At 39.0% G+C, this 60,948-nt stretch overlaps 3 protein-coding genes across 3 annotated transcripts; 1 reads left to right on the top strand and 2 right to left on the bottom strand.

Annotated features, from left to right (window-relative positions):
• Window positions 1-20,846: 20,846 nt before the first annotated feature.
• Window positions 20,847-28,972, top strand: siae (sialic acid acetylesterase). Its single transcript, XM_055012085.1, has 10 exons — window positions 20,847-21,076; window positions 21,300-21,458; window positions 23,109-23,263; window positions 23,366-23,504; window positions 23,750-23,917; window positions 24,042-24,137; window positions 24,228-24,361; window positions 25,811-25,965; window positions 26,726-26,912; window positions 27,169-28,972. The coding sequence occupies exons 1-10, from the start codon at window positions 21,022-21,024 to the stop codon at window positions 27,430-27,432; spliced, it is 1,512 nt and encodes a 503-aa protein (XP_054868060.1). The 5' UTR covers window positions 20,847-21,021; the 3' UTR covers window positions 27,433-28,972.
• A 104-nt stretch (window positions 28,973-29,076) lies between these two features.
• On the bottom strand, window positions 29,077-55,123 carry tbrg1 (transforming growth factor beta regulator 1). Its single transcript, XM_055012086.1, has 34 exons — window positions 54,989-55,123; window positions 54,074-54,324; window positions 53,594-53,742; window positions 53,373-53,498; window positions 51,284-51,445; window positions 51,083-51,194; window positions 50,862-51,004; window positions 50,486-50,642; window positions 47,284-47,387; window positions 45,088-45,137; window positions 44,837-44,953; window positions 44,458-44,585; window positions 44,195-44,343; window positions 43,956-44,081; window positions 43,637-43,798; window positions 43,239-43,407; window positions 43,021-43,151; window positions 42,732-42,897; window positions 42,477-42,580; window positions 40,205-40,217; window positions 37,675-37,809; window positions 36,574-36,631; window positions 36,340-36,422; window positions 35,998-36,034; window positions 35,566-35,628; window positions 34,801-35,028; window positions 33,873-33,943; window positions 33,394-33,635; window positions 33,179-33,315; window positions 32,849-32,995; window positions 31,972-32,069; window positions 31,685-31,795; window positions 30,288-30,433; window positions 29,077-29,782 (listed from the first exon to the last, which is right to left on the bottom strand). Exons 1-34 carry the CDS (start codon window positions 55,106-55,108, stop codon window positions 29,694-29,696), a joined length of 4,284 nt encoding a protein of 1,427 aa, XP_054868061.1. The 5' UTR covers window positions 55,109-55,123; the 3' UTR covers window positions 29,077-29,693.
• A 421-nt stretch (window positions 55,124-55,544) lies between these two features.
• LOC111569195 (matrix metalloproteinase-20-like) lies at window positions 55,545-60,656 on the bottom strand. Its single transcript, XM_023271203.3, has 10 exons — window positions 60,388-60,656; window positions 59,544-59,782; window positions 58,736-58,884; window positions 58,314-58,439; window positions 58,052-58,210; window positions 57,790-57,952; window positions 57,390-57,523; window positions 56,928-57,084; window positions 56,292-56,395; window positions 55,545-55,804 (listed from the first exon to the last, which is right to left on the bottom strand). The coding sequence occupies exons 1-10, from the start codon at window positions 60,520-60,522 to the stop codon at window positions 55,704-55,706; spliced, it is 1,467 nt and encodes a 488-aa protein (XP_023126971.2). The 5' UTR covers window positions 60,523-60,656; the 3' UTR covers window positions 55,545-55,703.
• Between the last annotated feature and the right edge of the window lie 292 nt (window positions 60,657-60,948).

The following is a 60,948-nucleotide window of genomic DNA, read 5'->3' on the forward strand; positions in this document are numbered from 1 at the left end:
CTCTCTCTGGGTACAGAATAGTGTTTGGATTGGAGGAGGATCTAATGAGAGATATGAGAAAAACTGAAACACATGAATCATTTATTCAAGTGGTGACTTCAGATCCTCTGTGTTTGCCTCCTCTATGTAGCATATTTATTAGTGTTTCCTATTGTGAGGCTTTTCTAGGTTTGGTGCAACCTTTATAAATCCTAAACAAAGTAAAGTAAACACAAAACAGACCTCGAGTAACTGAAATACATCCATGCATCCATTTTCTTGTGCGTATTCACGGTCTGAGGTTGTGGTGGCAGCAGGTTAGGCGTATCATTCCAGATGTAATCCTTCCTAGCGGTGTTCTCCAGTTCCTCCTAGGGGATCCCAATATGTTCCCAGGTCAGATGAGATATGTAAACCTCCCAACGAGTTTTTGGTCTCCTCCCAGTTGGACATGCCCAGAAAGCTGCCAACAGAAGTCGCCCAAATGGCAACCTAATCAGGTGCCTGAATCGCCTCAGTTAGCTCTTTCTGACGTGACTCTACTCAGACTCCCTCTGGATGTTTGAACTCCTCACTATATCTTTAATGCTCCCACCCTCGGAGGAATCTAAGGTCGGCTGCTTGTCACGCAGTCTCATTCTTTTGATCACGGTCTCATGACCATAGATCAGGGTTGGAACATAGACCAACGAAGCTCTTTGCCTTCCCGCTTGGCTGTTCCTTTACCATAATGGTCCAGTACGACCCCTGCATTACGCTCACACTACACAAATCAGTCTGTCCATGTCACGCTTCATTTTCCCGCCCTTGCAAACAAAATCCAGAGATACTTAAACTTCTTTGCTTGGGGCAGCAACTCACCTTCAAGCCTTAAGTGGTAAACCACTGCAGTGAAAACTGACATTTAAGCCATGAAATCTTCAACAAGTTATCCAAATTAGGCATGACCTCTAGGACAACACATAGAAGTGTTTCATGATCTAAGGGCTGTACTATGAAGCAAGATTTGTGGGTTAGCAAGGTATGTTGAGCCAAAAGTCAGAGTTTTCAGTATCATGTAAGTGGCTCTCTTTTAACCTGCTAGATCTCAATGGTAACTTGTACTGTGGAGCTAACCTGGTCTGGAGCAGGTTATGTTCAGAGATTCAGATTTAAATCTGCTGTAAGATGCATCTCCATTTAACCAAATCCTTTCCTGACGATTATTTATGAGCAATGCAGATTCTCAGCTGAAGGAGTGTTTTATTTGCAAACCTGTTGAGCTGTGTGTTAATAAAACCACTGAATAAAGCGGTGTAGTTACAGTATCGCACATTGTATGCATCATGTTGCCATGGGAACCCAACATGTATTTAGTTGGCGATGCAGAAATCGTACAAATATGTTTAAATGTTTTGTCTTGATTTGCTGTTAAGTCCGTTAACATGCTGGTACTGCAGCTGATAGAACACAGATTAGAAAACTGATGAGTTTATTAGTATTTATTATAGAGAATATTCAATGAATATCATTAACTTCACTTTAATTTGGCCTCAAAATAAAGCGATAACCTGTAGTATGAGACAGCGTCAGACCTAAATGCACTTCAATACTATATTGTGTTTAAATATATGAAGTTTAACGGTTTTACTCTGCAGTTTTCAGCTAGAAATGAGTGACTGCATTGATCAATAAAATACATATATTACATTTAACAGTTTCCTACCAGCATTCCTGTCTCACATCATTTGCAGTAGCAGCTTTTTACCATCATAATTTTTTATATTTCTCATTGTTCTCCAATAGCACAACCTGTGACTGAAGCCGCTGCACACGATCTTTTCATTTTGTGGGGACCAACAGTCAAATTATGCATTAAACTCCCACGGAGTTTGAAGCAGAAAGCCTGAGTTGACAAATGAAGTTGATAACCACCTTTGTGATACTTGTTATATCTGACTGAGGCTTTAGGTTTTGGCGAGTCAACTTACACAAAGAAAGCCCGGCTATGTCAGACTTACTTCGTAGTATACTCCTCTAATGGCCCAGCAATATTAGCAGAACCATAACATTTGCTTGTGCATTCAATAACTGGGAGATACATCTTCTTTATGATGTGACACCGCTATGGGTACTGTTTGGTTGTGTAATGGAGAAGATCACAGTTTGTGTTGACCTACTTAGGAAAAGTTCGAGATTCACTGTCATTTGGCTTAAAATAGTGTCTTTGACACGGTTAGGGAATATTAGTTGCCATGGCTACAATAATAAGCACATGGTTAAGGTTAGGGAATGGACACCAGAGTTCCAGGCAATATATTTGAAGTCTAGGGTTTTGTTGATCCATCTATTCACACCGATGAAATCCCTACACAGACTTCACAAATATTGAAGGTTGTGAAGCTCAAGGTCGTTCTTGACTCTTTCAAAGTCACACTTGAGAGCAGTGCACTGTAGGCACAACTCAAAATGTAGAACTGAGGTTAAAAAAAGAGGAACTCACTATAAATGTAAGATCTATCAAAGCAGACGGTCTGTTCTTCACATTAGCTGTTTTCACAGATGGCTGCATGCGGTATGAACAGCCTAACTGTATATGCTGCATGATTTAAATGACATTATGTCACATTACTGACAATATCTTGAATGTACCAATTTTGTTCTATTTGTTTTCTGTGTTTATACAACATCCTTGAGAATGAGCTACAGTAAGGTTGAGATATATTTTTAAGTTTGTGCAACTAAAACTGCATAGTACAGAGGAAAATATCTTGAAATGGAAGTGGCACATAATGAGCAGTGCATGACAAGGTTGCCTGCCATTATTAGGTTAAAATTACCCAGCATGCTGTGCAAACCAGTAGGAGTTTGATATGTTTCTTATAAATATTTATATTGTGAACCAAATCGAGGCTTGAGCTCACACATCAGCATGCGATTAAAAAGGCTCTTAATGTCAAGATCGTTGTCTTGGTTAAATATTTAAAAAAGCCAGACTGGCTGAGACTTGGCTTGAGGTTGGACACAAATTTGGGCGTCAAATGTCAGGGATGAAAATGGAAAATGAAAAATGCCCACTCCACTACCCTGACCTCCACAACTTTACTTCATAATGTATTAGAATATAACAATACTTCCTGCACTGGCACTGGTTTTAAACTGTACACAGCAGCATTGTAGAGAATGAACATTAATCCTGTGGAATTACAATGTCTCATGAGTTTTGATATTAAATCTGTGTAAAATGCACCAAGTCGTCATAATATTTGAATACATTTTTTGATCATAAGCGATGTTGGTAATCCCCATTTAACCGAAGAAGAACAAATGGAATGAAGCCAATCCTGAAGAACACTGAAATACTGACAGGAATGATGGAGGATACCTGTTTACCAGCACCAAGCTGTATTAATAGCAAGAGTGACACTTTCATCAGACTAACAGGGGGTTGTGTCACATCAGTATTTTGGAATCTGATGTGTGCGTAGCCAGTGCAACAGTGAGCAACACAAACCTTACTACTCTCATTTAACTTTCACAATTGCCTATTTTTGTACATATGCTGTTTCTTAGTCTTCTTTTTTTCTTTTTTTGATGTATGACTACATTTATAGTGTAACTTACACTTAAAGGTGCAAAAAGAGATCTGTGGCTTTTTACAGGAATAATAACACTGTGTATTAAACATATTGCAGGACTGAATGCTTGGAACAGAGTCATGCAAAGGACATGGCACGCAAGCCAGAAAATGCTCAAGATGGTGTAGTAACTGTTGAATCACTGCCTTTATCAAAGATTTTATCAACACCTGCTCAGATATTATGCTTGGTTTGTGATGTAGTGCTGAAAAACATATCAGTATGCTTCAAAAAAAAAAAACACTTACTGTTTACTCTTTTCTGTGTATGTGCTAAGCTTAATCTTTTTCAGACCAGAACACACGCTCTTCTCAACATTACTGAGAAGGTTAATGAATATAAGTGTATTCCCAATGACTCTGTTCCCTGTTCCAGTGAGTGAGTGCTGGCCGTTGTCAAGTATCGGTATTATTCTGTACAATAAATTCTGTTTTGATCAGCCTTCCGACTCCTTTGCGTGATCTCACTGGGGTTCTCAAATTCGACTCGTACCATGACATTTTTATTTAAAAAGAAGACATAACTCTTCATTGTTGTTTCCTCTAGAATTTGTAAATCTATGAAGTTGGTGTCTCTCCTCTTATCTCTCCATTGCTTGTTCCAGCTCAAGCACACCAGCTCATTTACGACTCTAAGACACTGGAAAACTACTCTACACAAAGGCAAAGTGTAATATTGGAGTAACTCAGCCATACAAATTGGAACCAAAAATAATAATAATAAAAAAAACAATCCTGTAGAAAAATAATGATACAAAGAGCCTCAAGCCACAAGTTAACAGGATTGCTTGCTTCGGCCTGTTAAATATGAAACAATGAAAGTTTTAATTTGTGCTTTTGAGGCCGTCATCAATATGCTGCAGTTCCAAGGCAGAAACACTCATCCATGATGTTGACTGTTTATTTCATTCATACCATATGGACATATTAACAAATCTTTGGGGCTGACAACAATAACAATTCCATTCCATGCTGATGCTTTCGACAAAATCTGATTAAAATCAAATGTTCAGATTTTCTGTTGACTTTAGTCAATGCAGTAGAGCGCGGTGCCGCTCAGTTCTTTGTTAGAGTCTTTTGTTATGTGCAGTCAGCAGCCTTTATAATTTAAAACCCCTGACTGCCATCTCAAGCTCTAGTCACCTTGTGCCCTCAACAGAAAACTGGAATGCATGTGTGCAAGTGTGCCAAAATATGAATATTTCACAGTAAAATGACATTTTAAGTCATTGAATTCTGTGAATTCAGAATCCAAATTTAAATGTTAAACTGCAGTAATCCAGACCTCCCAGTAGGTGCACAGCAGGGTTGCAGAGCACCAGACTCAATTAAACCACAACCAGAGACCATTTCCCAACCACCCTTCTTCATTCTGAGGCTACATGGAGCAAAAAAAAAAAGATGAAATCTAAATGTCACACATATGTAAATGACAGAAGTGGAGCATCACAAGATGCAATTTATAGCAAAAAAAACTGATTATGCTGTGAAAACCAAGAAGAACCTCAAGACACTTGCCTTACTATTACTGAAGGACATTAAAATGGAAATATTTTAAAGATATTTTTAGGTGTTAATATTTTGTGCTGATATTTAAATCCACTCAGCTAATTACCCCAAGTGGAATATTCCATCAGCCAAACAGATAATTAGCCTACACATGAACACCCTTGGTGGTCATTCATCCATAAATCTTGACTTTCATTTAGAAATGTACGTCTTCTCCTCACTGACGGTTTCATTTAGAATAAAATTCAGCCTGCCAGGAGCTGATTAAAATCAGAAAACACAGAGAGAGTGGTTAGATGCCTTTTCACAGGAGATGCAGTTCAAAGTCAGTCTCTGAGATAAAGCTATTAGTATCCCTGCTTCCTCTCTTGCTCCCATTTCATCTCAACAGAAATGGGTATGCAGTAAAAGAAGAAAGAAAAAACATGGAAAAGAAATGTATGTGTGCAGGGAGTGAGTCTTTCACTTTGTAAATTAAAGGAGACAGGCTTTCACCACGCTGCCTTAAAAATGTGCATCTCTCTCAATGTTGCATAATATTAAATCCGAATCACTTTTGAAAGCCTTTATTCCTCGATATACTTTTGCAGGTTGTCATACTGATACTGTAGCATGCGAGGCTGACTGAGTTTGACCAGATTTTTAAAAAGTGTTTTGTTCCGAAAAGAGCTACGTGTTCACAGACTTTATGAATCCTGAGAGGTGTCGGAGCAAGACAAGTCAGTGTGTTTTCTCTTCCTGCAACACTGTTAACACTTCACTCACGTTGGACTGAATATGAAGGAAATTGCTCCACTAGTCCCTTGAGCACTCAAGCAGGAGGAAACTGCAAAGTGGTTGGGAGTATATATGACCCTGAGTCTTAACAGAGGGAGTTTAGGGGCCAAAGTAAAATTGGAAATACACAATTAATTTCATCCAGTGCATGACCTCTGCTATTCTGGGACTTTATTGCCTTTAGTTCATCAAAGGGATGGAGTTGGAGGTAATTATTCCTGCTGATCTCAGTTCTTTCTCGGCCTACAGCAGTGCGTAGGGAATTGTAGCATAATTCTATTTTCTCTGCAAACTGCAAACTCTGCTCACCTGACAGGTCAATAAACTTTAACAGATACATGATTGCCACTGAGAAGCTGCAACCGCTTCCCTGCTTTCACCTGAGCTGCACCGAGGGATGAGAATTTGGGAAAAAGATTTTGTAATTGTTATTCTGACAGAAACGGGCTGCTAATTTTGCGATGCACGCAGGTGTGCTGAAACCGAGCCTGTCATATTTAATATTCATTGAAACAGAGAAAAGTGACAGTAAGAGCTTTAATTTTGTAATAAATATCCAGTTAATTACAACGCAACCTCATAAACTAGTTGAGTAATGAATTGATTATTTGACTTTGTGCCGCTCAGTCCCACTGTGTATACATGCAAAGTTGATTAAGAGCACAGGTTGAAATCCTGGTAAACACTGTTAGGTCCCTTAACAAACAGACTATAACATTGTTCTGTTGAGCAATTAAATTAAATGCAATTTATATTTAAAGACAATGACTGTGTATCTGTCTGTGTCACCACCAGTAAACAATCCTAATGATCGATAACAATACATTAAATGTCTGAACTCGGAGTAGTTTCTGAGTGGTTTCTTTGCTCCTGTCACATGTTCACACACTGTGGGCTCAATATCCACTGTAATATAAAGTCCTGCCCCTCTGTGAAAACTGCTTGGCTAGAAGAGCAGACAGCTCAGAATTGTCTTTTGGGCAATATAATGTAGGTATCACGCCATAAATCCTAAAAAAATTCACATGCACACCATTTTTCCAAGTAACCTACATACATATTTCACTACTTTACAGTAAAATATATTTTACTATACACTGCTATAGTTACTATATACTTTATATAGCCTGTACAAACTGGAAAGATTTTTCACACATTCTGCACATCAGCTCTACAACATTTCACCATGCAGCATGTGTCTTCATACTGCTTGGTGACAACTTGCTTCTCTGTGCATCATGTGTGAACTACGCTGCATTTATTTTATTTGTCACCACTGTTTTATTTCCCTCTCAATCTCTCTGATTTTATTCCATGCTTGTCTCCTCTCTGCCAAACACAGCCTGCAGTTCAACCAAATACCAGCTGATTTTTTTGGTCCAGCTCGTTGCAGTGTGTCATATCTTAGGAGGACAGAATTTGTTGTGTTTTGCAGGATCTGCTGCACACAGTTTACTTTAGCATTAAAAAAGAGACGTGAAGAATACATCTGTTTTGATTGCTCTTAAATTAAGGGTAGATTTGATTAAATAACTGCACATCACATATGATTTGTTCCAGGTATGACAGAAATCAGATTATTCTCTCTGTTTTCAAAGTTTCTAGGTCTGACTAAGGATGATTTTGTAATTAAGAAGATAATAATAGCATCCCTTTCAAACCAGCCACTAGGTTTTGGTGTTCAGAAGGTTAAAGAAAAGCAGCATTCATTTAACATCAGGTTGCATCATTTAAATATTGTTTTTATCAATAAATCCATTTCTATGAGAGGGCAGAGATAAAAACCTACAGTGTGTATTGAACTTAGAGCATCTCTATGTCAGCTCCTGCTGCTGTATCTAACAATAGGCCTGGGATCTTACCCACGCTATTAGAAATAGGATATAAGGTTTTCTCCCACCAACTCATAACCAAAGTACTTGACTGTTAAACAACATTCACGTCATTTGTCCATAAAATTAAAAAGAAATAAAATCCCTCTGTGTTGGTCAGATGTGGCTTATCTTTGAAACCCGATTGTTATAATCCCAGTGACTGAAGTTGTCCTCTCTGAAAGGCTTAAGATAAACTAAAAGGCAAACACATCAGCTCCCTCAGAGCAGCACAACTCCTCCACCTCAACTAATCATCACGTCCTGTCAAAACGTGGAGGGTGATGCTTATTTCACTGTCATGAGAGTGCCACCTGCTGATCCAGACCATGTTCAGCATCCATCTGATGTCTCCACCATAGTAACCCGACACGTCAAAATGAAAACAGAGACAAGCTTTTATAGATTAACTGCAGCTTCAGCTGGTTTTACAACAATTTATTCTGATAATACACCAGGTCAGCTTGCTGTTAATTTTAAAGCTTCTTAATCATCGAGGGAAGGCAAATTGTGATATTAAAGGCGAAAGGCACAGCTGAAAAGTGTGTAATTGCCAGCGTCTTTGATGTAGCCTGGTAATTACGGGAGACTGGAGGAAACGTTCCAGTTTTATAAGAAAAATCGATACGTGAATGTAGGGCTAGCAACGGTCATGAATAAAGGCAGCAGAGGATAGTAAATTATCTTTTTGTTACACATACACACACAAACTGTTGGTTTTCAAAAAGAGGCAAAGGATTCAGACAAAAAAATGTAGGACCTGGATTTATTTTACACCAAGTATGTAAGCAAAGGAAAAATATCCCAGGATATTAATTAGAACACTTGTATAAAATACACACTTTTATATGCAGTTTCACAATGATAACAGTCCATTTACATTATAACACTCATTAGCAGTATTGCAAATGTCTTCATCAATACACATTCTCATATTTTCCTACCACAGCAGGTATTAAAGATGAAGCATTAATTTACAGTAAAAATCGACAGAGCTATTTGCATGTATCATTGCATTATGGTGCTTTTATTGAATTACATATAGTTTGTGTCTTTAATTGTCCTATCTGTATTTTAATGTATGTTTGTATTGTACTCTCCCTTATGTATGTGTTATTAGGTTTTATATATATTTTTTTATCCCCATCTTTGCAAATTAGCTGCAGCTATAAATACTGTGTCGTGTAGCACCATTTCATGACACATATTTGTCCCTATAAACACCATATAAATGATTCAGTAAGTGTTGTTGTGTATACTGTCTTGTGCATCCTGTTGTCTAATTCTGCTTGTAATAAAAGAGCTACGGTCTTTTGTTTTCATAGGGAGAGGAGGGCTGGTTGCTTGGCAACACAGCATGTTTAAAAAAATGTAATTAACTAATAACAATAATGATGAATAAGAAACTTTTTAAAATATTTATTCAGATCAGTTTTGCTGATTATCTTCCTCATCATATTTCTTCTGCATCACAAAAAAAATGCACAATACAGTGATTTAAAACATACATTGCTGGAATCTGTCACTGGAAAATTTATGTGCAAAGACTGTGATTCTGACTTTAGGAACAGAGTCATCAACATAGATTCTCATTACGTGTCATTTAGTTAATTGCTTTCTAAATGAAGTCAGCATATATCAAATTAATGCTGTTTATGTCGTATCAGCAGTCAAATGTGTAGAAGTAATAAACATGTAAATACAACAATGTTATCAAACCAGTCTTCTACTTGAAAAATGAGTATGGGATATTGACTTATAGTATTTCCTTCAGGGCAAAAATCACAAGAGCTGATGAACCAAATACCTCCATTTATTAAACCTGACACTCAGTCAGGATTGTTCCTCCGAGGCTTCTATCAATGTGGGCTTTTGTTTATGATCTAATAGCTTGCCACTGAAACAGAAAAGGTCATTGATAATGTTACTCTATTTGCATTTCGCTTTGCCGTCATTTAATACACATGATGTTACCAGGAGTCCATTTCTGTGATATTTCTTATTACAATACGGTTGAAAATCACAACAGCAGGGTAATACTGCTGCTTTGTCTGGCTTTTGTGTACATTTGTGTGCCATCAGCAAGAAAATATTCTTATCTCTATCAATTTTCTTCTCCATCTAACCCCAGCTGTTTCTCATCAAGCTGTGTTGAATGTGAGACACCAGCTTAGGTAATTGACAGTCACTTTGCTTATGATACTAATGGCAGAAATAGTGTCAAACTCATTGATGCACAGGCTCCCTGATCTGTATAGACATCTTTCTTCCAGCAACAAACAAAAGCACTCTAAGTAATTGTATAACACCTTAGCCCATCATGGAGCCAGGAACCAATTTAGATCTGTGTAGGTGGCTGAAAGCTGAGGGGGAATTTGAGGCTGCTTGTGACTGTGGATATTATACATACAGCTGATACAGAAACAATTAACTTATGTGACAAGTTTATTTTGTTTCTGAGATGCAGCACAGTGTAGGGCTGGGAAACAGGAGATCCTAAAAAGAAACCAAAGACTGCTTTAATTGATGTTTAATAAATCACAATGGAAATATTACATTATTAAACGCATATACTCTACACTGACATGTATGTAAAGTAAAACTACACAGAATACTTGGTATAGAAGCTTGATGATGTAGGGGCACTTGGCATTCAACTAGGGAGATAATTAGATAAGATTATAATGTCCTATAATAATATATAAGATACACTACCTGGCCAAGGAAAAGTTGATACCTGGATTTAACTGAGCAAATAGGTAAGAGCCTTCCATTGGATAATTACTGCAGTGATGAATATGTTTCAACTGCAACAACTTATTTAACCCTAGCTGATGCATTGAGGAGCTTCTCATTTCTTAAACAACCATGCTGGAAGACATATCCTGTGGTCATAGAAAGATGTTAATCTGTTTCAGAATGGTCAAATTATTGGCCTGCGTCAAGCAAAGAAAACAACTAAGGAGAATTCTGAAACTACTAAAATCAGGTTAAGAACCATCCAACGCATTATTAAAACCTGAAGGATAGTAGTGAACCATCATCTTTGAGGAACAAATGTGGTCGGTCATGTGGCCTGATGAGTCCAGATTTACCCTGTTTCAAAGTGATGGGAGCATCAGGGTAAGAAGAGAGGCAGATGAACTCATCATGGCTAGTGCCTACAACCTTGTGGGGGTTAAGTTCCCAAAGAATGAGGTCACCTGACTATCTGAATATACTGAATGACCAGGTCTTTCCATCAGTGGAGTTTTTCTTCCCTGATGGCATGGGGATGTTCCAAGATGACGATGCCAGGATTCATGGGGCTCACACTGAATGAGTGGTTCAGGGAGCATGAGACGTCATTTTCACACATGGATTGTCCTCCACGGAGTCCAGATCTCAGCCCCACTGAGAATCTTTGGGATGTGCTGGAGAAGACTTTGCACAGCGGTCTGACTTTTCCATCATCAATATAAGATCTCGGTGAAAAATTAATGCAACTCTGGACAGAAATAAATGCTGTGACATTGCAGAAGCTTATCGAAACGATGCCACAGCGAATGAGTGCCACACTCAAAGCTAAAGGGAAGTCCAACAAAATATTAGAGTGTGTGACTTGTTTTTTTGGCTGGGCGGTGTACTATAACAATGCTACTGGTGAAGCTCTTCGGTATTTTAATTATCAGTCTTTACTATCTGAAATTGTCCAGTCGTGTTGAGATCGGGCTAAATTAAGTTATCAAGATCAACTTGAATTTAGCTTTAAACCAGTTAATGCAGTAATTTGACTTTAAATTACACATATTGTTAAGCTGATGCAGTTACTAACATAATAATGTTAAAATGCAACCATGCATTCAGTCAAGCTACAGAAAAGGTCCCTTGATTTACTTCTTAGGATGTATATGTAAATTTATACAAGAGAACAATGATAACACAACAATAATGAAACTAAGAAATGACAACAACACAAACAAAACTGCAATGATTGGAAAGATCAACCACATCATTTACAGAAGAACATCTAAACTTTATAGATTACAAAACATGTGTTGCGTAAGAGACAAGGTATGAGTAAAATAAGGACAAGCTGAGTAAAGATAAATTGAAGAATTGTCTTAAATGTTCTTTGTCCTGATAATGATCTAGAGTGAGTTGTGTCTGGCTTGCCAAATGTAAATTGTGGGTATAAACCTGTCGCTGGCTGTGCATTTTGTTAAACAAAATTCTTTTTACTACAGGAAACAACAACAGCCTGCGGAATAGTAAATGTACTTAAGATTTCAGGTTTAGATGAAGGTTTGATCCAGGTCTTTAGTTAACTTTCTTTCGACATGACTATAAAACGTAGCACCTCGCTTTCTTTGGCGTTTACATTCCCCTGTAGTTCTAATGGAGACTAGCTTTGTGAGTCAGTCACAAGACATTTGTTTGGCCCAAAACATGTCTTGGTGTCTGTTATCTGAAGGTATTAGTGTTTTTAGATTTTTTCTTTAAATAGACACAAAGGTAAAGTGAAAAAATAGTGTGTTCCTAACTTTCACTTTCCATATTCCCCAAAGTATGTATCGTTTGCAACAGTTACTATAAAATGAAAGTGATTCCTTTTGATGTGATTTTAACAGAGATAGATAATGATTACTTCGTCAGTACAGCTCCCATGAAAGAACTACAAGCACAGCTGTGCAGGTAGTTACAACATCATAACTCTTTTTAACTTTCTAGTCAGAATCCCTGCTGTCTAAAAACACCAGCACTCTCTCCTCTTTGTCCTGCTGTTTTTACAGAAATGTTTGAACTAACTGCAGCCCCTTGACTTGCTCATGGATAGTTCTTCTATCAGGCTGTAACATTTAGCCTGTGAACATCTAAAGTTTATGGGAGGTGGTGTTTAACAAAGGCAGCTTGGATTTTGGATGCGTTTTCCACGTCTAGATTTACCTTAACTTGCTCATCAGCCCAATAAAGATAAATCCTTCTCATAACTGCCTTCACATAATTCCTTTTATTGTTGAACAGTTTAGCTGTAAAATGTAAGATAAAAGTGGATGATGCATATCTGGCTGTACAGTCCATACTCCATTAGCTTAGAGTCAGTGCTGCTGGGATGTAAATACACTCAATGCGAACCTGTCTGTCAGCTTGAAGTTTGTTGAAACTAATATTGCTGTGATATTGTCTAATATTGTCTTAAATGCTGGTATAAGCAGGTGTTTGGATGAAAAGTTCAGCATCATACACTACAAAGAGACCGAGCTGGTTGCTTGGCAACCTCAGGGTAATGGTAAGACTCCAAGAGGTTATAGCACCTGCAAACAGATTAAAATAACTAAAATAAGTGAGCTTTAGACCTTCTCTGTACGTACAATGGTATATTTCAAAACATATTTTTCTCTATTCGTTTTGACCTTTTATTCACACACGAACGCAGTTTTAGGCCACTGAAAATGGATCTTTTGAAAAACTTAAGATTTTCAGTTTGCAACGTTGATGTATGTGAAGGGAGTTTGGGGTTTTGGCGTTGTTACCTCAATGGCAATAGCGGACTTATCCACAATAATGCTAGTGATAACCTTGCTGTTGGAGCCATTTTTAGTGGGGCGCTGCAGGGAGATTAGAGTGCGCTTTTAAGGAGCCACTAATTAGTTCAGGTGTGGCACACAAGAGAAACATTGTTTTTGCTAACGCAGGCTGGCATGTAATGGCGGCGTTCTTTGAGTTGGACATTTGATTGTTGCTTTTTGAGCCAAAATAAATGGATTGGCATATCCAACCAAAGTAAGTGACTTGCTGTATTGTTTGTTCATAGCTTCAAATCCATATCAGACAACATCTGGCGTCCCAGCCCCACCCACCCCGTCAGTCCACCGACACCAGCTCCTCCAGGAATATCCAGATGTGACGGTCTAAATCCTGCTCCAGCTCCTTGCTCAGATTGTTCCAGAGCATCACTACAGCAGAGTCATCGCCAAACAAATGCATGTTATTCTACAATAAATGGTGAAATCTGACAAAGTGTCTTGTCTGAAATTAAGTTGTAATAGTGCTCACTTGAGAGGAATCAAGTAATTTAAATACATCTAACTTAAATCTGTAGCATTTTTAGTACTTGTACACCTAATATGGATGGCCTTAATTTAGTTACCAACTGAAGCAATTAATTTAAGTTAATCTGACGGCTCTCTTTTTTCAGTGTAATGGTGCTGGTATATGGATTTTGAAACCTTGAGTCATTTTTTGATTTTATTAGATAGTGACAGCAAAGCCAGACAGGAAACAATGTGAAGCCGCAGCTGGGAGACAGCACACAACGAGGCCATCGGCAGGTCAGGATTCAAACCAGGGAGTCACTGCTGATAGCATTTGCTCCCAAGTGATGTGCACTCCCCCACTCTCCAGTCAGCAGACCCCTTCTCAATCTTTTAAAGAAAGCAAACATATTTTCCAAAATGTCAAACTACTCCTTATATTGCTTGATTTGAAATGGCTTGTTTACATCTCGGACATTAGTGATGTTAGAAAAAAGCAGTTTTATAAATATATTTTAGAGGGAATGAAGCTCATCTTTTCAGCTGATGATCAAGAGACGTGTTCACGGTATCATGAGCATCTTTTCTTCAGCAGGTTGTTTTGGCATAAATGGGGCAAGTCAGTCTCATGTGTAAACTGATTTAGGTGTCAGTGAGTGTGAAAGTGTAAAAGCACGATGCAACGCAGAGATGATGCTTGGGCTCCTCTCATGCACCTAATAGCTGCTGAGTGACTTAAAGGGAGGCGGTAATTCAGGGGATTTATCACATGATGGATGGGATCTGATGTGTTAAGAGACCTATGAGTGTCCTAGACAGCAGTCATAAATCTTGGTTCATGCATGAAACCACAAATATATTTGCATCTCTCATATCACTGCATGAAATTAGCTGTAAAATGTGATGGAACAGACCAGAGCCCATTCCATGGATCACTAGAGGAGGGATAGCCATTCTCAACCCAATTTCTGCAATCTAATTTGAGCACTGGCTTGGACTCTGAAGTCGAGCGGTAATATTGAAGCATTACTCATACGGAAATGCACTGTCACATCAGTCTGATACTGTCTTAGTCTGCTTGTACTGAAGCGTCATAAGTAAATCTGTGGATGATGAGAAAAAAATTTCAACTGTGTTTCATATATGTGCATATTTCTACTGAGCTTCGCTGTTTTGGATACTTGGAATGACATAATTATAATTCTGGGATGTGTGCAGGCTGTAATTGGCAAAGCAGATGGGAAGATGTTCTCTTTGGGTAGTAGCCATGTTTGGAGAAAACACTTTTGCTGTATCCTAAGGCCACATGTCTTCCTGGTGTGTGATATTACTTAAAAACTACATTGCAGTGCAGCTGTTGTTCCATCACAGCGTGCCATGTGTGAGTTATTGTTATTGACACAAAGCTCTAAAACATCTGTATTTCACTGAATAATCCTTAAGGCTTTCTTATTTGTACAATAAATGCTATTGATATTTGATATTTTGAATATATCAAATATCTATATTGAGCGCAAGTACAACACTCCACTACATGATTTGTTATATGATCACTTCCTGGATTTATACTAGTATGTTTAGGGTAAAAGTATGTTATACTTCTCTTGTTTCAAAATGTTGCCAAAACAACAAAAATGCTTTCTTCTCAGCTGTCTGTTGAAGCATAATCTCCTGCTTGTAATGCACCTGGTAGGGTTGTATATGTCTAAAGGAGACGTGTTGGGAGGAAATTCAGAAGCTATAAAAAGGCAGACCATGCTGTTTTCTTTCATAAAGGCATGCTGAGTGTTTTCTAAGACTGATATGTTCGAGAAAAAAGGAGAATGGGACATTTGTTGTGGCAATTTCCAAGCTCAGAACAGACCATTTAATTTGTTGTGGCTTTTCAATCAAATATGCAATTTAAGAATGTGCTTTTCACTTTTTGCCATTAATTGTTTGAAATTGTTTTCAGGACGTAGTTGCACAAGTAATTCTATTATAATGACGAAGTATATTCAGAGACATTTGGATTTCAAGTTTTAGACCAATTTGCTTTCAAAAGCTTTTGCTCTTATTTCTACAAAGGAAGAATCAATTTCAAATGTGTATAAGCTCTATTTGAATATTTATGCAATATGAGCGAAAGCAAACCCACCTGTACAAACCAGAAAAGTGATAAGTGCTTCTGATTGCAGACAAGTTGCATGTGAACACTAAAGTGTAACAAAATGGACAGAAATAAAAGGATTTCATTCCCCATTGTGCGTCATTCAGCTGCAATATGCCTTTCAGACATATGTTTCCCAGTTAGCTCAGACAGATAATTTCCATTGTGTTTCCTTTTCATCATGTCTGAGGAGCAGACGCTCAGCTGCCTCTGCATTAGAAGCTGTTTCACAGACGTTCTAACAAGGCTGTGGTTAAATTTGACGACTGTCAATTAGCAGTCGGACTGAAAGCGGACGGGCGAGCCTGTGGAGCTGAAATTAAAAGGTAAATCCATGAAAATGAGCAACGCACTCATTGCACAGTATGTCTCATGTGCAGGTTGTAAATGAGATACAGGCAACAGCACGTACAGCTGCTGGTGTGGGCTCCCATGGAGCTAAATGTGCAATTTCAAGTTCAAATATTAACACTGGCCTTAGGGTTCGTAATTGACATGAAGGCCAAAATGATTTCATGTAGCTTTGAGTGTTCGCATGCATGCTACCTTGTTTCTGACTCTACATACACTTCTTAAGCACTTTCCTATTCTCCATTTTACAGTTCTTCTGTTACTTTATACTCCAGCCAGCAGCTTTTCCAGTCTCCTTGCTTATATCCATCATTTATTTCTGTGCAAGTGTTGACATTTTGTGTTAAATAGTGTGCCAACAAAACGCGGTGTGTCCATTTGTCTTTACTGCAGGCGAATGCGTAAATTCCTTTGGTAAATAAACACCTGGCTGGTAAACTGTTGGATAATTAATGTTACATCTGTGTTCATTTTTCATGCTGTTGTTTTAGTCTATAGATGTTAATTACTTTGGCCTTCATAAGAATTCACCTCACAGCAGTGTCCTGATTCGGGAATATGAGGAGAATGTTTGAGAAACTCTGAAATGTGTATTAGCTGGTTTGGAGTTTTCACAAGCACTCACATAACTGTCTCAAACAGGTTGTTTTTTAAGGGAAGTCTTTGACTTCACAATTTAGTTTTGTTTGTTTTATAACTGGCATTCACTATATAGTAGGGAAGTGAGCTGCTTCTCATGTTTGTACAGTCGAGCAATATGAGTTTTATTCATTCAAACACATTTTGAAAAAGTGTGTAAATACAGTCATCTGTATTTGAGAAGATGATTTATTCTAAGAAATAGCATAAGCATTGTTAATTTCTTTTCTTTTGTGGGTAATTAAGCTCTTTGTGCATTTTTTTTCCACAATACATTTTTCACGGATTCCAGTTGAGCAGATTTTTTAAATTACTTGAAGGACCATTTTTCCCATCTGCACAACTTTGTGCAGATTTTAAATTAATTCGGATTTAAAAAGTCTTCTCCCTAATTATGTTTTGTGTACTTCCTACACTGCTAGAAACCACCAGGCACACCAATCATTTTATATGATTTTGCACTATGTTAACAACCTGACCACTATATGATTTTGTTGGTGACAAATATTATTTTAAAAAATTAACAATTCAGAAATTATTCATTTGATAAATATTTGCTAGCTTCCTATAAATTAAAAGTCACTAACACTTCTGTATGTTTCACTGAGTGAATGCGACATGAATATTTTTACCGGTGCACAAAACAAGAAACCTGATTAACAGCAATGCCTGCTTAGTCAAACAGTACCTGAGGAAGTAATCACTGTGCAGCAGATGCACCGACACCAGCAGTATCTGCACCATGCAGTTCCATCACTGCTTACTTTCAGTAATGAGCAGCATCAAACAGTGGGATAAATTCATCCATCCATTTACATTATCAGCTTTATCGTGCGGAGGGTTGCAGTGGGCTGGAGTTCATCCCTGCTGACATTGAGTGAGAGGCCGGAAGCACCCTGGAGAGGTCACCTGATGAACATGCATGCTCACATTTATAACCAATTTAAAATCACCAATTAACCTTTCATTCATGTCTTTGATCTGTGGGTGAAAGCTGAAGCATCTACATGTACAAGGAGAACATGCAAACTCCCCATCAAAAGGCCTGAGCTGATTCAAACTCGGACTTTCTTGCACTAATCACTGCAGTACCACCTATAAATTCAATACAACGTAAAAGTGTAATGCAAAACATTCAGTGTGTCTAATAAAACTATTATGTATTAGCACTTAAATGACAGTGGAGGGTGAGGTTCAGAGTAATGATCCAGCAGAGCTGCAGCTATAAAGAAGATTTAGCCTCTTTTAGCTTTTTACCAGATAGTTCAGTGTCAGTCCTTTCATTAGCTGAACTAAAATGTAATCAGGGTTTAGCTATGAATCTGACAAATCCACTGACCATGCGCTACCTGCTCAGCACAAAAAGCAAAAAAACTGTGAATAACTCTGAATGGAAAAAGCCTCACCTAGTTAGCCAAAATATTTTTCCAGTATTTTGCTCAGACTGAAGCAGCTAAAAGGAGACTGAATAGACTTTCACTTATCAGGTGATCAAAAACACAAGTGCAAATGGATGCTAATGCAGCTCTATGTTGTCAGTGCATCCGTGGTTTGCTTATGGAAGAGTCTAGAGTCCCAGTTGTCCTGTAAGAATATTTAATAAGCATTAGAAAATTAAAGAGCATGTACATGGATCTCTTCTGCTCAGAAAACTGCACTTATCTGTAGCTAACCCACAGAGAGTTGCTGCAGCCAACTTCTCAAAAGAGAATAACTAACTTAACAGGTATACAATCTGCTATCTAATTGGTCTAAAGTGATGGGGAAGCCTGGTGGTTTAAGCTTAAGTCTACTTCGTTGGTGCATAGATATGTCCATATCTCTTGGCACACTTTCACCAGCCACTCCAGCGAGACCGCACCCTCTAAAGCAGGGGTCACCAACCTTTTTGAACCTGAGAGCAACTTCAAGGGTACTGAGTAGTATGAAGGGCACCTTCTTTGATACAAACTTCCTCAATAGCAAACTCGAGCCATTATCTTTAAACAATAATAATAATAATGAAAATAATATGTAAAAAGACTGTCTGATCACATTTATGTTAATTATTCCTTACAATAATTATTAACGATTTCCACAACAATGACGGTAGGAAACACACACACACACACACAAATATATGGAAATCTGTTCCAGTATTTAAAAGTCAAAGGTATCCCATCTCTGAAACTTTGGCAAATATCTTTCTTGGCAGTTTTGTATGAATCAGCATATTTGCAGCATTTGGTCAAAATCACACCAGTTAGATTTCTGTGCAAATTATCACTTCTAACATTTTTAGGAAATCATTAACTGTCATCAAATCATGCTTCATTTGTGCAAACCACTACCTTTGTAACATTTTTGAACAATTCATGAACTCTGTCCCATGTTTGTACAAATTATCAGTTATGCAGGAAAAAAAATCAACTCTTTCACATTTTGAAATGAATCCTATCACATTAGTACTAATCACCAGCATTTTTCACCAGCATTGCAACATTTTTAACAGATCATAACAACTAATCATTACGTTTTCAACAAATTATTTTTCACATTTTTGTGTAATGACACGGTGTTTTGAATGACAACATATGTTACCTCTTTCTCTGTCTGTAAATGTGTGTTAGTGGGAAGCCTGGCATTGCAGAGCTTATCATGTCTTACCTTTACCTTGCAGCTCACAGTTCAGATGGTTCAGTTTCCCAGTGATGTCCGTTAAAAATGCAAAGGCAAGAATCCACTCAGTGTCCTCAAGCAGCGAGATGTCTTCCCCTTTGGATTGCATCAACTCTTTGATTTCGGCCAACAGTGACAAAAAACGCTGCAAAACTGTTCCCCTGCTGATCCATGGAGTTTCTGTGTGTAGCAACAGGTCACCATGTTCAGCTGACGGCTCCTCCAGTAGCACCTTCAATGTCTGGATCACCTCTGCATCGTACAATGAAGCCTGTATGCCGACCTGTCATGGAGGAGTCCCGTTCGTTGTCATTGAAATAAGCTTTTCTAATAGTACATTTTTCTCCACGAAGAAACTTTTCGCCGGGTAGTAGATGCCAAAGCTGCCTTTAAGTCCGGCTTTTCCTGTCCGTAGTGCGCATACAGTCTATGTGCGGTACCAGGTGGGTAGTTAGCATGGAAGCTATGTGACGGCTAAGTAGCGTCTCTCCACATTGTGCCGCTTTGCCGACGCAATAGTCGTCCTCCAAATAAAACACTTACATTTATCTTTTACTGTCGTGAAAAAAAAACTCTTCCTCCCAGTCATCGTGAAAATAGTGATTTCTCTTTCACTTCTCTGTCAAGTTTTGGGGGTAAAAACCACATCTAGTCCCAAAGTGTCTGCGCCTGGACGCTTCAGCAGAATGACGTGGTGGTTTGACATGCGCAGTGAACTTTGACTCGGACAAGGTCAAAATTCTTTTACACCGAAGACATTTTTGTTTAAAAAAAAAAAAAAAACTTATAATAAATATTGTAATTTAAAATCTGCATTAATCTAACTATTTTTGATTCAAAAAGAACAGCAACTATAATTTTTGATAAGGAATTTCATGGTGACTAGTGTTATTTTTAGAACACGTGTGGCAGGCAACTCACATGGTCTCTGCGGGCAACGAGGCGCCCGCGGGCACCCGTGTTGGCTACCCCTGTTCTAAAGGAAGACATCTACTTCTCCTTCCCTATCTCTCTGTTTCACTTTCATAAAGGTGCGTGTATGTACATGACTAATGGCATGTAAGCTTGTTCATATTCTAGGGCAGGCTGCTGTGCTGTAGTCTAAAGAAAACTATTCATCTGTAGTGTCTCCTCGTCAAACTGTGTTCAAAATACTATCACGTTACTCTTTAAAGGAACGCTAACTATGCTTACCAATGACATCATTTCATTGCATTATTATTTTAGGAGGGGATCTCGTGCCTTTATTTTGAAGGTTGGCAGTCAGCTGATAACCATGGATGACGTCACGTAGAGACTGTGGAGGATCCGCATTGTCCTCGCGCACAAATGAGAGCACGTTAATCAGTAATGAGTTTAATAAGGTGTCGTGCGTCCGGGTGTCTGTATAAGCGTGTCAGCTGACCCGCATGACAGAACTTTTCAGCTTTTCGAGTTAGCGTAGGTTGTCTTCTTATCATGGCTGTGACACTCTGTGTTGTTTTCATACTTCTGTTTTTTTTTCACGGCAGTGGTGAGTACCCTTTGACCAAACGTGTGTCGCTACTGTGGACTGCTACTTGATATTCTCGCTTTGACACTGACTTCGTATTATAAAGCAGAAACCAGAAGCCAGGTCCCTCAAATGCATCTCGCTATACAGGACACCATATATGGGCTCAACTCCTCTTTTATATATGAGAGTTTTCTTAATGTTTTACTATGTTGCTTTATATTTAATTTGTTTGTGTGTGTAGATGGGAACCTGAGCTTTGCCTCCTACTATGGAGACCACATGGTGCTGCAGAAGTCTCCAGACAGAGCAGTGTTGTGGGGATTTGGTCCTGAGAGTGAGCAGGTCACCGTCTTCTTATCAGGACCAGTGACACAGAAAACTTTGGTCACTGTCACGGGAGGCAAGTACGACAGATTGCTGTCAAGTGGGAAGTTTGTTGTCAGCTGTTTGATCCTGACAGGAGCAGTAATGTCAGCAACCCCAGTATTTTTGTTTGTTTGTGTCAGAGCTTTTGTTATGTAACAACAATCAGGAAGCAGCTAGAAAACACAACTTTGGAAGTTTCAGAACCAGTTTTTTTTTTTAATTTATTTAAACTTTTTAATAAGTGTAACTTTGTTGTTGAGTCATGTTTTGTACCTGTATGTGGCTTTCTTTCATTCATTTGATCACTTTATTTTGTTTTCACAAACAAACACCAAACAACGATGAAGGTCTAGAAGCTGTGTCATTAGTCATTGTGGTGAAAACAAAACTGTGTACACAGGCCATCAAACTGTCCTCTGTCAAGAGGTCAAACTACAAAACCAGACCATAGAGCTACACAACTGGTGTTATGATCCAGATCCCATTAGCAATAATATCCTAACCTGAGATACCAACCAGCTACATTAATGTAACTTTATATAGGAGAGGTGGATCCATGCTTCTAACTATGTCAGCAGAAGACTCGGTCAGAATTGGTAGTTGTGATGTTGTATAAGCTGATATATGTTGTAAACAAAGTTATTAAAGGGCTGCTTCTTTCCTTACTGAGAAGACCAGGATTTGTCACTTGTGTTTCAGGAAAGCTAGAGTGATAATTGCCAAACATGAGGACATAGTTGTATGATAATGAAACTGTAAGATAATAATGTTAAATGATTTTAAAGTCCCTAAAAGCAAATACAAGAGGTGTAAAAACCTGCTGATGTCAATCGGGGTATAAAAGATGTGGATTTTACACTCAAAATCAGTGTCTGTTTAAGATTTGCACCCAGCTGTGCCTGACTTTGTTTCACTTTGCTGTTTTGGTATATGTTGAATTTTAGAACCAAACATACTCATAGGTTACTGAGCAACTTGAAGATCCCTGGCTTATGAAAAGTGATTTTTTTCCACAAAAAATTGCAACTAACAATTATAATTGCCATTTGACAAGTCCAAAAGCAAAAATGGTTGTTAAAATGTTACAGGACTGTTACGTAAAAGACCTACAGCAAACACGACTCCTGCTTAGATTGCATAGATTATGCTAGAATATTGCACAGTAACAGGTGACACTGCAGTAATATGAAATAGTCTCATGTGAATACATAGGTAGGCAACATAAAGTTACATCTAAGGACTAACTGTGGAGCTTTGTTTAAAGCACCACCATATCTGTCACAAAAGACTAAAACAAATGTTACATTTACTGCATTTTTGCCCAGTGTCTGGTTTGTTTACACCACAGCTAGAGACCAAGTATGCATGGAAACACCCAGATGACCCTGGTTTGCCATGAAGTGAAAGTCGGCATTGTCAGTAATGCGAGCAGTGAATGACTGGTCTCATGTGTGCTGTAGAGTAGATGAAGGTGCAAACACAAAAGACGGTTGATGCCAGGTGGATGGAAGCGAGACAGTAAACACACATGCCAGCTTTCCTTGAACTGAGGCAGTATTGAGGCATCCGTTGTGATGCAACAGAAACACTGATTTCAGGCTCACGGGCAGGAGGACAGAGGAGACGAGGAGGCTGAAATTCGTGAAATGAAAAAAGCCTCATGTGTCAATGACTGTTTTTACAGGCATCTGGCGAGTCACTCTAGACCCTGTCGATGCTGGTGGTCCCTACAATGTGACAGCAAGTTCTTGGAGCAGCACAGCTACACTGACAGATGTGCTGTTTGGTGATGTCTGGCTCTGTGGAGGGCAGAGCAACATGTACTTTAAAATGTCTCAGGTACGGCAAGCCAGGTAGTATTTTTGCTTTAATGGTCAAAAAGTTTGCACAAATACCTTCGTGCCATGAAGCCTTTTTATCCATGTACTTGTTCTCCAATAGATTTTCAATGCATCAGAGGAACTGGCCCTCTCAGCTAAGTATCCTCATGTGAGGCCTTTCATGGTAGCCTTGAACAGGAGTGAAATTGAGCTGCCTGATCTGATTCAAGTGGAACTCCCCTGGTTTGAGCCCACAGCAAGTAAAACAAGGACTTCTTTATCTATTCGTAATCAGTCGTAGAAACATGCACATTTTGCTCCTATTCCTAAATGCAAGTTACAGTTTTGTTACCATTACAGCAAAGAAAGCTATGTTGCTCTGCAATGTGATAACTTATTTTCAAATTAATACTCCAAGACAATAATCCTCATTGACAATAATGATGCCATTTGTGCTCATGCTACCATTTCCTTGCATTACACTGATTAGCACTTGTACTTCCAGCTGTCCTCGCAGAGTTTTCTGCAGTCTGCTGGCTCTTTGGACGTTACATGTATGACAACTTGAACTACCCCATAGGACTGGTGGAGTCCTGTTGGGGAGGCACACCAGTCGAAGCCTGGTCATCTACAAGAGCCCTGCAGAAGTGTGGACTGGAAAAAACTGAAGACAGGTAAGGCTATAACGACGACATAGTCCAGCTAACCTGCAGTCTGTATAGTAAAGTTTCTCCTGTGCAATAACCAAGAGAAGTTATCTTTCACTAACTGCCATATTGCTGCTTTCTGCATGTTACGATCTCTCAGTCATATAGAGAAAAATTCTGTTATGTGGAATTCAATGATCCATCCACTGCTCAATATGACCATCAAAGGAGCCATCTGGTACCAAGGTAGAGTAAGACTGTCTTCACTAGTATCAGATGTATGTTCATTATAATCAGTTACAAAACATATATCTATGAGATTTTTCATCCTTTCAGGTGAGGCAAATGCAGTCTATCATCAGGACAACTACAACTGTTCCTTCCCCGCTATGATTGATGACTGGAGGATGGCATTTCATCTCGGCTCAGGGGGACAGACAGCTCTCGACTTTCCCTTTGGGTTTGTCCAAGTATGTCAATACAGTATTACTTTAGTTCCACATTTGATATACAGCAGTCTGCCACAGCATTAAAACAGCTGACAGGTGAGGCGAATAATGACATGTTTTGTCTTCAACTTGTGTTGCCTGAAGGAAAGGGCTGAGGTACAACAGCTGGTTGTCCTGCTGCGTAGCTGAGCTTGGTGAAGAGCAGCTATGGAACTGAAGGATGACTGTGATGACAGGTGTTTCTGTGCAGGCAGGGCCTCACATATGTCATCTCAGATCATCTGCCTTGAAGGCATCAATTGGTGTCTTCAGTCAGCTCATACAAGGGAGTGATATCCCCAACTATACTACTAGCAGTATGTGTTGTACTTTGACACATATGGGGCAGACTGTGATGGTTAGATGACTGGGTTAGAGAATCTCCAAAACTGCAGGTCTTTAGGGGTGTTTTCAGTATGCAGTGGTTAGTACCTCACAAAAGTGGTCCAAGGACAAACGGCTCACAAACTGATGACAGGTTCTTGGGCACTCATGTGTGTCATGAGTGGCAGCTAGCAAGTGTGGTCTGACCCCACACAGGAGCTACGATAACACAAACTGCTGAAAACCTAAATGCTCTCATGATAGAGAGGTGTCAAAAAATGCATTGTGCTGTGAATAGGGCTGCATGACTGGACAGTTGAGTGTCTAACATGAACTACTGAGCAATGGAGGAAGGTGGCCAGCTCTGATGAACAATGTTTGGTTTTTTTTTGGTTTTGTTTTTTTTAAATCACAAGCTGAGTGTGTGTGCTTTGTTTAGCTGGGGAAATAGGTAGCGGCAGGATGCCAGCTGTGGGAAGAAGGCAAGCCAGTGGAGGCAGCGTGGTGATCTGGTTAATGTTCTGTTGGGAAACCTTGGAAGCTGGCATTCATTTGGAAGTTACTTTGACATGTACCACCTACCTGGATATTGTGGCAGATCATGCACATGGCTTCAGCTCCCTGCTACATAGTCAAAATGTTTCGGGGGTGGTTTGAAGAACACGATAAAGAGTACAAGGTGTCAATTTGGCCTCCAAATTCTCCAGATCTCAATCCAGTGTGAGATGTATTGGAATAACAAGTCCCACTTCACAGCCTAAAGAGCTTAAATGATCTACTAATGCTACATCTTAGTGCTTGATACTACAGGACACCACCTGTGGAGTTCATGGGACCTGCACAATTTAATGCTGGTGACTTTAATGTTGTAACTGTTGTCAACATTATAAAACACCTAAAAATGACAGCATCCAATATAATGCGCATCTTAAAGACACTGCACTGTGGAATCAGAAAATTTCTGATTTGTGTGCCCCTCGGTGATATTATTAGAAAGACACTGTGGAGACATTAATGCTGATTTCCCCTCTGTACAGGTAATACAGATATATGGCGTACAGAGCCTTCTCAGATATCAATTGTTGTTTTGTACATCTGCATGTGCAGCTGTCCACCTACCAAAAACACTCCACAGATGACGGCTTTCCAAACATCCGCTGGCACCAAACAGCAGACACTGGCTTTGTCCCGAACCCCAGGATGAAGAAAACCTTCATGGCTGTGGCTTTGGATTTACCGGATGGAACTTCACCCTACGGCACGTAAGGATCCCATTTTATATGTATTCATGGCAAGTGAAATTTTCTGAAAAGCGTTAAACTTTCCTTTGACCTGCTGTATTTGGGAGTCACACTTGGTAGCACTTGAAAAGAGGCAGGGATTATTCACATCTGCCTTCAGAAAGTCTGCACCTCATGACCAGGCAGTAACCCCTGCCTAGGCTTAATACACTACGAAAGCCCAGTCATTGTGGAGTGCAGCAACTCCTTCATGTTTTGTCAGCATACCGTGTACAACTAGCTCTAAATTTGAGAAATGTGGTGTAGGGGGTCAGTACAATTTTGAACTACCGTGACAGGTTTGACCTATTATCAGTCTGTTTATAAAAAATACTGCTGCTAGAGTTTTAATCTGAAATGGCACCTGTTCATAAGCTTCTGCGCTTGCTTCCAGTTAGTCTTTGGATAGATTTTACGATCCGTCTGAACTTCTATAAAACTTTTCACCGTGTTGCCCTAGATATGCTGCCAACACACAGTAAGTCTCTGGCAGAACTTCATAACATCACAGACTTTCTTTAAGTACCAAATACTGAAAAAAACAACAGGGAAACTGCTTTCTGTTTGTTTTTTTGTTTTCATTAAAAGTGTGCACATGTACTAATGCAATCTGCTTTTGCATTTGGAAGTTATGAGTTGCTTTTATTTACAGTTCTGACTTTCAACCTACCTTTCTGCTCTTGTCAACTTCCTCCTCGTTTCCTTTTCTTTCCAACTGCAATGTCATGGTTTTCTGTTTCAGGATCCATCCACGAGACAAACAGGATGTAGCTTACAGACTGACACTGGGGGCCAGGGCAGTGGTTGATAATGAAAGGGACGTTCCCTTCCTTGGACCTTTCCCCAGCCAAATCCTGTCCACTCAAATGTACGTCTACATTACCTATGACCAAACAATCTCGGTCACGCCGTCCAAAAACATTTTTGAGGTAAGGCTGGCAGCGGAGCAGTCACTGTGCATTATCATTTCCTTAAGAAACCACCTGCTAGCTATGTTGGCTAGAGGTAGCAGGTGTATTGTCATTGATCACAGACCATATCAAAAGAAAGCACTCTTACATCCAGTTCAGTTCTGTAAGTTGTTCATGTAGCATTGCATTAGCTGGACATCAACCTGTAACTGCTGTATAATCCTTAGAAGTTAATATCTGCTCCTGTCCTTATCTTGTTTTTCTTTTAATCAAGATCTGTTGCTCAGGGATATGGGCCCCATGCGGGCCAGGGTCCCTCTGGTTTCCAGCTCCGATCATACAGTGGGGTCCAAACACCATCCAGTTATCTACAGCTCTGTGTCAGGTCTCTGAAGTCGCTGCTGTTCGATATGCATGGAAAGACTGGCCTTGTGACTTTAAAGCCTGTCCAGTCTACGGCGACAGTGGGATTTTGCCTGCGCCTCCTTTTATTATCAATCGCTTTGCGGGCAAAGGAAGCATTTGGAAAAGCTACTGAGCCAGAAACTGGGAGATGGTATTGAAAAAACCATTTGTTTTTATGGTTCTTGAAGTTTAGGTAATTGGATAGAAGTGTAGTGGGATTTACCTAAACATACTGTAAGTTCAAGACAAAAGGTGAAGAGAGTAAATTACAGCCATACTGACAGCAAGTAGAATTTAGATAATTTTAGTCTTTTTCACTAAGTCCATTTTGATTAGTCACTTTGTGGTTCAATCAATTTTCATTTAACATGAACAAATCAGTTTGGGTGAGAAATTAATATACACTATATTGCCAAAAATATTCGCTCACCTGCCTTGACTCGCATTTGAACATAAGTGACATCCCATTCCTAATCAACAGGGTTCAATATGATGTTTGTCCACCCTTTGCAGCTATAACAGCTTCAACTCTTCTGGGAAGGCTGTCCACAAGGTTTAGGAGTGCGTTTATGGGAATTTTTGACCATTTTTCCAGAAGCGCATTTGTGAGGTCACACACTGATGTTGGACGAGAAGGCATTCATCACTCCAGAGAAGGCGTCTCCACTGCTCTAGAGTCCAGTGGCGGCGTGCTTTACACTACTGCATCCCACGCTTTGCATTGCACTTGGTGATGTATGGCTTGGATGCAGCTGTTCGGCCATGGAAACCCATTCCATGAAGCTCTCTGCTGAAGCACTGTTCTTGAGCTAATCTGAAGGCCACATGAAGTTTGAAGGTCTGTAGTGATTGACTCTGCAGAAAGTTGGCGACCTCTTGGCACTATGCACCTCAACATCCGCTGACCCCGCTCCGTCAGTTTACGTGGCCTACCACTTCGTAGCTGAGTTGCTGTCGTTCCCAAACACTTCCACTTTCTTCTAATACAGCTGACAGTTGACTGTGGAATATTTAGGAGCGAGGAAATGTCACGACTGGATTTGTTGCACAGGTGGCATCCTATCACAGTTCCATGCTGGAATTCACTGAGCTCCTGAGAGCGACCCATTCTTTCACAAATGTTTGTAAAAGCAGTCTGCATGCCTAGCTGCTTGATTTTATACACCTGTGGAAGTGATTGGAACACCTGATTCTGATTATTTGGATGGGTGAGCGAATACTTTTGGCAATATAGTGTATTTTCTGAGAGTGGGGCAGTCCCAGACCCCATGAACTACAAAAAATCTCAGTTCATACTGTCTGAATGTCATGCTTATCCTGACACGCATTCAACGTTGTTTTCACAAGTCAGTCAGAAAGTAATATCCATTTGTTCACTCTTGTCTTACCAGAATGAAAGACCTTTAGACCAATGCCTCTATGTTTGTCTTAGGTTGAACTCATCAGCATTTGTATAGTTTTTCAAAAGATCATTCTGTCTTTAAAAACTCTAAAAATGAAGCAAAAAATATTCCATGCAGTCAGTAATGTCTTCAATTTGATGTGTGGGCATATCTGCTGTGGTGCACAAACCAAATTTCCCTATTGTATTGATAAAGTATCTGTACAATTTTGATGTGATAATTGTTTCTCTTATATACAATATATGCTGGTGCAACCACTGCTGGACTGTGTGACTATAGAAAACCATGATATTTTTTTTAACACAAAAACTGCTGAAGTTTACAGCACAAGTCACTTTGACATAATTTGCACAAATAAATGAGAAATGAAAACGTAAGTTTGCCAGGGTCTATTACATTCAAAGCCAGCACCTTTGCTTCAAAGTAACAGAACAAAATGCAGTGAAACTATTGATTAATCTGAGATGAGCCTGTTGTTACAGCTGGAAAAAAAAAGATTAAATGTAATGCGTCTCTCCAACTTGGAATACTGTATTAATTAAATAGCAATGTTACAGTATGTATCAAAGCCTACATATGGGGCAGCATTTGTTTAGTTTTCTCTTGTAATCACCAATTGATAAATAAGATTATACTAATTGAATGTGAAACACGATTTCAGCTGGGGCTCAGTTTCTAAAGCCCAACACAGATGTGTTTAGACAGTAATAAACAGGTTTCGGCTTTATGTTGTTGTTGGCACTTTAAGCACAAAGCTAAACATATTAATACATTAGCATCAGCTATGCTAGCACACATCCACAGTAATACTGTCTGAGGCTTGCTAGAAGATGACATAAATAACAGCTTCAACGTGCAATGAACATAAAGGTTAGTTTCCTGAAATATTGAACCAGGAAGGAAAAACATACTGTAAGCTTTGTATATTAGAATGAAAGTTCACAGCTGCTGAGAACAGCAACAGCCTGAAATTTCAGAGGTGGTCAAAATATCAGGAGCTGAAATATGAGGTAGTGGGCTTCATCGTAGGGGACGTCAGGTGGTGCTGATGAGAGGAGCTGGGAGATTGTGGTGTCTGTCCTGAGGAGAGATGAAGAAAAGGGAATCAGTAATAGTGAAATACTGAATTATCATGTCAGCATTAGGAAACACATGACATTACAAAATTAGGCATTTGGGCTATACATTTGCTTTGAAAAAAATACAAATACTAACATCTGTGATACTTGTAGTGAACACACTTTCATTTGTGATCTATATTTACACCAGAGACCAAAAGGAGTAGTTGGTGGGGTAAAGAGGGTTATATTTACACACTCCAGCAGGCCAAAGGACAACCGAGTGGCTTTGCTCAGACATTTTGACAACAGTTATTGTGAAGGAGACAGTTTTTCATTTGTGTCCTCACCACGGGTTTCTAAACCTAAAGAATACATTGTCTCTACAGGATTTATTGGCCCTTGCATTACTTGAATATGAATGTTCCCTTGTACAGTAGATGCCACAATAAAGATTCTGTAAATGTAACAGCAGTGCAGCAAAGCTAAAATATATTTGCAATACGGAAAGCTTAAATCTAAGACACCTGGGATGTGTTCCGTCTTGATGTTCTCTTCAAAGCCCTGGTGTCTCTGGTAGGCTTCAAAGTTGACTGAGGCGTCATCCTCTGACAAGCTGTGAGGAACCTGACCGTCGCCAGGACGACATACCTCAAAGCGAATCCATCTGTAGCTAAATAAACAAAGTTTAAAAAAAAAACTTAATGACGAAATTTAGTAAAGGCATGCTATCTGAACCTGTATATGTAGAATAAAATGTATTTTAATTATGTCCTGCAATTACAAGCCCAATTTGTCTGCCCACAAGATTGAAAAAAGGAAATTCAAATTACTGCAGAAGTGAAGAATATTTTCTGATATCTGTTTACTACGTGGAACTGGTTGTGTACTACTGTAAACAGATCAGGGTTCAAAACACAATAAATTTACAATGAATACATGAGATGAGCCTGTTGTTACAGCTGGAAATAAATGAGAAATGAAAAGTGAGCATGTATGTTTTCATGACCTAAAATGCTATAGCTGGCCACATCACCTAGACACCTTGCTTTAATCATCATATATTGTTCGCAATAGAGAAAATTAATAGGAAAAGACGTTTCGGTCTATAATATTTGCTGTCATTAGGTAAACCATGTTTACAATTCACCTGCACTTCCTAAAGTCAGATCCATATATAAATGTTGAAAACACTGAGCTGTGCCTGCATACACTTTAAGTAGAAATTAATTACAGACATTTGCAAATTTAGCTTGTAGCATAAGTTTCACCATAGAGGGTAGTGACACGACCTAAACTATGTTGTTGTTTTAGAAATGAAAACATAAACAAGACTATACTGCACAACTATTCTTTTACTTTTCCAACTGAACAGCTGACATCTGTTATTTTAAAAATATATATATAATTTGTATTAAATGATAATGTGCTAGCAGCCAGTAAGAAGTCAATTACAAGAAAATGGCTAAATTCAACCCCACCAACTTTTGATGATTGGTTGGAAACAGTTAAGGAAATATTTAAAATGGAAACATTGACATATTCTTTACAAATTCAAAAGGACAAATTTTACCTAATTTGGGACAAATGGATTCATTTTATATCCCCTTTTCGGAATGACTTCATATGACTGAAACTTAGACTTTTCTTGCAATATTAACACTGTATTTTCTACTTATGTATATATTTCCTGTGAGAAAAAGTGATGATTGTAAGCTCCCAGTCCTGGTTTGTTTTTTTATTGTTTTGTTTGTTTTTGGTATGGAAAAACAGAGAGGACTATGATAAAGATGACTGAAGATTTTCTGTAATGTTGTTAACTTCTCTAATAAAAACCATACATTAAAAAAAAAAAAGATAATCTGCAAGTGAGAATAGTTTTCAAATGCATGTTGTGTATCGACGTGGAAAAGAATGAACTTACTTGCTGCATTTGCGAGCTCCAGGACAACTCTGGATGAGATTCTGGATGGTGGGATGAGAGAAGCCAAAGAAGTCGGCTCCTGATGGCACAATCGGTGCCACAGATTTGGAACTAAGAGAAGGACACGTTCATTATTACATTAAAAAGTGATTAAATAAAGTCAGCTTTGGAAATAATTTGTCTTAGACATATGGTGGGCTTTTGCTGGATGAACACTAAACCTGAAAACACAAAGCCTTTGTCAAGCCACAATTATCAGTACAAGTCTTTGTGGTGAAACGTGCTACCTGACAGATGCGGTGGCCTTCAGTAGATTGGAATGGCATGTCAGGGCAGAGGAGGCCACGATGGCGTTTTGAGGATCTTCTTCAGGCACAATCTCAAACTGGAGGTAGGAGTATTTGAAAATGTGAAAGGTGACGTATTCCACATGAGCCAATATAAGACAAAGCAAACACTGTTCAAATATTCTAAGAGCAAATTATTTGGCTCTACAGCCACGTCCCAAAACGTTTCGTCTCTTGATGTGTGAACTTGTAGATGTTTTACTATTAGGCATTCCATCGATGACAGTCAGCATTTACAGCATAAACCTGCTGGATTGAATTAAAATGAAAACCTATGGAAGGCTGAATGGATGAATGAATCTTTGTGTTTGTTTTTATATATATATATATATATATATATATATATATATATATATATATATATATATATATATATATATATATATATATATATATATATATATATATATATATATATATATATAGTTATGTTGGTCCTAAAATTTTTGGGTCTAACTCCCAACTCGTGTGATATTGTTTGTATTTGTTTTGTAATATTTTTGATCTGTTAAAGCTGTTTTATCTGGTCTGAAATTAAGAATGTGCATCTGAACAGTTATGTACATATTTATTTTACAAGTTTAGGATTTTAACATTGTTTTAATTTGAGTTATCTATTATAGGCGTAAAGACTAATTTGTTTCATTTATATCAATATAGCCTAATTACCAGTACAGAAAGTATTTTCGATATGTCCACTTGGTTCTGAGAAGTATTTTATTTAAAGTTTTTTGTCAATAGTTGCATAAATGTGTAGACAAGTTTCAAGAGGATGATGAGAGACAATTTCGTAGTTTGGCCACAAATGTGTGTGTACCTGTGGACCTGCTCCCCCATCCTTGATCTGGCAGGTGTAGAGGCACTGCTGGTCGGGGATTTTCATGCTGGCAAAGATCCGTGTGCTGCAGAATCCCACTGGGTAGATGGCACACTCGTCATGGAACAACATCCTGTCTGTGATGATCTGAAGAGCAGTCAAAGGCTTGTAATCAGTAAAATTAATTCAGTGGTTAGTGTCAGCTTATAGAGAAACTTTTGTCCACGTGTAGTTGAAGTAGTCTTAGCAAAAAGACTTCATTTTGAAAGATTTCCGTTACTGTATTATGGTGTTTACAAAGCAACTGCATGTGTCATATTAAACACTGACCTCTCCCAGACTGTAAACCGTTAACCCTCCGAGTACGATGGGAAAAACAGGACGACCAGACGAGTCGAGGGGGATGGGCTGCACCAGCTTCCGAGATCCATCTGCGAGCTTTCTCTTCTTAGACATCTTCTTTGGAACTAAAAGCACCATTTTAGCACATACATGTCAACACAGGAAATCTTACGTCTTTATATATACTCGATTGTAACACTCACGTTCTTCCTTTCCATTCTCCCTTCCTCGTTCTTTCCTTTCCTTCCTGGGCTTTTTAAGCAGTCCTTCCTCCCCAGCTGACACCACAGATGTGAGGTTATGAGCCCCAGACAGGCCTGAAGTCCCTGCAGGACCGGAGGCTAATGCCACCGGTGGTGCAGGTGGATGAGAGCTTGAGCTGGGGGTGGGCAGCATCTCTCCCTCTGACAGAGACTGGTACTGCAGCAACGACTTCAGTAAGAACCTGGAAATAAAAAATGAACAATAACGTGAAGGAATCATTAGCTTCTGAGGTCTTATGATGTAAAAACTAAGCAAGAAAAAATTTAAAAATCACAGTTGAGAAGAATAATGTCAAATCAAATTCATCATATGTAGGAATGCAGAAAAACACATGACAAAGTGACACAGCAAGATAGGTCCTTGTTAAACATATCATGTGCTCAATATTATTTTTAAAATACTCATATAACGCACTCACCTGCGCTCCTCCTTTGCTCTCAGAAACTTCTCTTCTAAGTGAGCAACTTCATCACAGAGAGAAGCATTCTCCTGTAGGCAAGACAGTATTATAGCACTGAAAGTAACAGACCTGAACTACAGCCAGGCTCACACTACAAGACGTTTGGACTGATTTACCCTTGTTAAACCTCTCCTGACAATCTGAGGAGAAATCTGCCCTGGGATCTTAGTCTCAAAACAGTGTTTCACCCAGATAGTTTTCATATTGTAAGAGACTGACAGATCCGGTCTTAAACCTTCCCTAGTTGCTCACAGACTCATTTGGGCTTCCCTGATTAATGTCAAAAATGTTTGATATTTACAGGGATGGTTACAATTATCACGCTGCCTCCCAGAGCAGCGGACACTGTTGCCAAGCAACACGAAACATTCTACACCTTGAGGCTAATGCTAGTAACACATATTAAAACTGCTAATTAAATCCTCACCTCTATTTCTTGCTAAAAAGTAAACAACCGGTGTGGACTGCATCTTCCCAAACATTTTCTCATACCAAACTGTTCAGCCTTTTGCTGTTGTTACAGAAAGTTGATAAACCACAGTCTTATTTTGTTAATGTCTGCATCCATATGAGAACACATGAGGTGAAGCACAGCTCTCCAATGCTCCCTCTGGCATGATAATCTTAATAGAATATTGTAGTGTGTGATGTACTCTTACTATCCAGTCTTGTAGTGCATGCATGTCTGGGAGTAAAGAGCAGAACATCTGTATATCTAACTCGATTTCATATTATGTCCTCTAGTGGGAGTCAGCAGACAATATTTGATCTGATCTTTTAACTTATTTCATTGTAGCCTGTCTAGATGACAAGATATTTTATCCATTCCAAATATGCATGATGTGAAATAATATTTTTTGCTTTCACTAAAACGTGGAATACTTACAAATATCATGGTACGAGCAGCTTTGCGCAGCCTGAGGTACTTGAGTCTGTACTTTTCGTTCTGGTTTTTTCGCGGACCTCTCTTCATCTTGGCCTTATGCTCAGAGGAGCTGGTGGGAGACGGGAAGGCGGCCGCCGAGGCACCTGAGCCTGAACTGGAGATGGTATTCTGCTGCGGAGAGCCGAGGAAAGACTGGGCAGTGAAAGCCTGCAGGGTCTGCTGCCGCTCCTCAACATTGTGCAAAGAGACAAGAGGGGAAGACAAAGATCGAAATCTGTACACATGTACCAAAAGACCCTGAGGCTAATGCCTATGTTGCCTTCAGGATGATGAAATGCAGACAGAAAAAAATAACACTGATGCAGCTGCTACTTAAAGTGCTGTGTGACAAACAATGAAAGTTACCGAAAACACAATGTGCACAGGCTGTTGAACTCAAGAAATTAAAACAAAGAAATTATGTCTGCTCCAGATTTATCTCAGAACTCCTCTGTGAGTGTGTAAATCTTACACGTCTTTGCAATTAGTTATCCAACACTGCTCCAAGATCAGCCAGATAGCGCTGAATCTCCACAGCAAAAGCTCTGCACCTACCACTTGTAATCATGTAGAATTCTATTCTGTCTACATGATAGAATTGTACTCCACTACTCCTCTGGGCCCAAATCTTTTGTCAACAGGCCTCTAAAGTCAAGTGAATTTTCAGTATCCAGTAACATGTTTTAGTTTTGTGTGAAACCAGCGTTAGTATCCCAGAAAACTCACCAGCAATGCAAAGACTCCGTTTCTGTTTTCAATCCTCTTGAATCTCCTGCTGCCTTTTTGTGTCTGAAACATAATGTGAGACGGAGGCCAAATGCAAGGGTCTGGAAAAGCTTAGTTTGAGTCCCAAAAACTGGGGGTCAATTTAGAATAATTAGACGTCAGATTTATTTCAGTCACTATTAGATAAAGCAAGTTTAAGGCTTGTGCAAGTGAGCACAGATCGTCTGTAGTTCCGATTACAGCATAAAAAATATGTTTCTTTTAAAAGCTGTAAGTAAGAGGTTAAAGAGGCGAGATGGGAAAGCATGGAGAAATAAAAAGATACTGACAGAAATACAGATGACACATGTACCACTGAAGTAGTGAAGGTGTAAGTTATTACACTCAACAGCAGAGGTTGCTGTCAGCCTGAGTCTCAAACATCCTCCTTACCTCACGGTACATGACAGCTTCCAGGCTTGACTTTGCACTGTCAAGAAAAGAGCAGCAAGGTAAGCAGAATCTAAATGTAGATGCAGGGACCAATAACCCTTGTGCCTCTCCTCTTGAATGATTTGCCCAAAGGCAAAGCTGATATCCTGCACAAATTAGAATTTCATGAACTTGTTTTGGCACTATTCAGCTGTAGCAACTTAACATAACCAAGGAACAAAAACAAAGTAAATCTTTTGAAATTCAAGAAAGTGAGGAATGCTCTGAGTTGCTGTTTTACGATATGAATATATGCAAATAGTTCATATTGTTATGTGTAGTAAAGTGAGGGGCCTGATGTACTTGGATTGCACAAGTCCTCTGTCAATGATCCTCTGCTTAATCTCCTTTATGTGCATGGGGCGTCCAGCTTCTTCCAAAACAATCTACATGAGAGAAAGAAAAAACAAAAGCACTTCTTTCACAGCAGGGAACAGTGCTCAGCATAACAGATACCAAATCCAATCAAATTATACAGCCTAATTTGCCCGAAGTCCTTTACACCACACTGAAATATGAAAAATATTACACACATACCTGTGCAGCATCGAGCCATGTGAGGTTTGGTTTCTCTGCAATTTCACTGGGTGGCTCACTACAACAACAACAACAACAAATACACTGTTACTTATAAAATAAAAACACAGCTCATACTTACCCATACTTTAGTAAATAGTAAAGCTGTGCCTGGGATATCCACAACTGCAAATGTGCCATGGAATTTACCGTTTATATATTTGGACCATCAAATGATGTAACCCATTAATAAAAAGGAAAAAACTGATAGAATTCAAAACTGCAAAACACTTCTCCAGTGTCAGTCTGGTACTAAACCATGATGACAAATCTGATCTGTATTTTGATTTGATGTGTGAGCACAAAATTACACCCACTGACGACATCTAGTTAAATTTCAACACATTTACCGAAGTTAAAACTTTGTTAACCCCGAATGAGTAGCATGAGAATAAATGCACTGAATAATGGAATAGAAGGAGCAGCAGAAGAAGAATGATACATTAGTGAGAATAAAAATAGGAAAGTTAACAAAAAATTAGAAAAGTACCAAATAATACTGGCAATCATACTGAAGTAATGAAACAATATTGTACAAGAAATTGAAATATTGCACATCCATCCATCCAGACACCGCTTAATCCTCATTAGGGTCACAGGGGGCTGGAGTCTATCCCAGCTGATTTAGGGTGAAGGCAGGGGACACCCTGGACAGGTCACCAGTCTATCACAGGGCTACAAATAGAGACAAACAATCACACTCACATTCACACCTATGGTCAATTTAGAATTACCAATTAACCTCAGCATGATTTTGGACTGTGGGAGGAAGCTGGAGTACCTGGATCTTCTCGCTGCAAGGCAAAAGTGCTAACCACCAAGGCACCGTGCAGCCTTAATATTGCACATGGTGCTGAAGTTAATAACAATCATACTATTGTTAGGTTTGTATTGATAAAATTGGTCTCATGGTATCAAGTGATAACGCTAATGGAATGTTCTTTGCTCAGCAGTACTCTAAATTAAAGTATTACTACTGGCAGTATCTGATTCTATCCGCTATGAGCCTGCAGTAGAGGTTTATAACTGTGTCCAATTGCAGAAAGATTACTTTATTACAACCTCTCCAGAGTTTCTGAGGTCCCAGACAAACTAGCAATGCTGTCCAAAGCAGGAAACAGAGAGTAGTTCCCCTGTCCATCAGCCTCCATCTCAGATTCAAACGTGTTGAGAGACTCCATGAAGATCGAGCTGAGCCTCTGGAAGGAGAAACAGTAAGTAGACAGTTATTACCTGACAGTGTTTCAGTGTTCAGGTACCTCAAACACTCAGCAGCATTAAGCCTGTAGGCGAGGCGAAACACACAAACCTGCGAATTCTGCTCAAACGCAACACTTGCTAATTGCTATGAGCTCCTAATAACATTAATATGCGGGAATAGGGGTTAGTTAGAAGCAAAACAGACATACCTCAATGAAATGGAAGCTAACGCACTTATTTTAGTTCGTGCTCCTGAATGTTAGTTTCCCTGTCAAGCGGAACCTTCCTCAGTCGCTTTGTTTACCTACAGAAAGGCTAAATGCTAGCAGCTAGCAGTAGCATCCGTCGTGGATATATAGCCGTGACGTACAGCTGTAAGCGGTATGGATATTTCAGTAATGTGGTGCAAACTTTCTGGATATTTGCATTCGCATAAAAAATTCGACTGGCAGCATGTTTTAGCGAAAATAATATGGAGGATGCAGGAACCAAAGTTCGCGGTTCACATCGGACATTATTACTAGGAGCACCGTCACTGGATATCCGGTACAGTATTTGTGAGACTACATGCAATTTGAAAATAAAAACTCAAAAGTATTACTTATTATTAAGAGACCACTTGAGTAAATAAACAAAGAGAGAAATTTTGTAATAGTGTAAAATGAGCTAAATGTATACACTATAAACTATTAAACAGAATTTTAGTGGAATTACCTTTACTGGTAAACACAGAGGTTCTGTGAATTTCAGGTTGTAATTTGTTGAACAGTCCCATGAGATGAAGCATCTCATTTTAGGAGGGTCCCAAATAAAACACATACAAGCATAACATACAATGAGCAGTACAAATACAGAAAGCTCAGTCACTCCCAGGAAAATCACTTTCAAGGACCCAGATAATACAACAATTACATCCACTTAATGAACAGGTGAAGCTGTTTGATATCTGCTTATCTGAAGCATTCATTTACTAAAAGGCATAAGCAGATTAAATTAAGATAAAAAGGTAATAGATCTCAGATACAGGAGGATTATTCCAATCAGAAGGAGCTTTGTACTGAAACAACCTGCATCCAACGTCTTTAAAAAATCTAACGAAAAAGAAAAACAGATCTTTCATGTGTCTGAAAAGATATGACGATGGGACAGGATTGCACTGAAATTACCAAAGACAAATTTGAAAATGAACAACAAACAGCAAAATTTAGGCTGCAACCAGTTAAACTATTTATACAAGAGACAAGTAAATTCAACCTAAAATATGTTTTTTATTAATTAATTTGTAGCTGAGAGTTGATTCAACTAATGAAATCATGTTTTAAAGAATCAAAAGTAGAATGCTACTAGGCTTCCCTGAAATAACCATTTGAGAGTTAAAACTATCCAGATCTTCTTCTTCTGTGGCTTGTAGAACTGATTCACAATGAAAACTAGCTGTGTGTCATTTAGGCTGTTCTAAACCTGGCTGTTTCTTGATAATGAGTGCAGATGAAAGTTCATCATGTGAAATTCATGCTTAAATTCAGAAAAGATAAGAAGAAAACAAGTTTATCTGTAGCAATTGTCTAAGAAACGTCACAGTTAATGTATTTTAATATCTTAACTTCATTATTTGGTTCAGTTGTACAGGTCAAAAGTCATTAGATTAGTTTGGCTAACTCATTTTTGAAGGAGGCAAGAGAAGTGATGCTTTTAAGTTGAACAAGCATAAAATAATTTACAGTGTACCTAATTTATATTCATATATCTTAAATGTGTAACAGTGTGGAAACACTGAGTGTATTTTTTTCTGTTTTATCTATACAGAAAGTTTCTAGTTGCTGTTGGTTTTCCTTCACTGTTTTTATCATTTGTGCCCAATTTTATCAGTGGTCTCCTTTACTGGACAGGAATTGGGCACAAAAAAAATGTAATTATTTTTTGAATTGTATAAATTTTACTATGAGTTCAATACATTTTCTTATTATAACAATCAAACCAAAATTACGTAAACCTGTAAGCATTGCTACAAAGGCTTACCAGAGCATGATTGCATATATACAAAACAACATATATTGCTGCTAATTCTGTGTTCTTCTGTGTATTGTAGGGCCTAAATGTTTGTGGCAGGGACATCTGGAATGTATAAATATGTCAAGATCTGGTTTAACCAAAAAATTTTAAATTATGACTGTAAGAAATGACGACAACCAAGCTTTTTAGCTCTGTCCTTAAAAATGATCTCCAACCAAATGACACTGGAAGTACTTTTTTTTTTTTGTCCTTCTGTCGTACCAGCAGACAATAAAGGGATTAGTATTCCCCGAAATCTGATTTAAATAATTATTTTTTTATCTGCCGTAAGACCAGAAAAAATTCTGTTCCAATGAAAGGGTTGGTTCACCCAAATTACAAAACAACATTTTCTCATTTTTAACTCACTGCATGTGGTATTTAGCCAAAGGTTTCAGCCAAAGGTTTTATCTGCTGAGGTTTGGAGATAGCCTGCAAGTTTCTCAGAATTATGCATCCCTGTTACAATAGAGATGAATGAAATGCATTTTGTGGTGCTGGCCTGAATAATTCATGGACCTCACTGTGGACAGTTTTGTGCGGGTGTAATAGTTCAAATAACAAATGCTGGGCGGTGTTGTGAGGATTATCTGGAGCATGGGGACACACTGTTTCTGGAAAGAGATGTTGCTATTGTATAAAGCTATGAAGATGACATAAGCAAAAATCTATTAAGCCCGGCTGAATTGGGATGGCAAGAGAAATTTCAGTAGCAGATATTTTGAAACATTTGCAAATAAAATCAAACTAAAGGGAGAAAAAGTTGCTGATTGTATCTTCTGCACTTGATAACCTCCTTGGCCTGTTTTTGTTGTGTGTCTCAACCAGTTCTGTACTTTGTGCCCTCATGAAACACTGCACTATAAAACCCTTAATTTATCCATATTCATGAAAGCAGTCGTGACTCAGGGCTCTTTCTATGTTGAATCTCCTCTTATGTGGCTAAACAAACCCTGTGGTCCTAATTCTAAAATTGCAGCATCCAGGCAAAAGACAAGTTTGTTTCACAACTAAAAAGTTCAGACACGATCGAGAACAACCAGTGGCTTAAACTGTTTCCTAACTTTTGTTGTGGCGCTCGGCTTTGTTTAAAAAACTTACTAATTGCTTATGGGCTCATAATGTCTCTGCTGTTGTGGTTAAAGCTCTCGCATAGGTCCATTTCAACATTTATTTGTATAATTTGCATGAACTCAGAAGACAGCTTTTAAACAGCTTATTCTACGCCCAAAATTGTGTCTTTAGCATCATTGAAGTGTTTTGAGCAAATACATTCTTCATCAATATTTGCAAGTTTCATACAGAAAACAACAGCATTTTAAAACAGGTCAGAGATTATTTATAGAACTGATCGCTATTGCTAATCATTCATTGACCTTTATGGCAGTTTGGCCCAGTTAAATGACAGCTAGCAGGAGGTAAACTACAGTTAGCTGAACTTCTCTCCATATCATAAAAACATATACTGCATGGCTCTTTCATAATGCCATAACTACAGTGTGCATTTAGAATGGCGTTGGTTGCGTTGTGGTACACGTGGGTTCTCAGTAACAGTTGAGCCAGCCGTAGTTGAGCAGAACACGCATCACTCTCCTGTATGGCAGGTAGTACTCGCTCTGTCTGGGGCCATCTGAGAAATACAGATATCCTGTGGAAGGACACATTCAGTTTATATTCAAGTATGCAACTAAACCTAAAAGCCAACTGACATGTTTTTGGATACATTAGGAAAGCACACTAAGCTACAAATACAACATTCACACATAATTGACTTGTAAAGTGATGAAGAACACAGCACACCTTTTGGTACAAGTGTCACGTGTCACCTCCTTTATTCCATTTCCCATGGTTATCCCCAATTCTGTTGTATTTGTTATTTGTTACTGTCTGTCAGACACCCCCTCGTCCCCCCTTAACTTTTGGTGTCACACCTTTGCTATTTGCAACTGTTTGCCAGATCCTTTGATTGAATTGCTCTTTGTTCTTTTCGTCTTACCCTCTATTGACCCTTGCATCTACACACGGCCCCCTCCCTACCCTCTGATCCACCTTCTGACATCTCTACAAAATGGGTACTCTGAAAATGCTCTGGGTCAGCTTACCTTCACAGACTTATGTTTTGTGTTGGTAAGCCCATCGTATGCCGGAATACCAATAAACACCCCACTACAGCAAACTTCGAAGGACTAAGAATGAAATTTCTTCAACAAAAGTTTATATTTCAAATTTTTTAGTTGCTTCTTCACACATCCAGCAGACATGTGGACAATGTGGTGGCATTAGCAAGAACTGTAGCTGTTTTCAACCATTCAATTCTGTTTCGGTCTCCACCACCTTTTGAGACAAAATATCTGTCTCTTATGCTCCATTGCAACACTATGTTCACCAACTAGTCACTAAGTTTGTCTACCGTTTGGTCTTAGAACATAGCACACATTTTTTTTCATCAGAGATTTTTTTTCTTTAAAGAGGCAACTATTTGCAGAAATTAGGTGAATAGAGCCAATGAGAGGAACAAGAACAGTCAAGTTGTGGTCTGTTAAACCTAAACAGCAATACGAAAGATGCTAAACTAGTTTAGTGAATTTGGTTAAACGAGAAACATTTCTTACCATAATTCTCAAAGGCTGCATCAACTTTAGAGCCAATGCCTGGGAAATCCTGAGTGATATATCGTGGGTATCCACTGTCCATTTGGTTTCTACGCTCATCATAGCTGTAGAAAAGAGAAAAGTGATGCCATTACAATCACTGTATTTAGACATAGTTTATGATTTCCTCTCAGTGACACCTTCATATTTTCATTTTTCTATACCTAAGACCATCAGGTACATACTATGTTGGGAAAAAAATTAAAAAACACTCACCTCCAGTACTTATTATTCGCAAAAATGAGTGTTTTTCCAGTACTTGACACATAGACGGCTGCATCCACCTTACTGACTGAGGAGGGGAGGCCAAGATTGGTGATGGACTTTGGATAGCCTGGCATTATTGTTTTTGCAATACCCGTTACTCCCCAGTACTGGCGACCTGTAGACAAACAGCTGGAGGTTCTTATATCTTGTAGTTACTTCTACATCTTCACAGTTATCAGCTGCTTCAGTTCATCATAGTCCATGTATTTAACCTGAACCAAAACTCAATGAACATTACCTTCAAAAAAATACACGACGTTTTCATTTGGGACTTCATAGGCAGCATCCACATAGTTGATCCGTGACCACTTTCTGTTCACTTTAGTTAAACGGATTCCTTGGAAACTTGAACTCTTCCTCCAGTAGTATCTAGTAAACATGTTGGATTGAAATGCAGACAGGTGTAAGATTCATGCCCTACAGAAATGCGGCAGTTATCACGTATTAAAAATGTACCCATTTTTGAAGAAGTACAGGTCTCCTCTGATGGAGGTAGCAGCGTCAAACACCAGCTCACGGCTGCATTGTTCATCTCGGGGGTTTGGAGGTTCTGTTGGGTCCTCTGGTTCTGGATTGGGAGGTGGTTCAGGTTTTGGTGCTGTTGTGGGTACTGTTGTACGGCTGCCTGAAAAATGTAGCGGTAAATTCAAAAGTGATTAAACTATACTCTCGAGCCAAAATGAACCAAACAATTGGCATAAGTAGACCAACAGATGCACTTAGAGAAACCTTTATTTAAGGCTGAGGCTGAGACCCATGTATGAATCACCATTAATGTACATTTTATGTTCATATCATTAGAAATCATGTCATAATCAAAGATTCATGTGAGTCAATTCAGTGTTTCTATTCACCATAAAGGGCTTGAACACCACGTCTGTCGTCATCTGGTAGCCTGTACCCATTTGTGTTGACATATTGATATGTGGGGTACATCAGTGCACGTCTGTCTCTGGAGTGATCCAGGCCCAGAGCATGACCGAACTCATGGGCAGCCACCAGCAGCAGATTTACACCTGAACATAGCACAATTTTGTGACATTATATTTGCTTTTCATGCAGATATTCAGAGGAAGAACGACATTAGGAACAATAAACACAGATTATATACTGCCTCCCCAGTGGATAGGGCAGCTTCAGCTTCACTACAGTAACATGATAAAGGATGTTTACCTCTTTGGGTCAGAGTCCAGCTTTCATCATCATCAAAATGCGTATCCCCTCCCTGACCTTGTCCAGGGGAGTTAGCATGAGCCAAGACTCCCCCCGCTCCGTCGAAAGGGTAAAAGTCCCCGTGGTCTGCGACAGAACAAAGAAGATAATGTTTAAAATGTCAGTACCTACATACAGCCATGATCAAGTTCAAAAGGCAGATTGCTCTAAAACACAGTGGTGAATTCTTGCAGACTCACATCTGCTCTGAAACAGGATCATGATGTCCGCAGTACCACTGGTGACCTGTTTGAAGTCCAGGGGGATGACGTCGCTGTAGAGCTGGAAGGCCTGAGCGATGGTTGTATCCACCTGACGCTGGGCCAGATCTGGAGTGTACCGAGTGATCCTGTACCAATCATACGCTGTTATTTTGGTCTACAGTCATATTTATATATCCGAGCACCTAAAATACAATTATATGACTAAAGAACTGACAAGTATATCCAACCCATTACTGTACCTGTATGTAATCAGCCTTTTGGTCCATTTGGGTCTCCCAGGGAAGTGTCCATATCGGCTGATGTCTGACACTCCACACCTCGGTGCCTTCATCACATCTACAGTCTCCTTATCCAGAGTGCCAGTCACCTGATGGTACATGGATGATGATACATTAGAAGATTTTTAATGTGACCTCTTAAACATTTTCAAATTTACCAAAATAATTCCGAGTTTTTCATGTCTTCTCTTGCAAGAAGGCAGCATTTGACATCTTTGTTCACTATAAAAGCATGAAATTACATGATGCTTGTATTCCAAATTTTACAGAGATCAAATTATTTATTTCAGACCAGCTTGCTCAAATGATATAAGTAAAATATTTTATCCATTGCAATTACCTCCAGGCCAAAGAAGGCCTGCATAGCCTGGAGATCCTGAGTGAAACTGTTGTTTCTGATTCTTCGTAATGTTGAGTTTGTCATCCCAACATCAGCGTAGAACTGAGAGAGATATCCCTGATACAGAGAGAGCACACACATTAAGAAAGTCCACATTTTTATGAGTATGACTGTTTTTTTTCCACAATATTTAATTTATATTCCCTAATCACTGGTAGCTGCTACTAATGTTTATACTGACATAGCATTACCTCGGCCAGGTCTTGGTCCTCAGGGGACATTGTTGGAGCGGTGGTTGGTGCTGCATGACACAGGGATAAGAGACCCAGCAGCACTATCCAAAAAACAGACATCTTGTTCCAATGTTTTCTTCTCTCCATCCTCTCCCCTTTTAAAAGCCAACCTCAGCAGCTTTAGGTGTATATTGTTGTGATAAAAGCCGAATAAGAGCACACAGTGTACTCTGGAGCTTTACAAATGTAAGGAGGGGTGAGGAGAAGGGGAGTGAAGAGGGGCCCCTCTGATAACACAGTGGGAGGAGATTGTATCAGTTTAACTTCACTGATGAACTATTTGGGAAGACTTTGCTTTGTTCTGTTGTTGCTGTTTTCTTCCCAAACGAGGTCTAAATTGTTTTATACATCATATAAGACTTTTCTTCCTTATCTGAAATTTTTGGATCATTTTTCACACATGCACAGAGAAGTCAACAACAACTATACAGATAGCAAGAACATCTAAATTAAATGAGACTAGTCTCCCTTTGAAAATATTCCTCTTGTAAAGTGACTTGACCCAAGTAAAACTGAAACATGAACAACTTTAAAAAAAAAAAACTTTCACACAGAGTTAACATTTTTTCAGCTTGTTTGTGTTCAGTGTGTGTATGTACTTTATGATGACCTCTGAAGTATAGTGTCCACAGTCCGCTTTGGTGGGTAAACATGTGCATGATGTTTGCAGGCGTCACATGACCACCGAGGTTCACTGATGGAGACTGGAACTACATTTTGCTGCCCTTTGAGGACACTAATGTGGCCAAAGCTTTCTTGCACAGATTTAAAGAACATTTCAGGACAAAATACAATCATCTGCATCCCTTTGCTGGCGATAAATGCTTTGACAGTAAATATATGCATGCCTCTGATTCTTGCAACAATCACAGAGGTATGATGTTGGAGCAGTGCTGAAAGATCACATTAAGTACACTGTAAGAAAAAGCTTTCACTGGTACAGTTTACATCTTCAACGCAGAAATTCTGCACACATGTTTATGTATTAATAAAATAATCCAATAATATATATAAATACAATAACGGCAGAAGTAATTTTCCCTGCAAACTACGAGCTTTTCTTGTATGCTTAGAGTTTATACCATGCTAAAAATACCTATGTACTTGTTAAATGTTAAAAGCCTTTCACTTGTAATGGAGTATTATGAAAATGGGTTGTTCTAAATGTGTTTTCCTATCTATTTTGGAGAGAGAAAAAATACAGAAGCACAATTAAAATTATGTTTTATTGAGTTCAGACATCATGTTTTTGCATATTCAGTGTTCACTAATGTCATATAGTCAAGAAGGTTGCCTAAAATACATTAAAGTTTTTTAAGTCATATGTTAACATATAATTAAATTAGTAAGCTGAATTTTAAGCACATGTGAGTACAAAAGTGTCATAAAGTCCACAATATTTCAAAAAAAGAAACACTTATCAATAGACTTTCACATTATTAGTACAGTATATCTATGTACATTAGTGGTATAAGTAACATTGTGCTCCAAAGGGACATAAGACATAAAATTTATGTACATGTATGCATTTGTATCCAGAATCTAAACTGTAGCCATTCAATCACAGGATATAAGTTATCTCAGTTTAACAATTGCACGTATGACCTTCTAAGGGTTTGCATAAACTCTATAAACGGTATCTTTGTGTTGTGCACCACTGTATGGAATCAGCATCCCAGCCAAGAATTTCCTGAAATCACCTTCACCACCCGCTTCAGTCTGAAGTCATACTGGTAGGACTTTGTCCCACTGAGGAGGAAGATGCTACCTGTAAACAGAAAATCACACCAAAGCTTCTTTTAAAATCCCAAGCGTTAAAAATGACTTTTTTACCACTTGTATTTCACATGCCTGCACATACAGTATAATGGCTGTTTGTGTTGGATCAAAATACACGAGGTGAAACGTGGACAACAAAGTTCAGCAGTGAATCTATTTCTACTCGAGTAACACATTGTTCTAAAACGGGGGCAAATGGTGTTTTCCGTATAAAAGTGCGTCCGGTGCGGTAAACTCCACCCGTCTGCCACCTAAACATGGTAAAAACAAGAAATTACAACTTCTATTTCAGCTGGCTTCTATTTGTATCCTGCAGCTCAGGTCCACAGTATACAAAGTTCATGAGTTCATAAAGTGCGTTTTGCTTGTTTTTACCATGTAGCTTAAATGCAGCATCGACTCTTCTCGGGATTCCAGGCCAGTCGGTTTGGATGAGTCTGGGGAAGCCAGGGTCCATCTGTCTCTTCTGCTCATCGTACCTGCAGTAAGATCATTCAAATAGATACATTTTTAGTAGCTGATTCAGTGTGGAAATGTCTGTAAATTTTCTATCTATCTATCTATCTATCTATCTATCTATCTATCTATCTATCTATCTCTCTCTCTCTCTCTCTCTCTCTCTCTCTCTCTCTCTCTCTCTATATATATATATATATATATATATATATATATATATATATATATATATATATACAATAAAAATTTAGATACTCTAAATACTCTAAAAGTAAAAGCCTAGAATGAGAAATGAAGCTAAGTACAATGTTAAAGTCAAACTACTGGTTTGGAACTTCTGACTGATTTATTATTCTATATACACTGCTCAAAAAAATTAAAGGAACACTTTTTAATCTAAGTATTGCATCAAGACAGTAAAACTTCTGGGATACTGATCTGGTCAAGTAAGTAAAAGAGGTGGTTTTTAATCAGTTTCAGCTGTTTGGTGTTAATAAAATTTGAAACAGGTGCACTAGAGGAGTAACAATGAGACACCCCCCAAAACAGGAATGGTTTTACACGTGAAGGCCACTGACATTTTTTTCCCTCCTTGTGTTTTCTGACTGTTTTTCAATAGTTTTGCATTTGGCTAGGGTCAGTGTCACTAGTGGTAGCATGAGGCGGTGCCTGGACCCTGCAGAGGTTGCATAGGGAGTCCAACTCCTCCAGGATGACACATCAATACATGCCATTGCCAGAACTTTTGCTGTGTCTCCAAGCACAGTCTCAAGAGCATGCAGGGGATTCCAGGAGACAGGCAGATAGTCTAGGACAGCTGGACATGGCCACAGAAGATCCTCAACCCATCAGCAGGACAAGTATCTGCTCCTTTATGCAAGGAGGAACAGGATGAGCACTGCCAGAGCCCTACAAAATGACCTCCAGCAGGCCACTGGTGTGAATGTCTCTGACCAAACAATCAGAAACAGACTTCATGAGGAAGGTCTGAGGGCCCGACGACCTCTAGTGGGCCCTGTGTTCACTGCCTAACACTGTGGAGCTTGGTTGACATTTGCCATAGAACACAGAAATTGGCAGGTCCATCACTAGTGCTCTGTGTTTTTCACAGGTGAGAGCAGGTTCATCATGAGCACATGTGACAGACATGAAAGGGTCCGGAGAAGCCGTGGAGAAAGTTATGCTGCCTGTAACATGGTTTAGCATGGCCAGTTTGGTGGTGGGTCAGTGATGGTCTGGGGAGGCATGTCCATGGAGGAACGCACAGACCTCTACAGGCTGGACAACGACACTCTGATTGCCATTAGGTATCAGGATGAAATCATTGGACCCATTGTCTGACCCTACGCTGGTGCAGTGGTCCTAGATTCCTTCTGGTGCACAACAATGCCCAGAGTATGCAGGCAGTTCCTGGAGGATGAAGGAATTGGTACCATTGACTGGCCCCAATACTCACCTGACCTAAATCCAATAGAAAAACCTTTGGAACATTATGTTTTGGTCCATCCAACACCACCAGGTTGCTCCTCAGACTGTCCAGGAGCTCAGTGATGCCCTGGTCCAGTTCTGGGAGGAGAAACCTCAGGACACCATCCATCGTCTCATTAAGAGCATGCCCTGACATTGTCAGGCTGCATACAAGCACATGGAGGCCATAAAAACTACTGAGTACCATTTTGAGCTGCTGCCAAGGAATTTGAGAAAGATGGACCAGCCTGCCACATCAGTTTTTCACTTTAACTTTTGGGGTGTCTTGAATTCAGCCCTCTGTAAGTTGCTAATTTTCATTTCCATCAAGCGATGTGGCATGTTTTTGTTCTTAACACATTATCCAGTCCATATCAATGTAGATATCCAGCTTGTTATGTTTTCCCATTAAAATATGATGTATTTTCAAAGTGTTCCTTAAATTTTTTTGAGCAGTGTATTTATGTTCACCTCAGAGTGTCAGCATGTTACTGTTGTAGTTGCTGCAGGTGGAGCTAGTTTGAAGTATTTTAAATACAATTTTATACACCAGCTAAATCTAGACAGTTGTGAGATGATTGAAGGAAGAGGAGAGAAGAATAGAACAAAGTTCCAATACACATATCTGTTTTAGTTTTTCAGATCTTTGATTTTTGGTGAGATATTGGACCACTGAACATTTATTGAAATGAAACCAATACATTATATTAGAGATAGACATCTGAAATGTGACCCTGACTACATACTCCTGTTTGAAGCACTGGATTAATCAATAATATATTGTATTTTTTAAAAATTTGTCATTAAAATATCAATCTGCAAACTGTCAAATACATATAGTGGAACAGGAAGTACAATATTTCCTTCTGAAACGGAGCCAAGTGGAAATCTAAGTAGCACAAAATAGAAATATCAAGCAATTATTTTAGAATTGTACCTAAATACACAATTGAGTAAATATCCAAATATCCACTTTCCATTATTGCTAGAATTGGTTGGCTGTTTTAGTATAGAAGGTGATGCTAGTTCACTGTAGTGTAAATGTCTAATCTAATATTTAATAAGCCATACATGCTGATTTCCTGCATTTGAATGGAAGTCATATTTACATTGTAGTTATCACATCTATTTGTTAATTCAAAGTAAAAACTATTGGTGAGTTTATTATTTCTGGCGATTCATTGATGACATTTTCAAGCAAAAAAGTTGTTTTCTGGCTCCAGCTTGTGAACTGTGGGAAGTTTCTGATTTATTTTATTATTATTTTTTTGCTTACATTGCAGTACAGTGATTATAATTAAGATTTGAACTGTTAGACAGAACAATCTGAAGACATCAATGTGAGATTTGGAAACTAACTCTGCAGGACAGTTGCTATTTTCTGACATTTTATGGAGCAACTATTCTACTAATAGGCAATGACTGGTAAGTTGAGCACCAATAAAAATAATTGTTTCTTCTGGCTTTACATTTATTTGCTTCATATGGTCTTGAAACAGTAATGGCAGCAATCAACAACTCGCTAGGTGGCAGGGTTTAACAGCTCAGTACTGGATTTTACTGTTTTCGTGTTTTTGTCTTTTATCCTGTAAAAATACATGATCAAACAGATAATTATTTTTAGTGTGAAGCAGCTGGCGCCTGATAAAGTTACCTGTAATAAAACTCTCCAATGAAGAACAGAGTCTTCCCATATTCACTGACATGTACGGCAGCGTCAACCTGCCTGACTCTGGAGGAGAATCCGTATTCGTGGATGGAGCCAGCGCGACTTTTCATCTCAAGCTGTTGAACCACCCAGTACTTATGACCTGGAAAAACACAGCCGTGTCACTGCGTTTCGGGACACTATGAAAAACAGCAACATACCACAAGCGCTGCCAAACGCAATGAGCCTCTTGCATGAGCAGCGACACTTAAGTTGCACAAGGCTATAATTTGGGTGCAACATTGTGTTCTCCTACTGGAAATCCAGCCTTGTCATGCTGACAAGGACTAAGTGATGCTTTGCAGACTGCCCATTACTCTACCAGTGAATATGTACGCCACGCCTTTGGCAGGGATGTCATAAGCAGCATCAACGTGAGAACTGATGCTGGGTAAATATGTGCTGCTGTGGCCCTCTGTCAGGCGATTCCAGTAGGTTGTCCTTGTTGTTCTCATCCACATGTACCTGGATTGTAAAACCAAGAGTCAGTGGCAGCTCAGACATACTGGGAATGTTTTGCGCTTTATTTTCAAGCATACTTACTTGTTTTTAAAGAAAACAATCTCATTGTTAATCATTGTTGCTGCATCAAAAGAAAAGTTGGGGTCACACTTTTGTGGAGAGGATTGGGATTCCACTTTTTTGCCAGGCTTGCCTGTAAAATCATAACAGAACATACTGAGCATAATGTGTAACAACCTTTGACGATTATGGTTACATATTTTAGGAAAATATGTGCCTCACCGTACAGCGTTTGGATCCCCAGCATGTCATCTGCAGATAGAGAGTACTGTGTGCGGCTCTGATGTCTGTAGTTGGGGTACATGATGGCAGAGGGGTCTCTGGAATGAGTCAAACCCAGTGAGTGACCGAGCTCATGAGCTGCAACAGCAAACAGGCTGTAACCTGAAATACAGGAGCACATGGTTTCATTAGTTCATTTAAATCAGCACAGAATGACCCTGAAAGCTGCTGCACAATACGACGCTAACTGGAAGCAAAAATGGTTCTTTGTGGCGATGCCTTTGAGGAGCCCAATTTTAGCAGGAGTTTTAGCAGGAGTTTTTTTTTTTTTTGACAGCACATTTCTGCAAACAGTTCTTCAAACAACACCCAAAGGTGCCTCAAAAACCATTAAAAAAATATTCCTTTTAACTCTATTTCCACAAAATGGTGTCTCTATTCAGCTCAACTACCTTATAAATTGCATTTTGAGAGAAACATATTTTCAGCTAGATTCACACAAATGAATTTTCTTGCTTTACTGTGGCTCCTTCTCAGCCAACCAAACCTAAATTAGATGGGGTGGGGCTTGTCTCTCTGGACACCCAGAAAATGAAAGAGAAGCCTCAAACGTGTAGTAAAAGGGACGTTATAACCCAAATCATGACATTTTACCGAATCCTAACCAAGTAATTTTGGTCCCTAACCTTAACCAAACTTGTAAATGCTTCTAACTTAAAATGATAGTTTCCTAAACCTAACCATGTAATCTTTGTACCTAAACCCAACCAGAAGGCAAGTAAAAACCTTCAGAGTGAAAATCTAGTTACTGGTTTATGTCACCAGCCACTCCTTCTGCCTCCCAACACACACTTTGTTGCTGTTTCAAACTGGCCACCTTTCCCACCACAGATTTAATTTATTCTAAGTAAAATACATTCCCTTCAAAATCTAATTTAGATTGCAGTTTAGTTGTATAGGAATGTAATTTGGTGGAGGAAGGGTTGGCCCTGTAGGCCCTATAAATGGTGTTTCAAAGAGCTTTAGCAAATTTAGGTTCTTTAAGGAACCATTTTCAAGATAGTTGTTTGTGCACCCAGTTGTTTCAGTGAAGAACGTCTTTCAAAAACAAGTGTTTTATTCTAAAAATAATCAAAAATAATCTATCTATTATGTGCAGTTCAGCACATGAACAAAGCTGTTCACCGTGTTCCTTTATAGGTATTGAAAATGTGAGCTTCAGAGATGCACAAAGTAACACAAACAGGAAATCAGTCACTGTTGGAGGAGACATAGAGCCCTAAAACCTTAAATGAACTTGTGAATCCAAAAACACTGAACGCATTTGACAGTTTAGAACACATTGATTTCTAGAACTTTTATGTATGAACTATAAATGTAAGAATTTGCAGCATGTCTGGGTCCCTCCATTATAATACATTTAATATTTTGGGTTTTTGACTGTTGGTCAGACAGAACAACATATTTCGAGATGCCAACTTGGGATTCGGGTGATGGACGTTTATCACAGGTTTCTGATGACTAATTGATTCACTGAGAAAATAATCTGATTAACCAATTGTAGAAATACTTGCAACTCAAATTTCCCGCCCAATTATATGCCACCAAAAAAATCTAGAATCTTTGGCGCTTCAAAAACAAACCAAAAAAAAAGGTAAATGAAGAGCCATTTTTGAAGAACCTGAGAGTCTTCTGAAGAAATATTAAAGAACCACTATTTTGTCTGAGAATGTCTGTGGGTTTGAAAGTGTTATTTGTACTCCTGACCACAGCTTTATCAGTGGACATCATACCAGGTGCTCATCATCACCTACCAGGAGTCGACACCTGCTGTTGCACTACAGTTTGGGGTGTGGTCTGAGGTTTTAACCCACAAAGAGCTACGTAAAGCTGTCTGGACATTGTTGATTTACATAAATGATACACATTTTGTTTATTTAACGTGCAAGAAAATATTCACTGAAGTGATCTAAAACATTAGGAATATAGGTTGTGCTGCTTTGCAACAGCTTTGCAATACCTAAATTCTTGGCTGAGGTCATCTTGTGTCTTTTGTGTTACAGAGTTATACATGTTATGACTGACAGACCTTGCCTCCCTGCTGTCCACGTTTCATCCTCATCAAAGTGCACGTCTCCACCCAACCCCTCTCCTGGCTGAAAGGCATGAGCCAACACACCCCGGGGTCCATCAAAGGGAAAGAAATCTCCATGAGCTACGGCAGGAAGACAATGAATGAATCTCTGCTGTTAATTAAGCACAATTAGAAAGCCAAGATAAGAAACTACTCCGGCGTGTTTTCAGATTTACTTCTGCGTGCGAACGAGAAGACTATATCAGCTTTGCCATGGTTGACTTTGATGAACTTCAGTGGAGCCGCGTCGCTCCACATCTTCAGGGCAAAACGAAAGGACTTTTCCACATCCTCTCTCTTCATGTCTGGAGTATATTTGGCAATCCTGAATTCCAGTCCGGACACAAAAACATGAGGCATCAGGAGCAACAAGTTCTACATCTGCTGCTACAGATACTTTAACACATCCTCTGTTGGCTACAAAAAAATCTAACTATATATATATCTATATATCTATATATCTATATATCTATATATCTATATATCTATCTATCTATATATATATATATATATATATATATATATATATATATATATATATATATAGATATAGATATAGATATATATATATAGAGATAGATATATAGATATATAGATATATATATCTACAGGAACAAAAGAATCATTTAAAAACATTCTATAAACTGTGATCTCACGTGTATGTGATGGTGTTCTTCTTCCATTTAGGCTTATTGGGGTAAAAGCTGAAGTTGTCCACGTCTGGAACACCACACCTTGGCTCCTTCATCACATCCAGGGTGTTAGAGTCCAGGTTTCCTGTTTCTCTCAGACCAAAGAAGTTTTGCATTTCTCTGATTTTCTCCTCCATAGCTGGTGCAGACCTGATCCTTCTTGCTCGAGCTCTGTGGTCTCTGACGTTCAGACCATAGAACCTATTCAGGTAGCCCTGTTGATATGATGATGCTTAGAACAAGATGTCTAAAATGCATCTCCAAATCACTTTTTATGCTGTTTTCTCTAGTATGTTACAGTTTTAGAATATGAGGTGGTTTATGTGTAATGTAGGGTTAAAACTGATGGTTCTAGAATGTATTTGTGATATAAAACTGAGTTTATTCCTTATTTAAAACAATTAATTCCCATGAATTACATCCTCTAAATTATATTGTTTCAGTTGCCTCATGCTGTTGCTCATTTGTAGACAGTATACTGATTGCAACAAGATTGAAGATAAGTTTGGAAAGGACTGCTTCCGTATTATCTATTTTTTTTCTCTGCCACACTTTCAACTGAAAGACTTTATGTCCTGTTTAGTATTTTTGCTGAATCCAGATTCCTCAGATGATTATAGCAGACAAATTATAGATTTACACATCAAAACCAATCATTTACAAGGTAAAACAATAGTGGAGCATTTGATCCAGATAAGCAACAGTATGTAGACATTTTTACTTGTAATATAGGTAAGAAAACACCTGCAAACCAAATACACACAATGTCCCCATTTTAACTGGAATTTGTACAATCACCAACATTTCTAATGGGATACTTGACCCTAATTTATTTGGTTCTCATCTAAACTTTACAAGACTTTTTATCCGCCCACAAACCTCAGCCAGCTCCACGTCCTCACGCCTCAGCTGCCGGTCCTCATCAATGGGTAGAGTCCGCGAGATTTCCACAAACAACAGAGAGCCCAAAACGGGTATCCACATCCACAACAACTCCATGTTTTAAATGCTCATTTCCACCAGGCTTCACATTTTTTATATGGGAGTATTCTTGAGGCTGTTGGGCAATCACATGGCACAAAAGTGCTCAATCCTGTTTGTTACAGCCTGGTCTATCTGCCCCAATTTTATGGAGGTTTTGTGGTTAAAACCTCCCAATGAAATGTCTACATACGTCTGGGCTGTTTGTCTGTAATGCCGTCTTTGTACAGCGTGCTTCATCGTACAGAAAGAAGAAGTGTTGTTTTTCTTCTCTTTTTTTCATCTCAGTCAAGTCGAAACCTGCCGGCATTTGTGAGGCAAACCTAATTTATGCTCAGCCTTATCTGTATTTCACTCTACACCAGATTTGTAAGTAAGATTTCAATTAGACAAACCACAGAGGCTGATTAACAAAGAAACGCAAGGAGCATACAAAAACCACAAACATGCATCATCAGTTTTTAATTTCTCATTCTTTATTTTGATAAGATACGACTACTGATAAATAAAACTCCAGTCAAAACAGAGAAGTACAGTGTGTTTCACTTTGTGTTGTTTAATTTAATCAAGGTTTTCAGGTAAATTCCTTGTTTTGCGCTTTTCATCCAGCATTTCAACAGCCAAGCCAGGAATTTGCTGTCTCGACTCCCACTACATGTTTCTGGGTGTAGTCGTATTTGTAGACTTGTGGTCCCAAAAAGAAGTAGATGAAACCTAAAAAAAGAAAACAGCACAAACTTTAAGAAACAAACAAAATGGTTCAAATATTTCACCTACTGATGCGGTGTTGTATAGAATCATTTTACTATTTCTTGATGATGATGATGATGATGATGATGATTGCAATGATGAGTATCTTTCTGAAATTACAGTATATCATACGAAGGGCTTTAAGTGGTAAATTATACGGTTTAAATCATAGAGGGGAACCACATGTTCTGTAATAACTCCACTCCACACGGCTCATGTTGCATATAGTTTAGCATTCCTGTGCAACTAATAACAATGCAACTTGCAAAAGCCCCTCAAGCCACAGACAGAAGTGCTACATCCAAAATCAAGACAACATTATCACTCAGTTTGAGAACTGCTGATAGCTACAACACTGTATGTGGTTTGCTGTGGAGCATTTTTGCTTTTAAGACAAATTTGAGTGAAAATAAACTGCAAACAAGCTGCACAATTGGTCACATTTGCTCACCCTCTTTATGAATAGCTGCGTTTATCGTAGCGTTGACTCCAGGAAACCTCTCGCTGATGTACTTCGGGTAGCCAAAATCCATCACCTTTCGGTTTTCATTGTAACTGAAAATGACACAATGCTGTTTGTCAGCAAGTCGTGACTCACCATCATCTGTTTGTCGTCCAAAACTTGCAACTTAATGATCATCAAACCTCAGAGGCCAGATTGAGCCCTTTGCTCTCCATGTGAGGTCCAAATGAAAGAGGAAATCTTTTAGTCACATCTGAGTCAACTTTTTCAATGTCCGTATCTACATGTGCTTTGTGATTTGGCTACACTGTGCCTTTATATTTCTATTTAACTCAGCATACCTCTTAAACAGCACTTCACTGAGGTGAAGTGTACAATTTGATTCAATTCAATTTGTAATCCTCACATAGAAGCATTTATTACGTCTCTGCTTCCCAATGCTCATAAATGAAAAAAACAGTGCTCTGGGCAAAATATTATAATCTTGTAATGCAACACTGTTGGTTCAAATAGCTTCAAATTAAGTAAGATGCTTTGATGTGTGAACATGCATGCAAAGCAACGTGCAGTAGGGACTCTTTAACTGATTGTGATTGAGTGAATGTTGTTTATTTGTTGCCTTACCTCCAGTAAATGTCATGCATGAAGAAGAAGGTGCGTCCTGTTTTTGGTACGTGCACTGCTGCATCCACGTCTTGAACCCAGGCTGGAAATCCAAAGTGACTGAGTGCCCTGGGCTTTCCCTTCACCAGAGAGCCTTTCACTGTCCAGAACATGGATTCTTTCAAAGGAAAAACATCTTGCTACATCAGACACTGAATATCTCACTTGTCAGCTAGTACATAAAATATGCACGAAAACTCATGATTTCATTTCATCAGCTATTTGATGGCTTAATTTACTCGTGTTTTAAAATTACAGAGCAGTTAACTGATGTCAAAATAAATACTTGTGTACAATTTCTGGGTGTAGAGCAACAGGATGATTAATTGTTTGATTGTGCAGAGATATTGGCATATGATGTTATTATAATGACACATAGATTAGATAGTTATATTGACAGCTATTGCAGCAATAAATATTTACCATGAATAAGGTAAGCGGTGGATCTGCGAGGTACCCAGAACGCAGCATCGATGCTGGTTTCAATCTTGGGCATAAAGTTGGAGATGGGACCTTCTTTGATGCCATATTGGGCATTATGTTTAATCCAGAGATATCTAATGGGGAAAACATTGTCAGTTTAATAACAGCACAATCTGCACACAATATGAAGTTGGTGTAATTACCAACAATATTCTATCAACACAACTCATCAAAGCAATGTTTGTAACTTAAAAGATTTCTCTAAATCAATAAATTAGATCTTTTAATAATCTTGCAACAATGCATTTAATTAAATGGTGGCAACAGCTTCCGTGAATTATTGTTTATAGTGTAGATTGTTCAGGTTCAGGTGAGTGTGAATCAAATGTTATCAACATGCCTGTCTTTGAAAAAGAAGGTGGCATCTCCAAGAGTGGACACTGCATCAAAGGTCATGTCTGGAGCACATTTGTCCTGCAGGCGTCGGGGAAACAGGGAGCCGGACACCCAGGGGTTCATCTGAGAGCCCCTCAAAGCGTAATTTGGATGCCCTCTGACAGGACCTAACACACATCAGTACAAGGTTATGACTCACTTAGTGGGGATATGTATATATAACATGTAAGACTCAAAAATGTAACTATAATTCCAAAAGTGTTTACTGTAAAGTGCGTTGATATTGGCTACATCTTCTCTGGATAACAGGTTGGCAGGATGTAAGGACGTATACGTCGGGTACATCAGTGATCCTGGGTTTCTGGAGTGCTTAAGGCCCAAAGCGTGGCCAAACTCATGAGCTGCTACCACAAACAGATTAAAACCTGCGACGGCACAAAGTAAAGTGAATTCAGATAGATGTTATTGCCCTTTGCAGTTTTTTTTTTTTTTTAGTACAACACCTTCCAGTGTGATTCTGCTCAGCACCTGTTTCTCCTGCTGTCCAGCGCTCATCGTCATCAAAGTGCGTGTCGCCTCCGACGCCCAGCCCTGGACCGAAAGCATGAGCCAGTGTGCCTCTGGGTCCGTCAAATGGATACAAATCGCCATGCTCTACACAATGTAATCCAGGCCAAACATGAAACAGAAACCACAGAGAAAACCATTTTCTTTCATGCCAAAGGGAAATTACAGGCGTCTGTTCACCTCATCTTAATGAGTCTGGTGAGTTCAGCAACCAGATGATGACACTACATCAGTTAGCAGTCAAATTACTGCTGAAGTTCCACATGTGTAGACCCACTGCATAGTTTATTTACATCATACAGTAACATATATATCTGCTGGGAACTAATTTTCTTTCTGTCATCTTCAGTTTCTGTACTGTACCAAACAAAACTGAAACCCACCGTGGGTCACAAATTCCACCATGATGTCAGCGCTGCGGGTGTGTGAGCTGACAAACGTCAGACCGCTGGCTCTGGCCCAAACGCTGAATGCTGACTCAATCAAAGAGTCCACAGTGCTGCGAGGCAAATCTCTGGTGTACCTGCCAATGCTGCAACGACAACAGCTACAAGTTAGCTGCTAAATATTCATGCACAACATTGTTCTGAATAAATAGAAACCTAATAAAAATGATTCATACCACATCATACCAGCTTTTGTACTTTTTCCAGAATAGTAGCAACCTCAAGCCCATCGTTACCAAAATGTGCCATTTTTGCTGCCCTATGAAAAATAACTCTTACATTTTAAAACAATAACAATAGCTGCCTGTCTTAGTTCTCTCCTTAATTATACATTTGTCCTGCATGTAATCCAGCCTCAGGCATGCCTCAAACAGAGCTTGCATCAAAATGGATCAGGACGTCTCAGACAGTGTTACATAAGTTCAAGCATGTATGGTCAACTTGGCACTGGAACAAGGCCATAATAACTCTCAGAGGCAGGAGTCCCAAACCCATAATGTTAGCCATAATGATTTGTGACAGTAGCTGTTCCATATGTCTGCCAAAGGTTTTATTGCCTGCTGGCTTCAAAATGTTTCTCACGTATTGGCTGAGTTTGCATATTAGGGACAACGAGACTGGTGTATTTTTTAAATTTTTTTTGCAAGTTCATTCAAGGTTAGACATTCTTTTATCATTTGAATTGCATACGGGTTGTAACGTAACCCCGCTTTAAACCTAAAATCATTCAGAGCACAGTCGGTACCTGTAGGTGATGACATTCTTATTCCATCGTGTTCCCTGGATGTCACTGTACTCCTCCACATCTGGAACGCCACATCTTGGGTTCCTCATCACCTCCAGGGTGTCAGAATCTAACACACCTGTTGCATTCAGCCCAAAGAAAATCTGCATGTCTTTCACTTTGGAGGTAAAGGATGGCCCGCTCCTTTTAATGCGCCCCAACGGATCTTTTTGCAGGTTGTAGTACTGCTGAAGATAGTCCTATCAACAGATTAAACAGCCACATCAGACACCATTTCACACTAACCAGCCAGGCAGATCAATCACTCCTCTGCAAGTCCTGCATCACAGCATGCATGTAAATGATGCACTACTTTTAAACTTTAGACATGAGTTGTGGGGAAATCCAACTTCTACATAAATGTCCAAAACTACAGCTTTTAAATATAGCATGAGCTGTCAAATTCTGCAACCAAAATCTATTCATAGCAGTAACACGAATGAAAACTTAGCAAGCGGCATGCTCCAAAGAAAAACAACAATAAAAGATGGATGAAAGAAAACTGGCACAAGGAAAGACACAATAAAGATGCTGAAAGAATCTGCTAAAGCATGCAATATAACAACAACAAAGACTCAGAGGGCAGTGCAGCTACTTACCTCCGCCCCCCCACCCACACAAAAACAAATGTAATAAAAACACTATCTGGGCATACGTGCAGCCAAGAAAGTAACCTTGCAAGGTAGCTGATCTCCCTCTAGAAACACCTTTAAATTGACACAATTTTGCATTGTACAATAGAATTAAGTCACATGCAGTCCACTCGCAAACATTTGCAATGCAACTCATCCAATTATGCACTTACTGTGGCCAGCTTCAAGTCAACCTGTGGTTCTGGTGAAGGAGTGCTCTCTTCCTCCGGCATAAATGTGGGTGCCGTAAAACATGGACCGGGCATAAGCAAGACCAGGACACAGCAAGAGAGCAGCATGACATGCATTTCACAGACTTAGCACTGCATGAATTGTCGTGGCCTAGTTTAAACACATGGAGATGGAAGTTCTGGTTAATGAGAAAGCCTTTTAAATGGTTATTGTGACTCATACCACTTGCAAATCCGAGGGAAGCCTCAGACAGTACTATGGAATTAGGGAGGGGTTTCTAGAGAGCCAAGGGCTGCCAAAAAAAAAAAACAAAAAAAACAGAAAGAAATGACATTTGGACAGTTTAGTCACATGACATGTTTCCGCCAATGATAATCTATATGGATGATATATTCAACATACACTCACAATCTCAAAATCTTATTTAGATTCAGTGCAGATGTAAGACTGAAATCAGGGACACAACTTTTTTGATGGGAGCCTTTAGGTTGCAACATGTTGATTTACGGATAATCCTAAAAAAAAAAAATTAAAAAAGCGGT

Source organism: Amphiprion ocellaris, chromosome 7, assembly GCF_022539595.1.
Source record: "Amphiprion ocellaris isolate individual 3 ecotype Okinawa chromosome 7, ASM2253959v1, whole genome shotgun sequence".
NCBI classification, from domain to species: domain Eukaryota; kingdom Metazoa; phylum Chordata; class Actinopteri; family Pomacentridae; genus Amphiprion; species Amphiprion ocellaris.

What these genes read in the sequence shown, in the direction of transcription:
- siae (XM_055012085.1), top strand. Translation starts at nt 21,022, where the DNA reads ATGGCTGTGACACTCTGTGTTGTTTTCATACTTCTGTTTTTTTTTCAC. An exon ending in CTGGTTTGAGCCCACAGCAA is followed by an intron (nt 23,505 to 23,749) that starts GTAAAACAAGGA and finishes TTGTACTTCCAG; the next exon opens with CTGTCCTCGCAGAGTTTTCT. An exon ending in TTCCCTTTGGGTTTGTCCAA is followed by an intron (nt 24,362 to 25,810) that starts GTATGTCAATAC and finishes CTGCATGTGCAG; the next exon opens with CTGTCCACCTACCAAAAACA.
- tbrg1 (XM_055012086.1), bottom strand. Translation starts at nt 55,108, where the DNA reads ATGGAGTTGTTGTGGATGTGGATACCCGTTTTGGGCTCTCTGTTGTTT. An exon ending in CGGTTTACAGTCTGGGAGAG is followed by an intron (nt 32,996 to 33,178) that starts GTCAGTGTTTAA and finishes ACTGCTCTTCAG; the next exon opens with ATCATCACAGACAGGATGTT. An exon ending in CAAGACGGAACACATCCCAG is followed by an intron (nt 29,783 to 30,287) that starts GTGTCTTAGATT and finishes ATCTCTCCTCAG; the next exon opens with GACAGACACCACAATCTCCC.
- LOC111569195 (XM_023271203.3), bottom strand. Translation starts at nt 60,522, where the DNA reads ATGCATGTCATGCTGCTCTCTTGCTGTGTCCTGGTCTTGCTTATGCCC. An exon ending in AAGAATGTCATCACCTACAG is followed by an intron (nt 58,885 to 59,543) that starts GTACCGACTGTG and finishes TTGTCGTTGCAG; the next exon opens with CATTGGCAGGTACACCAGAG. An exon ending in GGTGGAATTTGTGACCCACG is followed by an intron (nt 58,440 to 58,735) that starts GTGGGTTTCAGT and finishes TACATTGTGTAG; the next exon opens with AGCATGGCGATTTGTATCCA.